The 70,313-nt window shown below is 49.5% G+C and overlaps 1 protein-coding gene across 10 annotated transcripts; it reads left to right on the top strand.

The window, feature by feature from the left end:
* The first annotated feature begins 9,569 nt into the window (after window positions 1–9,569).
* TNK2 (tyrosine kinase non receptor 2) lies at window positions 9,570–51,904 on the top strand. 10 transcript variants are annotated; one of them, XM_066241899.1, is made up of 16 exons: window positions 9,570–9,929; window positions 32,465–32,645; window positions 33,609–33,679; window positions 35,461–35,682; window positions 37,060–37,212; window positions 37,725–38,002; window positions 39,548–39,674; window positions 40,082–40,228; window positions 40,313–40,407; window positions 45,279–45,473; window positions 46,895–46,986; window positions 47,538–47,657; window positions 48,281–49,629; window positions 49,726–49,821; window positions 49,969–50,096; window positions 51,116–51,904. In XM_066241899.1, the coding sequence occupies exons 2-16, from the start codon at window positions 32,483–32,485 to the stop codon at window positions 51,120–51,122; spliced, it is 3,243 nt and encodes a 1,080-aa protein (XP_066097996.1). In that variant the 5' UTR covers window positions 9,570–9,929; window positions 32,465–32,482; the 3' UTR covers window positions 51,123–51,904. The 10 variants fall into 10 exon arrangements, with proteins under 10 accessions (XP_066097996.1, XP_066097997.1, XP_066097998.1 ...); XM_066241900.1 differs by lacking the exon at window positions 9,570–9,929 and adding an exon at window positions 24,243–24,262; XM_066241901.1 differs by lacking the exon at window positions 9,570–9,929 and adding an exon at window positions 24,597–24,616.
* Window positions 51,905–70,313: the final 18,409 nt, after the last annotated feature.

Raw genomic sequence — 70,313 nt, 5'->3', positions numbered from 1 at the left:
TGTGCCCTGACTGGGCATAGAACCTGCAACCTTTGCATACTGAAACACTGTTCAAACCAACCAAGCTATCTGGTTAGGTTGACAACCAAAATTTCTTTTTCTTTTCTTTTTTTTTTTATGATCGAGACAGAGAGAGTCAGAGAGAGGGACAGATAGGGACAAACAGACAGGATGGGAGAGAGATGAGAAACATCAATTCTTCGTTGCGGTTCCTTAGTTGTTCATTGACTGCTTTCTCATATGTGCCTTGACCGGGGGGCTACAGCAGACCGAGTGACCCCTAGCTCGAACCAGTGACCTTGGGCTCAAGCTGGTGAGCCCTGCTCAAACCCGATGAGCCTGCGCTTAAGCTGGCGACCTCAGGGTCTCGAATCTGGGTCTTCTGCATCCCAGTCCGATGCTCTATCCACTGCGCCACCACCTGGTCAGGCGACAACCGAAATTTCTTAAGTGAGCAAAAGATTGAATAGGTACTTCACAAAACAGGATGTACAATGGAAAAGAAGCATGAAAAGATACTCAACATTATCAGTTATCAGGGAAATGCAAATGAAAACCACCATAAGATTATCTCTACACATTCATTAAAATGAATAAAATTAAAAAGGCTAACTATACAACGTGTTGGTGAGGATGTTGAGCAATTGGAATGTTTATATACTACTTAAGGGAATGTAAAATACTAGCACTACTTTGGAAAACAGTTTGGCAGTTTCTTTAAAAGTTAAATATACAGTCTGACTAGGCAGTGGCGCAGTGGATAGAGCGTCGGACTGGGATGCGGAGGACCCAGGTTCGAGACCCCCGAGGTCGCCAGCTTGAATGCGGGCTCATCTGGTTTGAGCAAAAGCTCACCACCTTGTGCCCAAGGTCGCTGGCTTGAGCAAGGGGTCACTCGGTCTGCTGTAGCCCCCCCCCCCCAGTCAAGGCACATATGAGAAAGCAATCAATGAACAACTAAGGTGTCGCAATGCGCAACGAAAAACTAATGATTGATGCTTCTCATCTCTCCGTTCCTGTCTGTCCCTGTCTATCCCTCTCTCTGTGTCTGTAAAAAAAAAAAAAGTTAAATGTACACCCACTATGTGACTTAGCCATTCTACTTCTAGGTGTATCCAAGAGGAATGAGAACATGTAACCACACAGGGCTTGTACTCAAAGATTCTTGAAAGCTTTATTTGTTATAGTTCAAAATGGAAACAAACCAAATAACTATCAGAAGTATTATAGCTATGCAATGGACTTCTACTTAGCTCTGAAAAGAAACCATTTGTATAAAATTCCACGTGCTAGCTAATCTGTAGTGACAGAAAGGAAATCACTGGTCCTCTGAGGATGGGTGTGGGGATTAGAAGATGTGGGGAGGAGTGGAAGGGAGGGATTACCGAGGGGCATAAAGAAACTATTGAGGACGATGGAAATGTGATTGTGGGATGTTTGCACAGTATATACTTAAGTCAAACTCAAATTGTACACTTTAAGTTGTGCAATGTATTGTACATCTATTATACCTCAATAAAGTGATAAAATAAAAATGCACACCACAGTATCTTGCTTTGCTCACCTAATTATAGATCTTGAATGATTCATATCTATATAAATAAGTGCACTTTATGTTTTAAAGCACATTTAAAGAAAAAAAAAGATTTTATTTCTTGATTTGAGGAAAGATGGATGGGGGGCAGGAAGCATCCACCCACAGCCACTTTCCTCATGTGCCTGTCACTGGGCAAGACTGGGGTTTCCTACTGGCGACTTTGGCATTCCAGGTCAACACTTCATCCACTGTGTCAAGCACATTTTAATAGACTGTACATTATACATTATGCAGATGTATGTGCCATACATTTTTTTTTATCACTCCTCTTTTAAGGACCATCTAAGCTAGTTCTACTGTTTTGCCACTGCATATTTAACTGAGCATCTATCTATCTATCTATCTTTCTATCATCATGTATCTATCTCTGTGCATAAACAGATGATTTATCTATAGGACAAATACTAGTATGACCCTCCCTGGGGTGGTCATGTGAGCAGGAGGAGGAAAGAACAGTCAGCTAAGGACTACACTACAAATAGGAAGGGTTGAACAAAGAAGGAGAGAGGAATAGCAGGGAAGTACAAAAGGGGGGAAAAAACCTCACAGTTTAATGGTAAGCCCTGACTCCTCATGTCTAAACTTACTACAGTGAGTCCCAGGGAAAGCCCGATTTCATGAACATAAAAGAGCAGGTGCGGCCTGATCTGTGGTGGTGCAGTGGATAAAGCGTCAACCTGAAAATGCTGAGGTCGCCGGTTCGAAACCCTGGACTTACCTGGTCAAGGCACATATGGGAGTTGATGCTTCCAGCTCCTCCCCCTTCTCTCTCTCTGTCTCTCTCTCCTCTCTCTCCCTCTCTCTCTCCTCTCTAAAAATGAATAAATAAAATTAAAAAAAAAAAAAGAGCAGGTGAATAAAAGGAGCCAGTCATTCATATGTTTAGTTTTGTTTTCTTCACTAGCAGTTTTTTTGAATACATATATTGGACCATGTCTTATATGATTGTGTCTGACACTGACTGGACTCAGGATAGATGAGGAAGTACCTGTGTAGCCTGGCGTCCATTTATTGGTTACCAACTTCAACTCTAGGTGTCCGCCAGGGGGCATCAGAACCCAGGACTATTGCTTTCCATTTCGAATAGTTTGTTGTGCTGATCCAGGGTTTGTAATCTCTTGGCTCAGTTGGCCCTTTCTCTTTGGCCAGGCAGAGGGGGCAGACATGTGGGAGCAGTTGGCAGTGCCTCCTCGCAATGCCCTAGTAAGGTTTTGAAACTGTCTGAATTGCTTGGGGGCATGTGACCTGGTCCCTTAAGCAGCTTGGGGGAGCTTTGACCTGCAAGATTGGGTAAAAGCACAGTCCGTTCTTGGTCCTGGGAGGACAGGCCTAGGATAGCAAATAGCCCCATGCCCAAGAATTCCTTTGGATGTCCCTCCCTTTATGTCCATTAAGAGGCAAGTGGTCCCTTCCTGAATAAGAAATGTTTGCCCTTTGTCAAATCAGATTATCTGCTTAGATACCAGCCCTGATCCCATACCTCACTCTCTCCCCCCTCAGCTCAGGCATTTTCTGGGCACTGGAGGACACTAGGGAACCAACCAATTACCTGCTGTTTCTGGTTGCACATTGGAATCACTTGGGTTTTTTTTTTTTTTTTTATTTATCTATTTATTTTTTAGAGAAAGGAAGAGACAAACAGGAACATCAATCTGTTCCTGTATGTGCCCTGACCGAGGATCAAACTGGCAATCTCTGTGATTCAGGATGATGCTCTAACCGACCGAGCTATATGGCCAGGACTGTCTGGGGAGCTTTTAAAAACTATGAATGCTAAGCCTCGCACCAGAGATTCCAATTTAATTATTTTGGGGTGGGGCCTGGGCATCATTGTTTTTTAAAAGCTTCCCATGTGATTCTTACATGTAGCATTATTGCAAATCTCTGGGTTCAAGGCTTTGCTACTCAAAGTGTAGACAGAAATACAGAAATTTCAGCATCCCCTTTCCAAATTGCTGAATCAGAATCTGCATTTCAACAAGATTCCCAGTCATGTGGTCTCACACTGAAGTTTGAGAAACATGGATCTCGTTAACATGTCATTCTGCTTCACCCATGCTTGTTGCTCTGGCCTGAATCACACCCTCCACAAGTTTCTCAAACCGGAGCAGTGGCTTTTAGAAGTTTTTTACTATGACCTACAGAAAGAAACAGATTTCATATCAAGATGTAGAGTTCGCCTGACCTGTGGTGGCTCAGTGGATAAAGTGTCAACCTAGAAATGCTGAGGTTGCTGGTTTGAAACTCTGGGCTTGCCTGGTCAAGGCACATATGGGAGTTGATGCTTCCTGCTCCTCCCCCCTTCTCTCTCTCTCTCTCTCCTTTCTAAAATGAATAAAAAAAAAGAAAAGAAAAAAAAAAGATGTAAAGTTCACACGTGTATATGCAATGAAACAAAAATGGCACAAAACAATACCTTTACCACCTTTGATGCACTCTCATTTATTCAGTAGATATTGTTGGACCTGACCAGTGGTGGTACATTGGACACAGCATCAACCCAGAGCTCTGAAGTCCCAGGTTTGAAACCCAGAGGTCACCAGCTTGAGTGTGAAATCATTGACATGATCCCAGGGTGGCTGGCTTGAGCCCAAGGTCGCTGGCTTGAGCAAGGGGTCACTGGCTCATCTTGAGCCTTCCAGTCAAGGCATGTATGAAAAGCAATCAGTGAACAACTAAAGTGCAGCAACTATAAATTGATTTTCTTATCTCTCTCTTCCCTCTCTTCTTCTTCCTGTCTCTGTCTTTTCCTCTGTCTCTCACTCTCACTTAAAAAAGAAGAAGATATTGTTGGCACCTACAGCATGCTAAGCATTGTTTTGGGTGCCAGTCTATTTCCAGACAAAAATTCCTGCCATTGTGGAGTGTACATTGTGTGTGTGTATATATATGTGTGTGTGTGGAAGGGGGTGTTAGAAAGTTAAATATCATGAGTATGAAGGTGTGGAGGTTCAGAACGAGCTACTTACTGAGCTACCTACACAAGATATATGCAGATTACTTTGAGCTAAAGGCAATTTTAGCTTCAAACTCAAGAGAAACTTCAGCAGGGAAAACTTCTATTTACTAAACAGTCTGTTCTTTTTTTTTATATTTTATTTTATTGATTTAGAGAGAAGAGACAGAGAGAAAGAGAAAGGCAGGGAGAAGGAGGAATGGGAAGCAATAACTCACAGTTGTTTCTCGTCTGTGCCTTGACTGGACAAGCCAGGGGTCTTGAATTGACAACCTCAGCATCCCAGGTTGACCCCTTATCTGCTGCACCACCACAGGTCAAGCTAAATAATCTGTACTTTTTTTTTGTGTGTGTGGCAGAAACAGAGAGTCAGAGAGAGGGACAGATAGAGACAGACAGGAAAGGAGAGAGATGAGAAACATCAATTCTTTGTTGCAGCTCCTTAGTTGTTCATTGATTGCTTTCTCATATCTGCCTTGACTGGGGGGCTACAGCAGACCGAGTGACTCCTTGCTCGAGCCAACGACCTTGGGCTCAAGCTGGTTAACCTTGCTCAAACCAGATGAGCCTACACTCAAGCTGGCAACCTCGGGGTCTCGAACCTGGGTCCTCCACATCCCACTCTGATGCTCTATCCACTGCGCCACTGCCTGGACAGGCTAAATAGTCTGTTCTTATTGTCATTCTGCAATGAACCTTTGAACCCCTAAGGCACATTACCTCATTCCTAGCTCTGGATGTCTTACATACTTCAACCTCTCTTTCTATTTCTGAACCTCTCCTGCATGTGGGGTCTCTGGCTCTCCCATGTATGCAGGGTTTCATACATATGTATGTATTAAATTTGGTTATTTTCTCTTGCTAATCTGTCTCATATCTATTTGATTACTGACCAGCCAGAAGAACCTTGGGGGTTTCCTCTCTCACAAAGAGCATCCTAGAAGAGTAATATAATAAAATTTCTTTAAAGACTGCAATTGGCCTGACCTGTGGTAGCACAGTAGATAAAGCATCAACCTGGAATGCTGAGGTTGCAGGTTAACGCGAAACCCTGGGTTTGCCCAGTCAAGGCACATAAGAGAAGCAACTACTGAGTTGATGTCTCCCCGCTTCCCCGCCTTCTCTGTCTCTCTCACTCTCCCCCCTCTCTCTCTGAAATCAGTATATAAACATAAAAAAAATGATTGCAATTGGGGGAATTTCAGATGCTGGTTCTGGGTGCTGGGTATATTCTTTGTAAAATTTGCATGTTTTTGCATTTTTCTGGATTACATTCTGATATTTTCTATTATTGTCCTCTTTCATTAAAAAACAAGCCAGCCAAAACCCACTAGATTCAGTTTGTGTCCTACTAATATGTTGCAACAGTAGTTTTTAAAAATATGGTTCTTTTTTAGAAAACAAAACAGAACAAAAATACTTTCAGCCCAAGCACTCAGCAGCATCCACCACTCTTGGCTTAGCACCTGCTTACAGGTGTGAGTCAGGCCTGCCATCACCACCCCTAAGTTGCCTTACCCTGCCTCCCCCACAGTGCAACCATCAGTGGAGATTCTTCTTCTTTTTTTTTACAGGGACAGAGAGAGAGAGTCAGAGAAATGGATAGATAGGGACAGACAGACAGGAAACAGAGAGAGATGAGAAGCATCAATCATTAGTTTTTTGTTACGACACCTTAGTTGTTCATTGATTGCTTTCTCATACGTGCCTTGATCGTGGGCCTTCAGCAGACCGAGTAACCCCTTGCTTGATCCAGAGACCTTGGGTCCAAGCTGGTGAGCTTTTTTGCTCAAGCTAGATGAGCCTGCGCTCAAGCTGGAGACCTTGGAATCTCCAATCTGGGTCCTCCGCATCCCAGTCTGAAGCTGTATCCACTGCGCCACCGCCTGGTCAGGCATCACAGTGGAGATTCTTAAGGGTACTATCACAAGCCTTCACTTAGAACTAGACCTGACAAGCCCTTCTCCCTGCAGTTACTCTGCTGTGGGCAACTTTCCTTAAGTCCCAAATCTGGGAGGAGATTGGCACAGGCACGTTAGAAGATTGGAGTTAAACCTACAGCCACCTCCTGAATCTTCTGAGCCTCATGCTTCTAGACTGTCTCATTTCCGCCCTTCTGATGTCAGCTCCCTGAGGGCAGAGTAGTCTCCCTAGGTATCTCCCTGGCTACTAGAACTGGAGTCACAGAAGAGAGCAGAGAAGGATATCTCCCAGCAAAGCTTCAGTACTCAACATGGTGGATGGTTAGCCAGTCTAGGAGCTGGGACTAGTCTGGATGGGGGAAGGGAGTAGGAGACCTCTTTTCTGAGAGCCTAAGGCTCCAGATAACTCTATGCTAAGGATGTAAGGATAGCTCTGGCTCTTGAGGGCAACTGAAGGGGAACTGAGCTTTCCTAATGAATCACCTAACAGGACCGACCAGAATGCAGGTGCTCTGATCCCTTGCTTTATTTGATTTGGAGCTCGATTTACCGGCAGAAACCTGCTCCAATCAGTTGTTTACTTCTATTGACCCCTAAAAATCTAGTCAGAACTAATGCTTCCCAAGGTGAGGCTCCTGGGTTTGGTGTTGCTTTGTTGTGACTCAGTAGTTCAGAGCAAACTTTGGGGTTAGAAAACTGAACTTGAATCCTGGCTTCATTACTACCACTGTGTGACCCTGAGCAAGTTACTTAACCATGTAGAGCCTCAGTTCAGCCATCTGTGAAATGGGGATGATAATGTGTACTTCATTGGGTTGTGGGGGTGGGGGCTGGATGGGAATAAATGTCAAGCGCAGGGCCTTACCCATAGGAAGGCTCTAAAAACCTTGGCAATTGTTATTACTGAGGTAGTGTGAGGGAGGTTGGGGAGAGGACTCCCCTCAGATTCCTTCCCCCTGATTTTGTCCCCTGAGGTCAGGCACACAAGGGAGAAGACCTTAGCCTGGCTGTGCCTGTAGGCGGGTCAGGAGTCCTGCCTGCCTTAGACCCTCTCTTAGCCCAGGAAGGATACATTTAGCTACTTGCTCAGCAACCCTGGCTCCAGGGGGAAGGGCAGCTGCTACATACACTAAGAAATGATTTAGTAGGAAGTTGCCCTGTTCACCTTGCCGAGTAAGAGGCAATGACCCAAATCCATCCAGTCCAGCCCTACCATAGGTGTCTGAAATGCATCTCCTTCTCATTGCTCTAGTGTCCTCTGGCCAGGGCCCTTGGGCCCATTGCCAGACAACAGGAGTGCAGAAAAGAGCCATCCTTACACAGTTCTCTGATGTCTGATTTTGGGGACAATTCTGCCTGAAGTTGCTTTGTTATTATAATCCCTTTATAGATGAGGTACAGTCAGTAGCATGGCCAACTTGCGCTAAGTGTCTGGTGCTAAACTCCTCTGGATGGGCTAGGATCTGGTTCTGCAGGCTGCACTATCACTGGGAGGAGGAGCTCTAAGTTTTCTCCCCCTTTGGGGTGTGCAAGGAGAAGAGGGCCTAAGAGAGAGGAGTGTAGGAGGGAGGAAGAGCCTCCTTTTTTTGCCTGTAGCTCTTTCTGCCCGCGTTCCCAGCAGGAGGTGCGACAAGCCTGACATAGCTCTCTTGTTGAAGTACCCTTCAAGTACCCTCTGCCTTCCGTTGGGAAAAGGTGGGATTGGCCCAGGTTCCTAGGCCTCTGGGCTTCTTTCTACAGATTAGGACTAGAATCTCTAGCTGCAGCCAAACACTCACTATTTAGATAGTGACCTTCTAAAATTTCCAATCCAACCTCCTCATTTTAGAAACGAAGCAACTGAGTCCAGATGTAAATAACTTTTTACATTGTCACATGGTAAATCCGCACAGCTGAACTGCTGTTCCATTAGATGTGGGTAACTACACCTTCTCAGTGTGAACTCCCTACCTTATGCTTCACCTCTCTTTCCTTTTTTGGCATCATAGGAAGGAGCCAGCAGAGCCTGAAGAAGGAGGGAGGAGTAAAATAAAGAAGAGGGAGCGCTAGGTGGACAGAAGAGAGATAGCAGGGGGAGGAGTAAGAGGGAATGGTTCTTTAAGAGGGCGGGCTGGGCCCCGCCCCTCGCCCCCTTCCGACGGCGCAGGCGCAGGCGGGCTCCGGGAACTCAGGTGGGAGGGCGGGCGCTCCTGGCTCGCGGGCCGGCGCAGGGCGCGGCGCCCATTGGGCGGACGTCGACGCCCGGAGGCGAGGGCGGGGAGGCGTGCCGGGGACGCGGGGTTGGCCGCGGAGTCGGAGGGACGCGACCCCGCAGCCCCCTCCCCGGGGGGAAGGGGCAGAAGGAGTCAGGTGGGGGGTAGCGGGAGCGAGCGCCGAGGGCAGCACCATCTGGAGAGGCGGGACCGCGCGGCCTCTGGGGGGCAAGCGAGTGCGCTGGGCAGGGCGGGAGGGGGACCCCCAGCGGGGCGCGAAGGAGGAGCGGGGCGGGCTCAGCCCCGCGCTGCCCGAGCAGCAGCCGCAGCGGGTCGGGGTTCTCAGCTGGGGCCCGCAGCAGCTCCGCGGGCTGAAGCTCGGCGTGGAGGAGCAGGGGGGCGTGGGTCCGGTAGTGCAGGAGGAGGGCGGGGTGGGCGCGGGGGTACAGGAGCGGGGCGGCCGCGGCCACGAGCCCAGCCTGGGGGTGGTGTGGGGGACGCCGGACGGCGCGGACTGGAGACGCCCGCCACTGTGGACGGGCTCCGCGAGCTGGCCTGTGGTGCAGGAGGAGGGGCTGGGGGTCCGCAAGCAGCATCAGGAGAAGGGGGGAGGCGTCCCCGCAGTGCAGGAGCGTGGGGAGGCCCGCGCTGGGGTGCAGGAGCAGGGGGAGGGGAGCCCACGCCGGCTTCTGCAGCTGTCGGAATTCGCGGACCGCTTCTGGGAGCGCGGGAACGGGCTCGAAAGTTCCGGGGGACTGGGCGGGCAGTACTGGGAGAGCTGCGGGCACCTCAGACGGGAGGCGGTGGTTCTAGGAGAGGCCCCAGCTCGCCGAGAGAGATTCGAGTTGGTGGGGAGGGCACGGCCTGTGGGGCCCCGGGGGCCTGAGGGGGAGGGGCGCCTGGGGGTGCAGGAAGCAAATTGGCTGCCTGGGGTGCAGGAGGGACAAGTGGTGCGGGCTGTCCAGGAAACATACCTGGCCGGGAAGGGGTCCCAGGAGGGAGAGGGGCCCCCTGAGGAGCGCAGGATCCGGAGGCGCAGGCGGAGGAGGAGGTGGTAACTCACAAGCTGGCTGCCCAGCACCGGGATCGCTCCAGGGCTGAAGTGAGCACAGGATGTAGACGTTTGGGGAATGGGGAACAGAAGAGCGCTGTGAACTTAGGAGCGTTGGAAGCCACGGCCTGAGAGCAGGCTGTGTCCTACTGGATCCTCTTCTGCGACCTCAGCCTGAACATCATCGAAACTGTCTGGAGAGAAGCAGAAGGTAAGGAAGCTCATTTCTGCTCTCAGCTGGAATTGGTGTGTTTGGAAGCAGGGAGGCGCATTACTTCAGTTGGGGTGCTCTCCAGACGGCCCTTGTTCACTCCCCTGCGTTTAAACGAGGGGGTGGGAGGGAGGAAACTGTGCAGTTAACAGCGAGGCAGGACTCCTCCCCCCAGTACTTTATATGCCAACTAGAGTGATGGGGCATTTCCTTAGAGTGTAGGTTGGAGGTGAGACTGGGTGGCTGCCAGGCATGGGCAGAAGGAAGAGAGGGTTAGCAGCAGGCTGAGGTTGCAGAGGAGGTACTAGTCTCTTGTCTCTACCTGCGGAGATAAGGATGCCTCCATGCCATCGCTGGGATGGTGCAATGAGCATAGGTTGTTGCCTCAAGTCCTCAAAACACATTCTAAAAATGGGAAGGGGACAGCTCTGTGTTAACAGGATCTTATTTTGCAACCCTGTTTGCCACGTGAGCTGAGGTCTGAGTGTGGCAGCCAGTGACTTGGGCACGAGCGGGACCTGCTCCTGCCACACCTTGTTACAGCTGATTAATATTGAAGGCCCAGAGCCAAGGATGGAGAGTGGGTAGAAGGGTGGAGAGCTACTGGATCGGCTTTCTGTCTGTGTTGGCTGTCAGGACCCCAGCCTGAAAGGGTATGTAAAGCCAGGAGCCACGGCCATGGCCAGCATCAGAGCTGCCTGGCTCATGCAGGTTCGCATTGGATTCGGACAGTCGGCAAAGAAACAGCGGAGCCAAAAACTGGTGGGCCATAGTCTTTAATTCTAGCTTTGCACCCGGCGGTCAAGTAAAAATACACACTGGGCTCCAAAACCCAGTCACATTCAGTGCTCACAAAGCCACTGACTTATCCGAGTTTCCTAGAATCAAAGGTTTTTAGCTCACCAGACTTATTCACTTCTGTTCCCCATCTCCTTCCTTATCCCAAATACAAACTCTATACAAACTGGCATCTCACTCAGCACTCCGCCATCTTGGCTGCTTCTCCTGGCCTTCTCCACGTGGCCTCCTCCCGCTGTTGGCTCTATTCTCTCTGCTCTCTCATGCTAACCTCAGGAACCAAGAGAGCAAACTCCCGCTCCGTTCCCATTTTATAGTGTAGAAATCCAAACCCTTAATCCAATATACATAATGGGGAAGTCTCTAATACAAAATCACTTCTGCCTGACCTGTGGTGGCGCAGTGGATAAAGCGTCGACCTGGAAATGCTGAGGTCGCCGGTTCGAAACCCTGGGCTTGCCTGGTCAAGGCACATATGGGAGTTGATGCTTCCAGCTCCTCCTCCCTTCTCTCTCTCTGTCTCTCTCCTCTCTAAAAATGAATAAATAAAATTAAAAAAAAAAAAAAAGATTAAAAAAAAAAAATCACTTCTATGAGGCATGATAGGATTGTACCACCTCACACCAAAAAGGGTGGGACAGGCTTAATCCCAAAACCAAGCCTCAGGCTACAACAATTCTCAACACACATTAATATCACCTGGGCAACGGCCTCTTTAACAAAGTGAGCATAATACACTCTATCCGCCCAACAGGGTAGGAGAAGACAGGGTATCTACACTGTTGGACTCGGGGCATCCTTTGTGGCAGAGACCTCAGCCCTGCCATGTGGAGGTGGAAGATGGGCAGTTATGGCATCATGGGTTCTGTACCAGCTGGGGACAGCTCTTAGACCAACCTAGAGGTGAGGTTTGCACTGGTGGGGGCTAGATTTTGCTTCCTGTTGATTCCTTCATGGCCTGGGTACCATGCCTACTCATTCCTGACCCAAAAAGGCTTGGCCAGCTTCTGGGCCTCTCCTCCTAGGGCTGCTTTTCTCATCTGGTACTGTCTGGGATTTTGCTTCTGTAGCCCTGGGGACTGGAGGAAGCTGTGCAGAACTGCTGTCTGCCCTCAAGGCCTTAGCGGGAGCCACCTCTGCCCCAGCCCAAGGTGTGGCTCTCAGTCACATGGCCCCCAGACCCCAATCTGAAGCAGACAGGGTGGAGATTGTTGGGAGGTGGGAGTGGTGGTGACTTCCCTAGTAGGCAGCCACTGGAGGAGCCGGTTAACCTGCTCCTCAGTCAAACAGAAACCTGTCTGTCAGCTTCATCCCACACCTGCCTGTCTCACTGCCATCCCAAACACTCAGGCATCTGAAGTTCAGGTGCTTGTCCATGGTCCCTGGCTCTTTTGGGTTGGCCATACTGGTTCTGTCTCAGGCTTCAGTGCAGAAAATTGTCTATTCTACACACATACATACAAACACACATCTTCACCCTATTTCAAATTGGACTTTTTTTTTTTTTGACCGAGAAGGAGAGAGGGACAGACAGACAGGGAGAGAGAGAGATGAGAAGCATCAATTCTTCATTGCAGCACCTTAGTTGTTCGATGATTGCTTTCTCATATGTGCCTTGAAGGGGGAGGATGGGGGCGGCTCCAGCAGAGCAAGTGACCCTTTTGCCCAAGCCAGCGACCATGAGGTCATATCTCTGATCCCACGCTCAAGCAAGCGACCTTGGGGTTTTGAACCTGGGTCCTCCGCGTCCCAGTCCTATGCTCTATCCCAGGGGTCAGGAACGTATGGCTCGGGAGCCAGATGTGGCTCTTTTGATGGCTGCACCTGGCTCGCAGACAAATCTTTAATAAAAAATAATAAAAAAATAATGTTAAAAATATAAAACATTCTCATGTATTACAATCCATTCATTTCCTACTGCTCATGTTCATGGTTGCGATGGCTGGAGCCAATCACAGCTGTCCTCCGGGACAACACCAAATTTTTATTGGATAATGCTTATCGAACACGGATTGTTGTATGGCTCTCACAGAATTACATTTTAAAATATGTGGCATTCATGGCTCTCTCAGCCAAAAAGTTTCCCGACCCCTGCTCTATCCACTGCGCCACTGCCTGGTGGGGCTCAGGCAGAAGTTGACTTTTTTGAATTTGTGATTGATGAAGATGAAAAGGACTTTGCCAGATCTGGGTTTAGATGACTTACTAGCGGTGTAACCTGCTGGGCAAGATAATGCCTCTGGGCTTCAGTTTCCTGGCTTGTGCAGTGGGCCATGCCTTTTCCTACAGTTTCCTCAGAGGGCTCAGACCCTCTTTGCCAGTCTGGTAATCGCGCTGGCTGGCAAATGTTGAGGAGGAAGGGCCAGTGCTCACCGATGTTTTCCTATGGCCCCTAAACTCACAATTATTCTCCTGCCCTGTGCTTTGTTCTGGAACATGAAGTGCTTTTGTGTTTTTAACATAGTTTTATTGAGGTATAATGATATGGTAAATGGAACATACTTAAAATATAACTTAATGTCTTAATATATTTATATACCCATGAAACCATCACCAGAACCAAGATAATGAACATACTCATTATTCCCAAGCCAAGTTTTTTGGGCCCCTTTGTAATTCCTCTATCCCCCTTCCTTTGCTATCCCCCTTCCCCAGGTAACGGACTGGTTTGCTTTCTGTCACTATGCAATACATTATCTAAAATTTTATGTAAATAGACCATAACAACATGTGTTCTTTTTTCTTCCTGGGCTTTTTTTTTACTCACTATAATTATTTTGAGATTTATCCATGTTGTTGCAAATATCAATAGCTCATTCCTTTTTATTACTGAGTAGTATTCCATGGTATGTATGTATTTGTCACAGTCTGTTTATTCATTCACCTATCAATGGGTTGTTTTCAGTTTTTGGTCATTATAAATAAAACTACGAACCTTTGTGGGAGTCTTTGTATAGACAAATGTTTTTTATTCCTCTTGGATGAATTATTTGGACCAAAGTGATTGAATCATATGGTAGGTGTACATTTAACTTTTAAGAAACTGCCTCACTGTTTTTCAAAGTGATCATACCATATTACATACCTACCAGCTGTGTGTGAAGGTTCTAGTTTGTCTACTTCTTTGTCAGCATTTGGTGTGATTGATTTCTCTCTTTTTTTAAAGATCTTATTTATTGATTTTAGAAGACAGAGAGAGAGAGAGAAAGAGGGAGGAGTCGGAGGCATCAACTTATAGTACAGGTACTTTTTCCTCTCGTATGTGCCCTGACTGGGCTAGTCCAGGGTTTTGAACCAGCGATGTCAGCATTCCAAGTCAATGGTTTATCCACAGCACCACCTCGGGTCAGGCATGATTGGTCTCTTTAATTTTAGACATTCTAATAAGTTTGTAGTCATATCATTGTGATTTTAATTTGCATTTTCCTAATGACTGCTGTTGCTGAGCATCTTTTCATGTGCTTATTCACCAGCTGTATATCTTCGATATTGTGTCTGTTCAGATTGTTTGCTCATTTTTTAATTGTGTGGGGGTTTTTTCCATATTGAGTTTTGAGAATTCTTTATATATTCTGGATACAATCCTTTTATTGGATATGTGATTTGGAAATATTTTCTCCTAATCTCTGGCTTCCATTTTAATTATCTTAACAGTGTCTTTTGAAGAGCAGAAATTTTAAATTTTAATGAATTCCAATTTACAAACTTTTTTTAAAAATGGGTTGTGCTTTTATTGTCATGTTGTAGATATCTTTGCCTAACCCAAAGCACTGGCTTTCTCCTATGTTTTATGGTTATAGTCTTTGATCCACTTGGGGGTTAATTCTTGTATATGGTGCAAGGTATAAATTGAAGTACATTTTTTTGCATGTGGAGATCCAGTTGTTTCAGCACCATTTGTTGAAAAAATCTTGTCTCTATGGAATTGCCTTTGCATCTTTGTCAAAAATCAATTGTCTGTATGTGTATTTTTGTAGATCTAATTCAGGACTTCACTGTAGAGTTAGTTATAGTAAGTCTTGAAATCAGGATAAGATCTTGAACTTTGTTCTTCCTTTTCAAAATTGCTTTAGTTATTCTGGGATCTTTGCATTTCCATATGCTTTTTACTTTTTTATTTTTTTATTTTATTTATTTATTTTTTTACAGAGACAGAGAGAGAGTCAGAGAGAGGGATAGACAGGGACAGAGACAGGAACAAAGAGATGAGAAGCATCAATCATTAGTTTTTCGTTGCGCATTGCGACACCTTAGTTGTTCATTGATTGCTTTCTCATATGTGCCTTGACCGTGGACCTTCAGCAGACTGAATAACCCCTTGGCCCAGCCAGTGACCTTGGGTCCAAGCTGGTGAGCTTTTGCTCAAACCAGATGAACCTGCGATCAAGCTGGCGACCTCGGGGTCTTGAACCTGGGTCCTGGGCATCCCAGTCCGATGCTCTATCCACTGCGCCCCCGCCTGGTCAGGTCCATATGCTTTTTAGAGGCATTTTATTCATTTCTGCAAAAAAAACGTGGGATTTTGAATTGAATCTCTATATAGATCAATTTGGGGAGAATTGACGTCATAGCAGCATTGAACCTTCTGACCTATGAACAATGTAGATCTCTGTATTTAGAATTTTAAGAATTTCACCAGTGGTTTATAGTTTACAGTGTACAGATCTTTTACAACTTTTGTCAGGTATATCCTTAATTAAGTATTAACATATTTTTTGGTGCTGTTGTAAATAGTACTTTTTATGGCAATTGGTTTTTTATTTTTAAAAATTTTTGTCTTGTGGTAAAATGTATATAACATAAAAATTTATCATTTTAACATTTTTTTCATTTTAACCATTTTTAAGTGTATGGGTCAGTATTAGGTACATTCATATTGTTGTACAACCATCATCACTATCCATCTTCAGAACTTTTTTTTTTTTTTTTTTTTTTTTTTTTACAGGGACAGAGAGTTTCAAAGAGAGGGATAGCTAGGGACAGACAGACAGGAACGGAGAGAGATGAGAAGCATCAATCATCAGTTTTTCGTGGCGACACCTTAGTTGTTCATTGATTGCTTTCTCATATGTGCCATGACCGCGGGCCTTCAGCAGACCGAGTAACCCCTTGCTCGAGCCAGCGGCCTTGGGTCCAAGCTGGTGAGCTTTTTGCTTAAGCCAGATGAGCACGCGCTCAAGCTGGCGACCTCGGGGTCTTGAACCTGGGTCCTTCTGCATCCCAGTCCAACGCTCTATCCACTGCGCCACTGCCTGGTCAGGCAGAACTTTTTCATCTTTTAAAACTGAAACCCTGGCCTGGCCAGAGGTGGCACAGTGGATAGATAGAGCATTGCCTCAGGATGATTAAATCCCAGGTTTGAAACCCTGAGGTCACTGCCTTGAGTGCAGGCTCATTGGCTTGAACGTGGGGCTGCTGGCTTGAGCATAGGATCATCAACATGATCCCATGGTCGCTGGCTTGAAGCCCAAGGTCAGTGGCTTGAGTAAGTGGTCATTGGCTCAGCTATAGCCGCTCCCCCTGTCAAGGCACATATGAGAAGCAATCAGTGAACAACTAGACTGATGTAGCTATGAATTGATGCTTCTCATCTCTCTCTCTCTTTCTACAAACAAAAATATTCTGAAACTCTATTATAAACAGTTAAGTCTCCATTCCACCTTCCACCCCCGCCTCTGCCAACCATTAATTACTTTCTGTCTCTATGAATTTGACTCCTCTAAATACTCCATAGGAGTAGACTCATACAGTATTTATCCTTTTGTTACTTTTTCCATTTAGTAATATATTCAAGGTTCATCCATGTTGTAGCATGTGTCAGAATTTTCTTTTTTAAGTTTGAATAATTGTTGTATAAATACAGTGCATTTTGTTGATTCATTCATAGTTGCTTCTACCTTTTGGCTGTTGTCAGTAATGCTGCTGTAAAATGGTGTTACTTTTTAAAATTTCAGTTTCCAATTGTTTGTTGCTAGTATATATAGATACAATTGATTTTTGTATATTGACTCAGATCCTGCCACCTTGCTAAACTGACTTATTCTGGTAGCTTTTTTGTATTTTCTATGGGATTTTATACATAGACTGTCATGTCATGTGCTAATAAAGACAGTTTTATTCTTCCTTTCTGATTTTTACTGTTACTTCTTTTTCTTGCCTGATTACACTGGCTGTATCCTCTCGTATAATGTTGAATAGAACATTAGATTCCTTGTTTCCTATCTTCAGGGGAAAGCATTCAGTCTTTTACCATACACAATGTCGTCACCGGTCAGCTGGTTTTTCATATATGACCTTGATTGGGTGAGGAAGCTCCCTTATGTTCATATTTAACTGTGATTTTTAATAGGAATGGATATTGGATTTTATCAAATGCTTTTTTTGTATGATCATTTTATCAAAATGATCATAGGACTTTTTTAGTTTTTTCATATGTTGAATTACATTGATGATTTTCAGATGTTAAAGCAACTTCAATTCCTGAGACAAATTCTACTTGATCATAGTGTATTACTCTCTATTTTATTTTTTTAAAGTTTTTTACAAAATTTTTATGTATTTTAGCGAGAGAGGAATGGAGAAAGAGAGAGAGAGGAACATCGATCTGTTCCTGTATGTGCCCTGATTGGGCTCAAACCTGCAACCTCTGTGCTTTGGGCTCATGCTCTAACCCACTGAGCATCTGGCCAGGATAGTCATAATGTATTACTCTTTATGTATATTGTTGAATTCTATTTACTAAAGAATCTTTGCATCTATGTTTATTAAAATAGTTTTCTTTTTTTGTGTGATGTCCACAGGATTTGTATATACATCTTTAACGTAGTCAGCCTCCAAATGATGTTAGTATAAGCGCCTTAAAATATCTCTCCTCCTTTTGTGCTGTTATTGTCAAAAGTTATGCATGTTATAAATTCCATACTATATTGGTATTGTTTTTGTTTAGTCAATTTATCTTTTAAAGTGACTTAAATAATAAGAAAAAATACCTTAACTATTTATCCATGTAGTTGCTATTTCCAGTGCTGCTCATGTTTTTGCAGAGATCCATATTTCTATATGATATTATTTTCTTTCTGTCTGAAGGTCTTTAATATTTATTGTAGTATAAGTTTGTCTGCTGATTATCAGTTCTTTCAGGTTCTGTGTGTTTCAAAAATTAATTTAGCTTTTATTTTAAAAGTTATTTTCACTTTCTGATCTACTATCTGGTAGAACCAATGCCAAGGTGCCGATTTTCATGAAAACTGTTATAAGGAAGACCATCAATCTCAAGGTTGAACCTTTTGATACAATAGAAAATATGAAGGCCAAGATCCAAGGTAAGGAAGGAATTCTTCCTGATCAGCAAAGACTGATCTTTGCTGGCAAGCAACTGGAAGACGGATGTACTTTGACTACAACATTCCAAAGGAGTCCACTCTTCATCTCTTCATCTTGTGTTGAGACGTGGTGGTGGTATTAAGAAAATGAAGAGGAAGTCTTAAACACCACTGCCTAGAAGAATAAACATAAGAGAAAAAAGGTTAAGCTGGCTGTCCTGAAATGCTACAAGGTGGATGAGAATGGCAGAATCAGTTGCCTTCATTCAGAGTCCCCTTCAGATGAATGTGGTGCTGGAGTTTTTATGGCCAGCCACTTTGACAGACATTATTGTGGTATATATTGTCTGGCCTATTGCTTTAACAAACCAGAAGACAAGTAATTGTATATGAATTAATAAAGGACATGAACTAACAACAAAAAATATTTCCATTGGAATAGAATTCTAGTTAGTTTTTTCTTTCAGTACTTTAATGATGTTGTGCCATTGTCTTCTCCTTTTCTATAGTGTCTGCAAGAAATTTGCTGTCATCTTTGTTTCTCTCATCTGTAGCATGTCTCCCTTGCCCTCCCCAGCTACTCTTTAAGATTTTCTCTTTGTCACTGATTTTGAGCAGTTTGATTATGAGGTGTGTTGGTGTAGTTTACTTCATGTGCCTTGTACTTGGAGCTCACTGAACTTCTTGAATCTGTGGGCTTACAGTTTTTATCAAATTTGAAAAATTTCAGCTGTAAGTTCTTCAAAAATTTTTTCTGTTCCCAACTCTCTCCTTTTTACAAACACTCTAATTATATATATGTTATGCTCCTTGAAATTATCCCATTGCTCACTGAGGCTTTTTGTTCATTTTAAAAAGAATCTCTTTTTCCTGTTGTATTTTGGAATTTCTGTTATTGTGTCTTCAAGTTCACCAAGTTTTTCTTCTGCAGTGTCTAATCTGCCTTTAATTCCTTTCAGTTTACTTCTTTATCTCATACAATGTAGTTTTTATTTTAAAAGTTCAATTATAGTTTTAAAAATATATAGTTATAATAACTTTTAATGACTGTCTACTAATTTTGATGTGAGTCAGTTCTGGGTTGGTTTTGATTGCTTGCTTTTTCTCATGATGAGTTATAGTTTCTTGCCTTTTTTTGCATGTCTAGTAATTTGTTATTGCATACCAAACAATGAATTTTATCTTGTCAGGTACTATTTTGTTTTTTGGGGTTTTTTCTCATAAATATTCTTGAACTTTGTTCAGGGATATAGTTCAGTGACTTGGAAACAGTATGATCCTCTTGGGTCTTGTTTTTAAGATTTGTTAGGTGGGCCCTGGCCGGTTGGCTCAGTGGTAGAGCGTCGGCCTGGCGTACAGGGGACCCGGGTTCGATTCCCGGCCAGGGCACATAGGAGAAGCGCCCATTTGCTTCTCCACCCCCTCCTTCCTCTCTGTCTCTCCTTCCCCTCCCGCAGCCAAGGCTCCATTGGAGCAAAGCTGGCCCGGGCGCTGGGGATGGTTCCTTGGCCTCTGCCCCAGGCGCTAGAGTGGCTCTGGTTGCGGCAGAGCTTCACCCCTGGTGGGCGTGCCAGGTGGATCCCGGTCGGGCGCATGCGGGAGTCTGTCTGACTATCTCTCCCCGTTTCCAGCTTCAGAAAAATACAAAAAAAAAAAAGGATTTGTTAGGTGGGATCAGAGCCTGCTCAATCTAGGGCTAATAATTCTCTACCTCTGAGGCAGGACCCCTTTGTGTATTCTACCCAGTGCCTAGCTTTTCCAGCCTTGTAAGCACTAGGCACTTTTTCTTCTAATCTTTTTGGGTGTTTTTTTTTCCCCCAGCCTTGGGTAGTTCCTGCACATTCATGTGATGGTCAATACTCAGCTGGATATTTAAGGGGGGGGGGCTTTACAGACCTGTATGGTACTCTCTCTTCTCTGATGATCTGTTCTGTGAACTCTGGCCACCTGAGTCTCCCCAGACTCTTAGCTCTATGTCCTCAACTTAGGGAATCTTTTGGGGTCTGACTGGTTCCTTTTCCTGTGATATAGCTTATAAAGCCAACTGTAGGTAGGGCTGAGCTCCTTTATATCCTGTCTCATAGATATAACTGTCTTTTGTTTCTTGATTGGTATCTTCAAAACCATTTTGTATCTTTTATCCTTTTTATTTATTTATTTTGGTCTGGGGGTTAAATCTTATCTTCATTATTCCATCTTGGTCAGAGATGGGGGTTTGACTTTAATTCCCTTGTTTCCACTTTTCCACCCTTTAACTCTTCCTATCTTTCAGCCCATTCATGCTAGATACATCTCATTTTCTTCTCTAAGCTACTGTCTGAGTTGACATTGTTAAGAGTGTGGTAAACTGTGATGACTTTTCCTTTCCTACACAACTTTTTGTTCTCCCTAGAGTTGTCTTTTTCTATGTGCTTAGTTTTCTATGTACCTTTCAATTAGTCAAACTTTCCAGTAACTATCTAAATTTCTCAAGATGTCATTTTCCATTGGGTATTCTCAAATTCATCTTTCTGGGAAAGTTTCAGAGCCTGTTTCCTTGTTTCCAACCAGCATGGACCGGTTGCTTTGTACCGTGATGCTTAGCTGTCCCTTGGGATCTCCCTTAAGCATCCTGGGCATGTCATTCATAGCCTTCTGTGCTGGATCTCCTGTTTCATGTATCTTGTGTCTTTGTTGGTTTACTCGCCAGTTTTGGTGGAGCACATCCTCTCAGTTGTCACTAGCCCACCTGCTTCCCAGCTTCCAAAGTTTTGTTGTGGTTGTCTCTACTGTTCTTCTCATTCTTGGGGGCTTCTGTCATTCAAAAAAAAATTTTTTTTTAATTGTAGTTTTGGGAAGGAGTGAAATTATATGCATATGAACAATCTACAGTATTTCCTGGTACTTCTATCACCTCTTTAAACTTACTCAGAGAATCCATGTGTTCAGTATATATTTTATGAATAAAACTCCAGCTCTGCCCTCCATGGGCCTGCAGCTTTTAGACAAGCAATTTAGTGTACAGTGTATATGAACTGAATCCTGGCTTCATCTCACTTTGTGGGTTGACCCTGGTCACCTCTCTAGAGCCTTAGTTTTCTTATCTATAAAATGGGGATAATGTAGGGTAGTAAGAGGGGGCTGTTTAAATCGGTCAATGAAAATAAAGGTTTTAGTAAGGAACCTGCACATAGTGTTTTCTTGAGAACCCAGACTGTGACTTCTTCATATTTCCCTCAAACTCTAGCACAAAGTGAAAGCATAGGTAGGTACATGGTGAGTGACTGAGAAGGGGTATGGAGTGAGAGGTTTGGCTTGGTGTATGGCCAGTAATCATGGCCGCCATCAAAGCTGCCTGGCCAACGCAGGTTCAGGTTTAGATTCGGACGATGGTGAGGAGTCAACAGAGCTAAAAACTGGTGTTCCATTTTCCTTTATTCTAGACTTGTACTCAGCAAGCGAGTAAAAACACTCCAAAACCCACTCATTTAGTGCTCACAAAGCTACTGACTCATCCCAGTTTTCCTAGAATCAAAGGCTTCCACCTCACCAGTCTTACTCACCTCTGTTCCACATCTCCTTCTCCTCTATGAACTGGCTTCTCCTTCCCCATTCCACCATTTTGGCTGCCTCCTCCACGTGGCCACTGTCCTTCCCAAAATGACCTCCTAGCTCCACCTTTTAAAACCTTTTGGCACGAAAGCCCTTCCTCAACACACATGAGCACAACCACACCCCTTCCCAAGCAAGAAGGGCATTAATATCGTGTGGGTGACGGGCAGCGCCATCTTTAACAAGGGTGAGAAAAAATAACTTTTATCCCCTTTAGCAGCTACATGTCCTGGGAGCCCTGAAGCCAGGGGCCTCAGCTGGGTGTAAGAACATTGAGTGTTTTTCTCTGCCTGTCCTCTGTGTGCTGTGTCTCCTAATCAGGCAGGGTCTTCTCTCTGGGGCCCAGACTTCCTCTAGTCCCTGGCAGGGCTACCCCTCCTTGGCCAAAAGAGAATTACCATCACTCTGGGCTGTTGACCTTCCCCAACTCTTGGAGGTCCATTCTCTGTGACAAGTTCTTAAGTGCCTTGGACCAGGCAAGTCCCTTCCAATTTAGGGCCTTAGTTTCTTTATCACTAAAATAGGTGGGCAGGATGTGGTATCTTAAATTTCTTGAAGTCTCTGACGTTTCTCTCACTCCAGGTTTCAGACACTTCTTTTGGGCCCGCAGCCTGCCTTGCCCTGCCCTGCTAGATGTTCATAGCTCCTGCGGTTCTGGTGTGGACATGGTCCCTAGGGGATGAGCAGTCCCTCTTGCAGAGTAAAGGATTTACAATACACAGCTCTGACTTCTTTCCCCACCCCACCTCCAGAGCCCAACAATAGGCTGCTTCAGCTCTAGGCTCTCACTGGAGGGTGGGGGTGGGGTGCGGCCTGAGCCAGCAGGCAGGGTGACTAGCCAGGCAGCCTCTGCCCAGTGCTGGAAAGGCTCCGGCAGTAGCTGGCTGCTGGGACTACATCCTTCCTCCCTTCCTGGGAGTGACTGCTGAGCCTTGGTGCCGTGATGATGCCTGGGCCAGACGATTGTTGAGAGGCGGCAGTCTGGCATGCGTGGTGTGCATATACAGGAGACCCAGACAGCTGCAGGAATTTATCCTCTGTCACACTGGAATGGTGTTTGTGTGCGGGGGAGGGGAGTGCTCCAGGAATGCCTTAGGGTTCTCAGTGTCCTGTCTCTGGGTGTCAGGGTTGGCGTGCCAATCTTTAGTTAGTGGAGCATGAAATAGCTACAAAATACTTTCAAGACAAAGTTGGTACATGTGGGGAGGTGCTGAATTTAATGTTGGTCTGCGTCACAGTATTTAGATCCTTTCATCTCTGAAAGTTACACCTCCTCCATTGTCTAAGGAGATGAGGCATAGGAAGTTCCTTCTATCTGATGGGTCTGCCCCTGCTTCTGAGCCCTGCATCTCCTTCCTGTCCACTCCCCCCCACCTGTCCCCCCCCCCCCTTTCTCTCTCCTCCAATGAGAACAGAAGACATATTCAAGACTCCTGGCCTGAGTAACTGGCCATGTCCCAGGGGCAAAGTAGCTTAGAAGGTCTGGGACAGGAGTGGCTATAATGAGATTGGCAACCCCTCTTCCGGTGAAAGTGCTTGCTTTACTGGATTTGAGACATTTGAAGGAAATGGTAAGAGATGGAGTTGAACAAATAAGCCAAGGAGTAGATCCTGAAGGGCCTTGTATTTGGCTAAGTGAGGAGTTACAGAAGTCTGCAGAAAGACTCTAGATTTGTGTTCAGATGACAATAACAACAACAGGCAACTGTGTGCCAGGTGCTGTGCTAAGTATGCCATTCATTATCTCATTGAATCCACACTCTGAAGGAGGCACCATTTATCCCCATTTTACAGTTGAGGAAATTGTGGCTTAGAGGTTAAGTCATTTGCCCAAAAGTAGAAAGTGAAAGAGCCAGGATTTCAGACCAGGTCTGTGTGACTTGATCCCAGTGATTTTGAAGAGAGGGATAATGAGGAGGCAGAAACAAGAAGCTGCTGGGCCTGCCAGGTGGGTGGGGAAGGTAGAATGGTTGGGTGGGGGCAGGGCTGAGATTTCTAGCCTAATGTTGCCTTGTGATGTTTTCAGTCAGGATATAGAAGCATACATTAACTAGTTTTAAGTGGGTGATGATGAGCTAAGTTTGGACATGCAGAATTTGTGGTATCTATGCATCTTCCTGGTGGAGCTGCCCTGTAAATGTGTAGAAGTGTGGGTCTGGAGTTCAGGAGCTCAGGAGTGGAGATGGACAGCACATGGTGGTAATTGCAGTCTGAGGAGGTGACCCCCTGGGAGCAGAGCATCCATTGAGAAAGTAAGGGAAAGTTCAGAAGTTTTAGGAAACACCAACAAGTCAAAGAGAATGGTGAAGAGGGCCTGTGGGCCCAACACTACTGGCAAGTATTTCTTAGCCTTTCCTGTCCTCAGGACCTCAAATGCCAAGCTCCCCTGGAAAGGAGTGGGCCCGTGTGTCCTGGAGACGGAGAGGGTGAAACAGCCATGGTCTGTCTCTGAATCATCCCCTTCTCTCCTTTGGCTCCTGGCCAGCCTCCTCCCCTGACCAGTGTGATGTCAGACCTGGGCTGACCTGAAGGTGTGGGTTGTCTGGTACAGTTCCCTCTGGGATGAGGTTCTGAGGGGAACCAGCCTGGCAGGGTCCAGAGCTTGGGCCCTGCTCACGGAGGGTGAGTTGAAGCTGATTGGGCTTGGTGGTACTGACATGTGGAGGCAAGATAATCCTCTGTCCGGAGAGGAGCTATAAGCTCCCCCGCCCCGTGTGTTGTTTTCCCTCCAGGCTTGAAGAGGGAGGGCAGAGGTAGGCAAAGGCTGGCTTGGAGGTGGGTTGGCATATTCCTGAGAATACGGTAGATTGTTTTGGAAAAATTCTCTTGGCCGGAAATTACATGTCAGTCTGCTCCTCAGTGTGGATTTGTCACTTCACTGATGCTTTTGGAGAGACTGGGGGAGGAGGCTGGACAGCAGATTCCTGGCTACTCCCAGCTCCCTTCAGATAAAGGGGCAAGTTACAGATCAGAGAGGTGTGTGTGGGAGCTGGGTTTCCCAGGTCCTAGCGGCACATTGGATCCTGTGGATATCTTACAGCAAGATGGGAGGGGGCTTATGGAGGAGGAGGTAGGGAAGAAGGAAGGGAGGAATGGTTTGGATCAGACCCTTCACCCAGCCAGGAGGAGTGAGCCTGGCATTTCCAGCCTCTGTCTCTTCACACTTTGGGTTCTTACAGCTGCTCTCAAAACTAGTGTCTGCCATGGCTGCAGTAAGATACAGAGGAGCTTCTACCTAGAATAACCCACTGCCCAGCCGGGTCATCCCCTCCCCTAGCATGCTTTAGGGTAGAGGAGGAGCTTGTGAGAAGATTAGCCATATGGAAAACTCACCTAGAGCCCTTCTGGGGTCTCTCCTCAATCTTGAAGTAGAGTGTGTGTGTGTGGGGGAAGTTTCGTCATCTCTCTCCTTCTCTGCCCCAACCCTGGAAGGAGTGAAGTTGCCCTAAGCTCAGCTCTAAATACCTGGTACTTTGGAGTAAATGGATGCTTCAGATGCCAGCAAAATGAGAGGGTGTTGTGGTGTGCCTTGAGGCCCTGGGGGCTGGAGGGAGAGGAGGAGCCTCTGCAGTGGAGCTTCCTCTCCTAGCGGTGGCCTCACCTGAGTGCTGGGTGACAGGATTGCGTGGGCAGGTGTTGGAGCAGCTCCTCTGGCAGTGATTGTGGGCACTCAAGGCGCTCCTCTGAGGCCAGAGAGGTCAGTCCCAGTGCTCTGCTTTGCCCTGCCCTCCCGTGCGCACAGCCCTTGCTAACTTGGGGGAAGGGTTAGGCAGGGAGATGTCCAGGCGGGGCTGAGAAGGACTGCGGGGGTGGGGTGGGGGGGTGGGAGGTGTGCCAGAGGCATGGCTTCCACTTCCACGGGGAGGAGTGGGCTGTGCACATCCCAGCACAGCGGGAGTGCTGCAGTGTGGAGCCGACCGGCAGGCACAGCAGATGGGCTTATTTTTGAAGCCCAGGGGGAGCTGGGCAGGTGGAGGGATAGGCTTCAGGCCCGGATGTCTAGAAAGAGGGATCTCAGATTGAGTCAGGACAGGAGGTGCTTCTCTTCCATGAGTTTCTTGAATGCCCCCCCCCATCGTGGAATGTGGGGGTTCTGGAGACGGCTGAGGGGAGCTGTGGTTCTGTGGTCAGTGAAGGTGCAGCCAGGTACCTGGCTTTCCGGGGTCAGCCTGTGGCACTGCGGAGAAGTAGCGGCTGGGGATTAATTGAGACAGGACAGGATTGGGGGAGGGGCCTGCTACGGTCCCGCGGGAGAGACAGGACCACCAGGCTCTCGCCAGGCCAGCCGGCGGCAGATAGGAGGCTGTGGGGTACGTGCTGCGGTGGGGCCAGGGGCCAGGTTCCCCGCCTGAGGTGCTTTAGGAGCCCTGCCCTTCTAGGATGCTCGAGGCCCGGCCCCTCAGGACGCAGGGCAGTGACGCTGTGTGCCGCTGGAGGAGCGGGGGCTGCGGGAGGGCTCTGCTCCCCTCCCTGCCCTTAACACGGGGAGTTTGGGTTCCATGGGGGAGAGATCTGCGTATCAGCGCCTGACAGGGGGCGAGGAGGGACAGCAGGTAATGGGAGGAGCCTGGGGGATAGCTGGGTACCCGGGCCCTAGCCCCTGTCATCTGCTGGTGAGTTTATGGCCCAGCCCTGCTCTCGGCAGCAGCCTCCCAGGAGTGAGGGGTGTCTATGGGGTGTCTATGCTTCTGGGCCCCAGGACAGATCCTGGGGGCTGGGAGGCTGGGTAAAGAATGGGTGTTTTGGGGTGGCATTAAGGGGAGATAAATCAATGGTGGTGAATACTGATGCTAACATTTGTCTCAGTGTCTCTGGGTTCTCTGGGTCCCAATTAAGCTGCCCTTTGAGCTTTTTTTTAATGCTCCATGAGAGCCCTGGAAGTACTAGAATTTGGGTTTAGTCTTTTATGGGCACCAAGTCCCTGTGCCCTGGACATTCCCGCTTACTGGCCTTTTGAATGTGCATATAAAGCCAAATATCCCTGTTTGCTTTAGAAAATAAGATCACCGTATTTATGGGACCACTTACCTTCTCCTTAGAGATCAAGCACTTTCTCCCTTGACCGACAGAGGGCAGTAGCTGACAGGACAACAGTTGGCAGAAAGGTGGGAGCTGCTTTTCAGTGCTGGGAGAAAGGGGTGCAAAAGCTGGCCTGAGCTCTGACCTCTGACTATGCATTGCTTTGATTTACAGTCTCCCACAACTGGATTGCTGAGCAAATCGCTGGAGCTTGTTCTTACCTGCTGTCCAGGGGAGAGTCAGACATGGAGTTCTGGTGTTGGGCATATCTTTCAGTGGGTGGCTAGAATGTTTAGTTTGGCCATTCTGATCCAGCAGCTCCAGTCTTGCAGTAGAGGGAATAATCCTGTTTAAATTGTCCCCTGAGGTCAGGTCTCTCTGGGTCTCCAAGGTGGAGCCTGTGGAAGATAGGCAGTACGCTTCTCTGAGCTGTGGACACGGGGGCCAGGGTTTGGGGAGAAGTCAGCTCCAGTGTGACCTCAGCCTAACCTTATCTTGTCCATTGTCTGTGTGACCCCAGCCTCAGACTGGTGATTCATTTGGACAGGGGGTGCTGCACCTGGCTGGCTCCACAAACTTTGGGTAGTGGGGGTTGGGGAACAGGAACTGATTGCTGGAGTATGTCTCCCTCTTCCCCCATTGGGGCTCAGACCAGGAAATGGCTTCCCTCTGGGTACTTCCTTGCTGGGAAGTCAAATACCGAGAGAGGCAGAGGCCTTAGAAAGAGCCTGTGATGCTGACTCCCTAAAACTCAAATCACTCCAGCTGCCTGCCCCACTAGCCAGCTGCGGCTCCCAGCACTGGTTGCCAGCTGGACAGGGACAAGAAAGCAGTGTGCAAGAAAGAGGGGCTCCCTGGGCCTGGCTGGGGGTGGGGTGGGAGTTGCTGAGGGAGCCTGAGAGGACTTCCTGCAGCTGTCAGGTGTGTCTGGGGGATGTTGTGAGGGGGGTGTAAGAGCAGCTGGCGCCCTTGAGGAGGGGCAGCAGAATCATTTGTCAGCTCCAGGAACGTGGGGGGCCCACAGGGGCTTGATGGAGTGTCTCCAGTTCCCTTTAGCTGGGGCTGTTGTCTCTGTGTGTGGGTGCTATACAAGAGACATCCTGCAGCCTGGAATCCTACAGCTTTGGGGTGGAGGCAACCCCAGCAGGGTCTAGGGGCATATTTGTTTTGAAGGAGCTTTGGGTCTTGGCCAGCTGGTCTGGGGAGGAGGTACCCTGGGTGTCGTGGGCAGCAGACAAGGCAATCCCAGGGAAGGAGGTGGAGATTCCTTACCCCCCCACACCCCCTCACGATCTTGGCTGGACTGCCCCACTCTGGCAGGCTGCCGGCCTCCTATTTCCGTCGGGCACCAGGGTAACAGGGCCACATTAGGGCTTGAGCCAGGAGACGCCCAGCCAAGGCTGGGACTGGGAGATGGGGGAGGGTATCTGAAGGGTCTTCTTGCAAGGTCCAGGAGTAACTCTAGGATCCTAGCCCCTAGCCCAGACTGTATACTAGCTCCCAAGCCCCAGATAAGCCCATGTGGGGGCCTGTAGCCATTCTTTGTACATTGCTGCTTGATTCACATATCCCCCACCCTAAAATCCCAGGAGGTTTCTGCAACTGTGGGGGCTGGGGTGGAAGCCGGAGACAGGGGGCCTTGTGTATGGGGCAGCAGGGGGGCCACTGCGGGTGGCTGGGAGGAAGAGTCCCCCCATTCTCGCTGCCCTCTTGGCAGTGATTCAAAAAGGTCCTTTTTCAGCCAGTGTCAGAGCTGCTCAGCTGGGGAGGGAGGGAGGGAGGAAAGGGAGGGAGGACAGTCGGGTGGGGGAGCCAGGGAGCAGGGCTGGAGCTGTGACCACTGCACTGGAGAGAAGACAGAGAACAGGACAGAGCACCCAGGCTGCAGCCAGCCCAGAGAAGAACGAACCTGCTCCCGGCCAGACTAACCAGCTGTAGAACAGCTGTGCAGCAGAGAAGAAGGGCCTGTCCTATTCTGCTCCATTCCCCACTCCTGGGCTTGGGGGCTCCTGAGATAGACCTCTGGCCAACTTCCTTCTGGGCAGAACCTGAAATTCAGGAGCTGAGGCCCTTGCTCCCCCACTTCTGAAGCCAGAGTCTCAGTGACACAATCAGGGGGTCCAGTCCAGTTCCGTGGAGATGCCAACAGCTCGTCGGTTCCCTGGCCTAGAGCTTTCCTTTCCTCTCCTGGCCAGACTACGGCGAAGACTATACACAGTGAGTGGGGGGCTGGGGCTGGTACGACTGGAGACTGGATCCGCTTGTCAGAGCCTGCACTTCGCTGAGGGGCAGAGAGCAAGGACTTGGAGGCTGCGGGACATCTCCAGTGAGGGTTTGATAGGGCGGTCTGGGCCGAGTGGCCTCTCCCCTCCAACTGCTGCATTCTTGTTGGCGAGTGTTAGAAAAGTGTATTTGGGAAAGTGTGCGTGCAGCCATGAGAGCTGCGTGTGTCAGACACAGGTGTGCGGGCTGTGGGCTCTTCTGGGGCCCAGGCACATGCAGAACTGTTGACTGTCTGAGCGGGGGACAGCTGCAGCAGTGCTCTGCTTCACAAAGAAACTTGGATTGGAAGGGGCAGTTAGGGTTGGGGAGGGGACTTGTCCAGGGTCACCCTGGGCTTGGTGGTAGAGGCAGGACTGGGACCTTGCTTTCTTCTCACTGGGATCCTCAGTGTTCTTCTCAGGCTTCCCACACATGTCCGTCCCTTTTGCAGAACAGCCTTGTTGCCTGGGGTTGGAGAGCAGCTGAGCTGGGAGATCTGTTGGCTGGTGTTTTAAGGAAAAGGAACAGATTAGACTGTACTTTTCAGGGAAGGGACCTTTGGGTCTTCCCTAGCCCTGATCACCAGGGAGGGCATGGCTTTGAGCTGTTCTCAGAAGTGGCTGCCTTCTTCCTCAGAGGAGGATAGGAATGGGGAGCCTGGGGTCCTGGAATTTGGGGTCTGGGAAGAAGAGGAGAGGACCTTCAGACTGCTTACCCTGGTGACAAGCCCCATCAGGGGCTAAGCCATGTCGAGGATAGGATCACTTTACTCCAGGGACAGGGTAGTGACAGTGGAAATGTGGACACTGCCCCACAGGGCCAGTGATTTTCACAGTACACCTTTGGAGTTTTCTTCTATAAAGCATGGTGCCCTGCCCTCTTAATTAAGCCCATACTCCTATGTTTGTAACAGATGGTTTTGGTTTTGGTGAGGATAAGTGAGTTAATACAGCTAAATGCTTAGCACTGTGGCCAGCATATAGTAAGTATGTATAGTTATTAGACATGTACTTACTGTTCTTGTTATTTTATTTTGTTTTTTATTTAGCAAGAGAGACAGGAAGGGAGATGAGAAGCATCAACTCGTAGTTGAGGCACTTTAGTTGTTCATTGATTGCTTCTCATATGTGCCTTGACCAGAGTGGGGGAGGGGTACTCCAGCTCAAGCCAGTGACCTTGGGCTTCAAGCCAGTGACTTTTGGTGCCCAAGTTAGTGACCATGGGGTCACGTCTATGATCCCACACTCGAGGCAGCAACCCCGTGCTCAAGGCTGCAACCCCATGTTCAAGCCGCACTTTAGCCAGTGACCTTGAGTTTTTGAACCTGTGTCCCAGTGTCCCAGATTGATGCTCTATCCACTGTGCCAGCAGTGGTCAGGCATCTTCTTAAAATTAATAGAACTATAAACTGTTTACCGTGTATATGTGTTTGTAGTCTACAAGCATATTGCCATCTGTAGTATACAATAAAAGGAAAATAAAAGGGAAGTAATTATACCATTTCATGTACTCTGATATGTCAGTACTCTGATATAATGAAGTGGATGCTGAGACTCATGTAGAACCACCGTGGAGGCAGCATCCACAAGTTCTGACTGAGGGGAGCTTTGAAATAATTAGGATGGGTTGCCTTTTGGACATTTTTTTGAATAGTGAACAACTTTTGCTAAGTTCTGAACGCAAAGGCCCGTTTTCCTTTAGTTTACATAGTAGTTTCATTCCAGGATAATTCAGTATGTGTAAAACTACAAAAATACTTCCTTGTTCAAATGTAAAGTGGAATTCAATTCTAGATTCAGATGACTATAAACTAAGTTTTTACCTCTGTGAATGCAATTTAGGACAGTGTTTGAGACTGTCCTGTACGTTACAGGATAACTTATGTTCTTGTTCCCCATCTACCCACTAAAGGCCTTTAGTGGCCCCCAACATTGTGAAACCAAAAATGCCCCCTAGAGGGCTGTACAGCCTTTGTGAGAACCATCTGGGTCAAGGGTCACGGCTCACAGTTTGGAAACCCCCTCTGGCCCAGCCGCCAAGGTGGGAGAGCCAGGATTTGAGCTGAGGTCCTCTCATTGCCATTTGTTGCTCTTTGTACTGCCCTGAGCTGCCTGGGAAAGGCTGAACTGGCACTGGGTTGGCAGTACCTCTGGGAACTGTGGGGGCAGGAGGCTCATGCTTCTCAGTGCGACCTGTGATGAGAGCTAGGGGACGAGGCCCCTCTGAGTTGGGGAGAAGGGGGTCTCAGGCAGCTGGCCTTTCCCTCTTGCCTGTTTCTTCCATGGGATTGAACATGGGTTAGGGCTGGCCTGGCCAAGCCCTCAGCTCTGAGGTGTCTTACTTGGACAAGGATGGGTTTGGGGTCCAGTGGATCAGACTGCTTTGCTTTGAGGGTGCCATTGGCCTGTTCTCTGGGCCCAAGAAAGTATAGGTCAGAGGTCACTCACTGGTAGTCCTTTGGCTGATTATAGCCTGCACATACCAGTGTTGGGCCAACAGAGTATGTTGTATCTGTGTGTGTGTATTTCAAACTTGAATTCATTGACATAAAGAGTCAGGAGAAAGATAATGTTAAGTGAAAACAAGGAATACAATGGTGTGAGTAATGAGTGAATATTTGTGTATGGGGGAAAACGTCTCCCAAGGATACATATAGTCATTAATGGCGTCTGGCTCTGGGTATATAGAAGCTAGGTGGCTGTGCAGTAAGGGAGGGAATGGAAGACATTTTATGGCTTCTGTGTGCCATTTGACTATTTTACCAACTGTGTATATTGCCTTTTCAAAAAAAGTTTTCAATGGCAAGATTTCACATCTGGATTAGATTGCTGGTATTTCTTTAAAAAATTGGAAGCTTTGACAACACTGGGCCACAATCTGTTGTGACTTGTCGACAGGAGCTGAGCAGTGCTGCCTCTTTGAGCTGGGTCTGGAAGCCTACCCCAGCCCCTGCCTTTCCCTCTTGTCACCCACTCTTGTAGTCCTGGAGGCACTTATGGAGAGGTCTTTGGATTGGAGAGGGGGAGGGCTTTGTCTATGCCAGGCTTTGGGAGGACTCATCTAGTCCTGGGTTCTTTTTGTGGGGTCCTTCAGGTCTGGGAGCCCATGGATGGGTCTCACGGGACACTGAAACACCCAGTATTTTTTATTGAAATTTCTATGATTAAGAATGTGTATATTTTTCCTGGAGACATAAGTCAATAGTTTTCATCAGATTTTCAAAGGGCTTGTGACCCCCAAGCCAGTGGAGAACCTGAGCACACAGAGGTTGATCTCAGGTCACTGGGCCATGGATTTGGGGAGTAAGACCCTGACTCCAGTGCCTGGGCTGTCTCCCAGCTGTCCTAATTCTACCTTTGTTTCTGGCAGGAAAGGGGCAGGTAAGTACAGGCTATTCTGCACAGCTGTTTAGAGGAGCAAGAAGGTGATTTGACTCCTTTTTGGAAGCAGCATAGTAGGATGTGGGTGAGCCCAAGGCACTTGGGCAGGTCCCCTGTTACCCCTGCATCCCTTGGTCCCTGATTCATCCTCCCCTCCCCACAGAGGCTGGGGAGCAGCAGCATGCAGCCAGAGGAGGGCACAGGCTGGTTGCTGGAGCTGCTCTCTGAGGTGCAGCTGCAACAGTACTTCCTGCGACTTCGTGACGACCTCAATGTTACCCGCCTGTCCCACTTCGAGTATGTCAAGAATGAGGACCTGGAGAAGATTGGCATGGGCCGGCCTGGTAGGTGGAGACGTGGGCCTCGCTCGTTGTTTCCCCACTGACCATTTACCTCCTCTGTCCTCAGGATCACCAACCACATGGGAGAGCCCTCCCCGCTTTATCCCATGGGGTGGCATAGCTGGGAACACTCCCTACCTAAGAGGCCCAGAAATGGGAGGGAGGTGCATGAGAACAATTTGCACTTGTAAAACTGAATTGTACTTCGAGGAGTCTGAAAGCTCTGGCTACACAGGACTAACTACCACCCTTTTTGTTTGTTCAGATATTTGTAGGATGTATTTCTTCCATCTCATCCTTTATACATGAGTCTGTCCTGTTCACCATTCTGAACACCAAGGGTTCAGTGTCCAGAGATCTATGTGAAGAAGAGAAGATAAAAACCCTCAGATGATTTTCTCTTAATCTCTGTTTCTTTTTCTGTATTTTTCACAAAGATCTGCTCTGTTGAACTCAATTCTTTTCTATGTATTGATCCTAAAAGTAGTGGTTGCAACATATCTAGAACTACTTACAGAACATAGAAACTTATTTGTGCATTCAACTTAAAGCAGCTAAATAGGTAATAATGTGCTAAATTAGACATGACTTATACTACTTTTGGCCTGGGTTGTTGGTGTTTGTTGCTGGTAACATAATAAAATTTTTGGGAGAAAAACTCAAAATTGGGAAAATTCTATCCCCTTCATTTCCTTTGTTCTTGAGAGTTGGGAACAGAGAACTACTGTTTGGTTTTGGTGGTTTAAACACCTCCATCCAGTTCAAGAACTATTGCTAGAAGTAGAATGCTGTGACCATCCAATTAGTTGTAGCCCCTGGGTGGTTGGGATGGTTTGTTTCCTTGCTTTCATTGTGCTGGGCAGTATCTAGTGTTGGACCCATTGCAGGGGGAGCAAGGAAGTCTGCTGGTGGGCAGCAGCCTCTCTGGGCAGGGGGTGAGCCTTAACTGCACTGTCCCTCCTGCAGGGCAGCGGCGGCTGTGGGAGGCTGTGAAGAGGAGAAAGGCTCTGTGCAAGCGAAAGTCCTGGATGAGCAAGGTGGGTGGACAAGGAGTGAGATGGGCTGGGGCAGCCTCGTGGGGCCCCACTCTGATGTTAGTCCTGAGAAACTTCCCGCATTCCCGGGCAGTATAATCTCGTACTTTGTACAGACCTCCCTCCTCCAGGGTCTTATCGGGCAGGGTGCTTACAGAGCTGCTTGGCTAAGTGTCTGTCTCCGCTAGAGATGGCGCATGAGTAGCCTCTGTGCAACCGTGGCTTTACTTCCTCTCCCGCTGTGTGATGGTGCTGGGTGTAGAACAGGCACTGGTTGACAAGTATGCCGTAACTTGAGCCCTTGTTCTGACTGAGTGTTGGGGCTTGTGTCTAGCATAGGATGGTGGGGACTGTCTGGACCCAGGATATCTCTGCTTTTGCTTCTCTGCTTCCCCAACCCGCTTATTCTGTGGAAGGTTTCTCTAGTCATCTGGCCTTGCTGACAGCTTCCTTCCCCACAGTCTACCTCCTTCCACCCACTCTTGTCCTAATTTGGGTCTGTAGAGTGTGGTGAGTCCCTGATCTGACTCAGTGGAACTTTGCCCATTGTCTGGAAGACAATGCGGGGAGGAAATGAACCAGCCAGGGCCTTCCCTCCCCACTTCTGACCTCAGGGCTGGGGTAGGGGACGGGCAGGGCAGAACAGCTGGACTGGAATTGGGCGGCAGAGATTTCTTGGCTGCGATCTGGCAAAGGGGCTGTCTCATGGGATCCTGTGGCCTTTTCTGGGGACACTGTCCTGGTCCCTTGCCCAGGTTTTAGGGAAGGATGAGCATGTTGGGGCGGGTGAAGGCAGGAGGGAAGAGTTGTGCAGTGTGCCAGGTTTCAGGGGTCTTGGATCTACTGTGGACTTGCAGGAGGCTCCCGGGCCAGTCAGTGAACCTCTCCAGACTTGAGGCATGTCTTCAGTAAGACAGTGCTGGCCACTCTTCCCCAGCTCACCTCATCAGGCATGTGGAGGGTCCTTGTCAGCTGAACACTGCAAATGTAAGGGATTTCAGTTACTGGGAGGAAGGACAGAGCAGTGGCCAGAAGAGGCCCTCAGATTGGAGAGCTCTGTACAGATAAGGCTCTGCCAGCTTTGGGGGCAGGGGCCCAGCTGGGCAGGCTCTGCAGCCAAGGCTTTGGATGCCAAGTCAAACTGACGGGCCAGCTCTGACCCTCGGGCCTCCTTCCTCCTGTCCCCTGACTTCCCAGGCTGCAGAGTGCTTTCCAGTCTCCCCTCTTTCTCAGCCCTCAGCTCTAGGCGCCCCTCCAGAAACCCAGCTGTCTTCCCAGGCCCTTCCCAGCAAGGCCTTGCTTCATCTGCACCCCACACACTCACAGTCTAACCTCAGGCTCAAATTATCCTCTCCCCTGGCAGGATGAAGGGCAGCGGCGCTCCAGGGAGGGTGGAGACAGACAGCGCCAAATGGGCAGCCCAGAGAAGGGGCCAAGGCTAAAAATGGACAGAGAAGTGTTTGTGGCAGGCCCCTTAGGCTCTGTCTATGGGCTGGAGTCTGTTCTGGGTAGGGGGTACAGGAAGGGATGGGTGGGGCAGAAGGTGGTGCCAGACCTGTTGGCTGGGTGTGGGGCCACTGTAGCCACAGGCTGCATACCTGTCAGTCCATTTCTGGCACATACCCTGAGGCCACAGTAAGACTGGCTTCCTGTTTGGGGGTGTGGTCAGGAGGTGGCATAGGCCTCCTGCCAGGCTGCCCCCTGGCAGTGTGGCAAAGCCAATACCTATCTGGAGGCCTTCTGGGGCCTCGGGGTTCATCTGGACCCTGACTGCCTTCAAACAGGTATTCAGTGGAAAGCGGCTGGACGCTGAGTTCCCCCCTCATCACTCTCAGAGCACCTTCCGGAAGACCTCACCCATCCCTGGAGGCCTCACAGGGGAGGGGCCCCTGCAGAGCCTCACCTGCCTCATTGGGGAGAAAGACCTGCATCTCTTCGAGAAGCTCGGAGACGGCTCCTTTGGCGTGGTGCGCAGGGGCGAGTGGAATGCCCCCTCGGGGAAGACGGTGAGCTTCCGGGTCCTTCGGGGTGTGGCAAACGACAAGGCTCCTAAGGGACTGTCAGAGGCCCCATTCTGCCCTCTGAGGTAGATCTGTCCTCTCAGTTAGGATGTGAAAGAGGTTGGGGACAGGTCTGAGTGGTTTTCCCTGGAGTCTACACTCAGGTTTAAGGCACGTTTCTTTTTTTTAATTATACAGATAATTTACTATAAGTACTTAAGTACGGGTTGATGCTTCCTGCTCCTCCCTCCTTGTTTCTCTCTCTCTCTCACTCTAAAATCAAAAATCTTTTTTAAAATTTACTTATTATGCCTGACCTGTGGTGGCACAGTAGATAAAGCGTCAACCTGGAAATGCTGAGGTCGCCTGTTCGAAGCCCTGGGCTTACCTGGTGAAGGCACATATGGGAGTTGATGCTTCTAGCTCCTCCCCCTTCTCTCTCTCTCTCTCTCTCTCTCTCTCTCTCTCTCTCTCCTCTCTAAAATGAATAAAGTCTTTAAAAATTGTTTAAAAAATCACTTATTATAAAAATCTGCAAATTATTTTAAAAACCAAGGGAAAATGCCTGTAATATCACCAGTCAGAGGAAGCAAGTTAGCATTTCTGCCTTTCCTCCATCAGGTATTTTGTTGAATTTAGTTAGGATATGAATTTTAGATATAACTTTTAAAGTCTTGCTCTTGGTATACTATTTAAAAATTTTCCCCAGAGGCATAGATAGCATGTATATAATAAAACATGCAGTTCTTGAGTGTACAGCTCAGTGAATGTTTACATATGCCCCAGGTAACCATGCCCACATCATGATATAGAACCTGTTTCTAGCATGTCAGAGCCTCCCTCCTGCCTCTTTACCAAGTGTCCCCTTCCTCCAGGGAAGGCCACTATTCTGACTTCTGTCACTATAGATGCAGGGGTCTCAAACTCAACTCAGCATGTGGGCCGCAGAGCAAGATCACAGCTGTTTGGCGGGCCGCACTAGGTCTACAAAAGGCAACTGTTACGCAACACTTTTCTCACTGCAGTTGAAAACAAAAAAAAATCAGTACAACATTGTTCAGCGGGCCGCGAGTTTGAGACCCCTGGATTAGTGTTTTGGCGTTATATTTAAAGCATTTTTCTTCTACACCAAAACCATTTTTAATATTTTATAACATTTTGATATCCTATCATCATGAGGTTCATCTCTTACCTTAAAGTTACTATTTAAGCTGGATATTCCTCCAGTAAGGGAAGGCCAAGCGAATGGCCCCGGAGGGTCAGCCACCTCCTCTTTCCCAGCCAGGCCAAGGTACCCAGATGAGCGGATCTGAAGCTGGGATGTTTGAGCTGAGTTAGAGTGAGAGGCATATCCTGACTCCCTGTGATCTTCACTCTGGGCAGGTGAGTGTGGCTGTGAAGTGCCTGAAGCCTGATGTGCTGAGCCAGCCAGAGGCCATGGATGACTTCATCCGGGAGGTCAACGCCATGCACTCGCTTGACCACCGAAACCTCATCCGCCTCTATGGTGTGGTGCTCACGCCACCCATGAAGATGGTGAGTACCGTGCATGGGAGGGGCCTGCGGTCTCTGGGCCCCAGGTCTGACCCGTCTCCTGCCAGTGCTGTGGTTACTCCTCTCATCCTGACTAAGGTCAGAGGGCCCCCAGATCCTGCTTTGGTCCCCCACCTGATGTGGAAAAGGGGCTCACAGGGGCCTAGCCCAATACTATTGTATGCCTGTTGAAGCCCTTGTCCATCTCTGCATTTTACGTGTATTCATTGGCAGAGTTATATCCGTGGGAGGAGCTTGTCCTAGAGTTTAATGTTTAGAATTTCTAACATGAGCCTCTGGGTTGCTTCTCTTGGCCTCAGTTTTCCACATTGCCTAGAAGGAGAGGGTTGGGAAGATATAGGACTCCTAGCAGTCCCCAGAGGACAGGCCAGGAAAGAGCATTGAGCATGACTCTGGCAGGCCTTCAACAGATGGCTGGGAGCCCAGCACAGGGGTGCTGAGGGAGGGGCAGGGTTCAGCCGCACTCATTTCTCCTACCTCCTCCATGGCCTCAGGTGACAGAACTGGCACCTTTGGGATCATTGTTGGACCGGCTTCGCAAGCACCAGGGCCACTTCCTTCTGGGTACTCTGAGCCGCTATGCTGTGCAGGTGGCTGAGGGCATGGGCTACCTGGAGTCCAAGCGCTTTATTCACCGTGACCTGGCTGCCCGCAATCTGCTGTTGGCCACCCGCGACCTGGTCAAGATTGGAGACTTCGGGCTAATGCGAGCACTACCCCAGAATGACGACCACTATGTCATGCAGGAGCATCGCAAGGTGCCCTTTGCCTGGTGAGGGGCAGGTGCTGCCGGCTCACAGGGCTTGGACCCCACCCTGCTTACCTTGGTCCCTGCACACCGAGGCTCAGTATCTGGGGCCTTTATACTCACAACAGCCCTTGTCTCTTTTGGCCCTACGGTGCCCTTCTTGTATGCCCATTCATTCACTCATCCAGGAATTCTCATGTGCCAGGCACTAGAATATACAGGAATAAGTGCTATGGGGACTTATTAAAGGCTTCCTGGAGGACTCAGTATTAACCTCCTGAAATAGTCAGAAATTAGTAGGCTGACTGGTAAGCATGTTCCAGGTAGAGGAAGTAGCAGGCAGGGCCAGACCACGCTGACTTGTTGACTGTGAGCAGAGATGTTCACATGAGGTGGTCCCTGGTCCTGCCCTGGCCCCTGTGTTTCTATCCTGTGCTGAGTGAGACCAGTGTGGTTGTCTGGTGTTGAAGGCACCCTCAGGAGTATGGTGTCCCTGCTTTGGGGTGAAAGGAGTCGGTCCAGTTCAATTTGCCAGAAAACCTTCTAATCCAAGATGTATAGTCACCCTACTTAGTAACTGACTTTGTACTTTAGGGTACCAGACATCCTGGATTATGTCTGTTGTCCTGAGTAAGTATAGCTCTCCCTTTCATACTCAAGCGTCCTGGTTTGGACAGTAAATTATAAGGTCACCTATTTTTTTTCTTTGTTTTTCTTTTTTCTTATTTATTTATGTATTTATTTATTTTTTGCCATAGCAAATGATGACATAGGATAAGGTCACCTATTTTTATGCAGCTCCCTTAAAACAACTCTGCTGTGAAGTGAGCAGATGATTATTATTCCCCTTTCACAGATGAGGAATATGAGGCTTAGAGACCCTGAGTGACTTTGTCTGGACTCTGCCCTCTTTGCGTGGCAGGGCTGGCTCTCCAGTCCCGTGAGCAACCCTTTGATTCTTTATCCAGAGTGGCTTCCTTCGAGGCCCACGCCTCAGTGTAGGCTCAGGTGGAATATTTCTTTGCCAGCTGTGGTGTTTGTCCTCCTCACCCAAGAGAGTATCCCAGAGGGAGTGTGCAGATATTTGAGCAAAGCCAGTGTGACTGTTTCCACTCATTTTGGTTCTTCCCGAGGCCCTATCCAAATTTTCCACCCACACTTTCCTGCTGAAATGACCCAAATACTAGAATCCTGCCCAAAATCTGGAAATTGTCATCCTCCTACCATGATCAGAAAACAGCCTGAGTTCTATCCCTCTCCCCTTGCCCCTTCTAGAGCCTCTGACCTTCTTTCTTTCCCTGCTTTCCTGACGTAGCACCTTCACCCTCTTCCCACTGTGGGCCGCATGTGGGTACGAGACCTGAACATGATGGGTTTCTCCAGGTCTGTGTACCCCACGGTCAGATCCTGTCCTTCCCTTCATACCTCCTGCCTGCAGGCCCTACTACCTGCTGTTGAGCCAGGCACAGGGGGCAACAACGTGCTTGGTGAATGAGCATTTTATATCTGTTGGGGCTGATGTGGGTGGGATACTCTGAGAGGCCTCTGTTTGACCCCTGCCTCCTCCAGGTGTGCCCCTGAGAGCCTGAAGACCCGCACCTTCTCCCATGCCAGTGACACCTGGATGTTTGGGGTGACATTGTGGGAGATGTTCACCTATGGCCAGGAGCCCTGGATTGGCCTTAATGGCAGTCAGGTGAGGGGGCTGGGGATGTGCCCCCTCTAGGGTGGGTGGGGTTGATTTGATCCCTGGCTCCCAATTTGGCTTTGTCAGAACTGGCTTCTATCTGCCAGAGTCCCGTTCCCCAGGCTTCATGTCTATGTGACCTCTCAGCTGAGCAAAGAGAAGGCCCCAATGGTCAGGAGTAGGATGGTGGAGCTTGCTCCCATTCTTAGCCCTTGCCTCTGCCACCTTTCCAGAAGCCGCAAACCTGGGGGTAAAGGTCTGAGGACGGGAGATAGGCCCTGTCTTCAGAAGAGGTAGACCTTCTCTCTGGGGTATGGGTGTGGCAGCCCAAAGCGCCAGCTGTTCCGTGGGCTGGAGGGAGGCTGGGAGGTGAAACACTGGGTGCTCTGCCTGTTCTCACTCTGCCTGCGCTCCAGATCCTGCATAAGATTGATAAGGAAGGGGAGCGTCTTCCCCGGCCTGAGGACTGCCCTCAAGATATCTACAATGTCATGGTCCAGTGCTGGGCTCACAAACCAGAGGACAGACCCACCTTTGTGGCACTGCGGGACTTCCTGCTGGAGGTACGGGCAGGTCTGCCCACAGGGGCTGGGGTATCCAAGCTGGGGTCAGTCCCACAGTGGGGGGTGACCTGTCTCTACCCTCAGGCCCAGCCCACTGATATGCGGGCCCTTCAGGACTTTGAGGAACCAGACAAGCTGCACATCCAGATGAATGATGTCATCACCGTCATCGAGGGGAGGTAGGGAGTATAGGGCTGCACTTGCACTGCCTTGAGGGGTGCAGGGAGGAGGGGCCTGCTGGCCAACAGCTCTTCTGCCCCCAGGGCCGCCATGGCAACACACAGGCTGTGGTGGGCCTGAGCTGTGCCACGGCTGGAAGGGCGGGCCTGGGTCTCTGCCCGAGTGCTCAGGGTTAAGTGTAGTATGTAGGTGCGCTGTTCAAGGGGCTTTCCCGACCTGCTTCCGCCTCGAGCACCGTTTTCGCCCTCGGCTCCAGCCTTGGCTGTGTGGGTCAGGGCCAAACTGCTGTAACAGTGAGGCAGCCGCCGCTCAGCCACAACTAGAGACTGGAGCTCCTAAACATTTCTCCTCTACTTCTCCCCCCATCCCTTCCCACGTCCTTCTAGGATAAGGACTCTTCAGACACAACTGGGTGCATTTCAGCCCGCCTCTTCCTAGCAGTGTCCACCCTCCCCCGGAGCCCCGCGGCACTCTCCCCGTGCTCTCCTCCCTCCTCTGTAGGGCCTCACACCCTCGTCTCTGTCCTCATCTCTGTCCTCTGTCCTCATCTCTGTCCTTGTCTCCGTCCTCGGGCTCCCCTCTCATGGCCCCGTTCCTGATCCTCCCCTCCCCTGCACATCTGGCAACATGTGTCTCTGCCTGTGGGCAGCATCTTCTGAGTCACCTCTGCCTACAAGCCCTGTAGACTCCTGCCTTGAAGCCACACCCGTCACTCACCCCACCCTCTGTTATCTGACCCTCAGGGTGTCTGAGGAACTGGTTGGGGCAGGGCAGGCTTGAGGTGCCTTTGGGGTAGTGGTGAGCATGGAGGGCCTGGAAAGGAGGAAGGCCGAGGGCATTCTGTGATCCAAGCTCCTGATTTAGAGCCAGGCAGGCATGAGGACAGGGGCTGTTTCCCCACAGAGTCCTTTCTGCATGGGCTTCGGGTGTGGGGGTCTGGGCCTTTGGTTAAGCCTTATTCTGCACAGCGGGTTGGTGACAAGGGAGAGCCTCGGGGTCCGAGTCGGTGCTGGAAGTGGTGCTGGAACCCAGGCTGGTGTGGCGGAGCATGACCTGCCCCTGCTGTGGCCCCAGCACCTCCTCCCTAGGCCAGGCCTCCCCTCACCTTGGGAACAGTATCTGGGAATAAGAATTTCATACCAGCAAGGTCGTGGCAGTGGAAGAAGGCAGAAAGCTTCTAGGATAGAGGCCTGGGGATAGGAAGGAATATATAGTCTGGTTTGGAGTTAAGGGGCCCAGGAAGGGACTGCAAGCTTGGCACTTTGGGGAACATTCTGGAAGATTAGGATGAGGACCCTCTTGAGGTGTATGGCAGGACCACAAGCCAGAGTCTGGGCCTGCAGTCACTCCTCCCTTCAGGAAGGAGCCTGGACCCTGACCCACCGGGGCCCAGCAGTCCCCAGGTCCCTCCTTCGCCCATCCCTGCTCTCAGTGGGGGTTCTGGATGCCAGGGCCTCTTGTTCCCCAGGGCGTGACTCAGTAGCTCCTTGTGTTTCTAAGGCGTGTGTGGAGCGGGCGCCCTGGATCACCTCTGGAACAAGGTGGGGGGCGGGTGGGGGGAGGAGTAGGGTTAGGGATCGCTCCTCCCAGGGAGGCTGCTGTGGGCATGCCCTGCCCCACCCTTCTGTCACAGGCTCCCTGCTGCCTGCCAGTGTAGGCTTGCTGGGCTCCTCCTCCAGGGCCACCAGCCACTTGGACCACAGTGCCTGCCCTTGGTCCCTGGAGCTTCTCAGGAGGTGGGAGGTGAGGGGTGGGAGGCCATGATAGCAGGTGGGCTTTGGAAGTGGGCCTGGTTGTCAGTGCCCCCTTGTTTTCTCGATGACGAAATCTCTGCTTATTTGGCTGGCTCTGTCTTCATGTATCCAAGCGGATGGGCTCTCTGTGTGTGTCCCTTTGGGTCTGTGTGTGTGCGTGTGTGGGGGGTGCTGGCTGTTTCTGTCTCCTCTTAGCCAGACTCGCAGCTCTCTCCATTTCTGACCTCTTCTGTCAGTCTGGGATTACTTCTGGCGGAAGCTATCTCCAATATTTGTTTCCTTGTTCAGTCTGGGAACCTTTTGCCCTCGGCTCTGCCTGATTCTGTGGGTTCCACGCCTCTTGGGGTACCAGGCAGTGGGCGGAGAGCTATACTTATAAGGCTCATTCTAGCCTGGGACAGATGCTGACTGCTCTTTTCCAGGGGGTCTTATTTGGAGGCTGGGATGGCTGACAGCACTTTTATGTTCTGTGTTTGTAGAACTGGAGAAGGGGGACAGACAGAGGTTTTGAAATCCTGCAGGTCCTTGGCCTGGCCTGGTCCTGGGAGCCTCTGATTTCCGCAGTAGGTGGGGCAAGGGGAAGCAAGGGTGTGTACTGTTCCTCACAGCCAGGCGCTCCTGGGACACCCAGAGCAGTGTGTGTGGGGGGGTGTCTTGAGCTGATTATTTCACATTTGTCAGCCGTTTCTGGACTGCCTTAGTCCAGGACTGGGACAAGGGGCTGAGATATCAGAGGCTGGTTCCTAGTAGAGCTGGGGCCCCTTGCACAGTTCTTAGCCCAGACCGCGGTTTCCCAGGTGCTGCTTTGCATTTTGCTTGTCCCAGGATGATGACAAGAGGCAGGAAATAGAAAATCCTTGCTGGAGGTCCTGGCCTTTTCTCACTGCCCTAGGGACTCCTCGTGTCTGTGTCTGTCTTTGCTGCAGTGACTGCTGAATGGCGTGGTGGGCCTGGCCCTCCTGTTGCTGTGGAGACTGGCCTGGTGGTGGAGAGGGGAGAGAGAGTGTGGCCAGAGCAGGCTGTTGGGAAGGACTGGGCTTGGTCCTCCGGGCGACTGGCACCTCGGTCCCACTGAGCCTCAGAGGGAAGCAGGCAGACATAGTAACACAGCATTGACGAACTCTTTGGCTGTCTCAGGAGTTACATTTGAGCCTTGTCAGGCTGATGTGCGGGGGTACGATTCCCAAAGGGCCCCTTTCTCACACTCTGCACTCTGACTCCCCCTCCCAGGAGCAGGAAGTTTTTGAGGAGGGGCGTCAGGACCCCCAGCAGTCATGGGTTCTGACCTTGGCCGTATCTGAAGTGAAGGGAGGTGGGCTCTTGCTCTTCGAAGTGGAGCCAGATGAGGTTCCTATGGAAGAAACTTGGCTGTGTTGGCAAAAGAAAGGGAATGGAGAGAGGATGTCATGCCAGTCTGGCTTTGCTCAGGGTCCACACAGGGAGGGCGTGGGCATGGCGTTGGACTGAAGTTCACTCTACTCTGAACGGCATCTCCTCCTCAGCTGTGTTTCTCACCCAGGCTAATGAGCACTCTGAAGAGGTATGGAGAACAGTGACACTCAGCCCTGGGGTTGGTGCCTGAGACAGTTCTGTGGAGGGGTACGCATAGCCCAGGGAGCCAGTGTGTGTTGGGGGAGAGCTGCAGCAGGGTCCCCCAGTGCCAGATGTGCCCCCCACCCTCTTCATGGGGGGCCCTCAATTTCAGTCGGCCCTGGGGCCTTCTCTGTCAAATGGCCCTGCTATTTTCAGATGGGCTTTGTCCCTTCCCGGGCGTTGTCCTCTCTTCTCCCTTCCTTCCTTGCCCTTCCCCTCCAGAGAACAGAGTGGTCATCACAGGGTTGCTGTGTCTCTGGTGGGCTGGTCATCAGCCTTGTTTACAAGGAGGCTGGGTTCCTGACCCTCCCTCGCCTCCCCTCTCGGCTTCCCAAGGACTGCTGTGCTCGTGAGGGTCGACTTTTGGTCTCTAGACAAAGCTGTCTGGGGCTCATGCTGCTCCAGTGGGTTGCATAACCCCACAGAGGAAAGCCCGCTACTTAGGCTTCACTGCCTCCTTCAGCTCCGATCCCTCTGGTCTCACTGCAGTTTGGAGGAGAGCTTTCTTTACACTCCTGGCTGTGGACAGGTGACGTGGTAGGGGGTTGACAAGAGAGCATGCAGCTTGGTGGCACACGTGTCTACCCCAGCAGCGTGCAGCTGTCACCACCTCTGCCTTAGCTCAGATTCTGCCCATGTCGTCTGGGGTGAGTGATTGCAGCAGTGGATGCAGGAGCCTCATGGCCTGTTGGCTTATTGGTGCTTTGAAGTGTCCAGGAGGATGCTCTGTTCTTTTTGCCTGTCTGTCCCCTCCCCCACTCCCACCCACCCCACGGGGCTCAGGCTGCTGACAGGTAGGAACGCATGCTGGGGGCCCGGCCGCACTGGGAGGCTGGGTTCGTTAGGACACCTTGTTTCAGACGGGACTAGAGCTCCTCCCACGTCCCACAGCCGTGCTGGGAGGTGGTGGAAGGCACTGGAGATGCAAGAATTGCTGCCGTGAAGTCCTGCGTTGCCCCAAGTGCTTTCACATGCGTGATCTTCACATAGGAGACAGGTTGTGGTTGGCGGGCTTGGCCCCAAGCCCTGTGCCAAGGCTGTGGTGCTTCCTTGGGACCCTGAAGCTCAGAACTTCTGAAACTGGGCTGAAGAGTGAAATCCGGTGGCCAGGAAAGGACTGGGGCCCAGGCCTTGTGGGAGGAGGGCGACAAAGCCATATTGTGGGAAGGGCGCTGGCTTTACAGATTAACAACTGGATTTGAATCCTGGGTCTTCTGCAGTCTCTGGTAACTGTAGACAAGTCATTTTACCTGTTTGAACCTGTTTCGTTATTGTAAACTTTAGGAAAAGCTGTCTGACCCACCTAGGAAGCTTAGAGTAAGTTTGTGTGCAAACAGCCGGGCCCTATACTGAGGGAGTGGTCACGGGGGCTGTTGGGAGAGGGCAGGCCGATGGCACACAGCCTAGGTTTTCTACTGATGTGGTTAGTTGTCACAGCTAAAGAGCTTGGTATGGAAAGGGTCCTACTCCTGGGGGCTATCCCACTGCACCCTGGTGTTTACCATGTCATCTCTGTTGGGCAGGGCTGAGAACTACTGGTGGCGTGGGCAGAACACGCGGACACTGTGTGTGGGGCCCTTCCCTCGAAACGTGGTGACCTCTGTGGCTGGCCTGTCGGCCCAGGACATCAGCCAGCCCCTGCAGAACAGCTTCATTCACACGGGGCATGGCGACAGTGACCCCCGCCACTGCTGGGGCTTCCCCGACAAGATTGATGAGTGAGTACTGGGCAGGGCCCCACCTGGGATCCCGGGGCTGGCAACCCCTCACTGGGCATGGAGGTTTCTCAGGCTTCTAAGGCCCCTAGGACACCAGGGGCAGAGGGCCTCTCACGGCCCAGCAGCTTCTCCCCGTGGGCAGAGCCAGGGTTAGGAGCTTCGAAGGATGGACCTATACTTTTGTTTGGTGGAAACGCCCCTGGGCGCCACAGCCTTAAGCCCCCCGGCATTACCAGCCTTAAAAAAATGGACTTGAGCACAGCCTTGGGAAGCAGTTCGGTAGGGAAGCCTTTCTCATGACCACCATCATCTGAGTAGTAGTTTCCCTTCTCCTGGTGGTGGTTGCCAAGTCCAGGAGGTGGGAGCCCACTGGGTCAGGCCCAGGAGTGTGAGGCACAGAGAGAGCTCCCTGTGGGGAAGCTTCAGAGCTCATGTTAGGCAGCAGCTCAGCGCTTTGCCTATCTGCGCACTCTGTACCTGGGAGGGGGTTCTGTCTCCTTTAAGTGAAAAGATGAGGTCATGAGGGGGGTGTCTGGGGAGGACACAGAGGAGAATTAGTCACTTCCGGGGTGCCCCACCCCAGGGTTCTAGCTGGATGCTCCTCAGGCCAGGCCTCCACAGCTCTGCCAGCCCCAGGGCCTTCTAGCTCTGCTCCCAGCAGCCCTTGCTCCTCTGATTTCTGACACACGGTTCTGTCCTGGCCATGGTGAAGCAAGCCCTTCCCTTCCACGCCCCCACACACCCACACCTCCACACAGCGGAGCACTAAGCTCCGGGAGGGCAGTCGGTGTGCCCTGCTCACAAGAGCGAGGTGAGGGCCTGAGAGGGTTGGGGCAGGAGAGCACAGACACCCTCCAGGATGAGGCCTTTGCCCTCCGCCCTGCTCCTGGCGGGCTGCAGCCAGCCCAGCCCCATTCCTCCGGGCTTTAATCAGCCCCAGTGACTAAGTCCCAGATCCTGGCAGTCTGCACAGGGGTTGAGGGTGAACTGGGAGCAGGGTGGAAGGATGTCTCCTGCCCACCCTGACCGGGGAGTATAGCCGGATGCCTCTGGTCCTGGCAGGAGAGAAGAGAGTGTGCCAGCAGGTGGCTGCTGGGCGTGGGTTGGGGTGTTGTGGGTGTTGCCGGGGGCCAGCTCTGCCCTTGTACGGTGTTCTTGGAGCCCCTAACAGCTAAACATTTGACTTGCAGACAGAAGTCCTTTCCCTTCCCTCTCTCCACAACACCCTCCCTGATTATAGCTTAGTTCTACAGAAGGGAGCTAAGAAGTCCTGTGCTCCAGACCCATGTCTGCAAGGGGCTTGGACGAGGTGCCTCCCTGGATGCCTCACGCTAGGGGATAGGCCCATCTCCTCTAGAGGTGTCCTCACTGCCACTATCCCACACTGGCCCCCACCCTCTGATCTGGTTCTCCCCCCACAGACTGTATCTGGGGAACCCTATGGACCCTCCTGACCTGCTGAGTGTGGAGCAGAGCACCTCCCGTCCCATCCAGCATCTAGGAAGGGTGAAAAGTAAGAACCCTGTTCCCTGGCATCTATTGGCTGCCCAGGGGCACTGTCTTCTTAAGACCAACCCGGAGCCACTGTTCTGGCTCTGACGCTGGGTCAGAACAGCGGGGGGACGGTTGGGTCCCTGGTTCCAGCTGGCTGTGGGGTGGACGATGAGAGGCAGCTGTATCCGCTGAGGTGGGCATCCTTGGTCAGTGCTGCGATGGCCTGCTGGCACTCTCCACCCTCCTCCTCCCGCCGTGCTCAGAGCCCAGCCTTCCTCACCCACTCTAATCCCTCTCCCCTCTCCCAAGCCAAAACCACCCCGCAGGCTTCATCTTGGCCGGGAGCCTCACCCACTCCCTGGGTCCTGGGCCTGTGGTTCCGGAACACAGTTTCCCCACCCTGCACCCCATTGCTTCCCATTGCTCTTGGGTTTGCACGCTCACTCGCCTTATTCACTGCGTTCTCTTTCTTTCTCCACGCTCTGCCCTCTGTCTGTCTCTGTCTTTCTCTCTTGTCCTCTGTCTATCCTGCTGTGCCCCCCTCTACTCTCTGCATGGCCCTTCCTGCAGGGGAGCCTCCACCTCGCCCACCTCAGCCTGCCATCTTCACTCAGAGTAAGTGGGGCTGCTCTCGGCGCCTCGGCCCCCGCCCCCTCTCCCTCTGTCCTCTCATTCCTCCTCTCCTAGAAGGTACAGAACCCTGCTGGCTGGTGGGGGGGGCGGGGGTGTGCCGTGAGCTTTTGCTGCTGACCTGGCCCAGCATGCCTGCCTCTCCTTTCACCCCTCCCCCCACCACCAAACCAGAAACAAAAACAGAAATCCTGGGCTTCTGGAGCAAGTGTGTGGTTCTGGTGCCACCGCTGCCTCTCTGCCATTGCCTGGCCTCACTCCCTAGAGACCTGCGGAGGCTGGGCTTTCATGCTGGTGGGTCGGGGCTCCTGCTGCTCCTGGTGGGGTTCACCCATGACCCCCTGCCTGCACTAATGGTGCTGTAATGGGTTGGGGTAGGGTTACTAACCAGGGGCAGGGCCTCTGGGGTCTTGTGGTGATGGAGGGGCATCAGAGGCAGGCACGTGTGGGGTGTCACTTGCTGCTGAGAGGGAGGCAAGGGCTCACCTGCCACATAGAGAGCTGGCAGCTCCAGAGCAGGCTTCGCCCTGCTGTTCGAACGGTGGTTGTGAGTAAGAATTAGGCAGCCGAGGGCTGCTCTCCAGGTCAGTTGGGAGGAGACACTTGGCTTTCCTTTCACACCCCACCTTCGCTGTCCCTCTGCCTGACACTGCCTCCTTGTGCGGGTCTCCCTCCCCTTGCAGAACCAACCTACGACCCTGTGAGTGAGGACCAAGACCCCCTGTCCAGCGACTTCAAGAGGCTGGGCCTGAGGAAGCCAGGCCTGCCCCGTGGGCTGTGGCTGGCAAAGCCCTCGGCCCGGGTGTCAGCTACCAAGACAGGCCGTGGTGGCAGCAGTGGCGAGGTCACACTCATCGACTTTGGTGAGGAGCCTGTGGTCCCGTCCCCACGGCCCTGTGCACCCTCACTGGCACAGCTGGCCATGGACGCTTGCTCCTTATTGGACAAAACCCCGCCGCAGAGCCCCACGCGGGCACTGCCCCGACCCTTGCACCCCACGCCTGTGGTGGACTGGGATGCACGCCCACTGCCGCCGCCTCCTGCTTACGACGATGTAGCCCAAGATGAGGATGACTTTGAGGTCTGCTCCATCAACAGCACCCTGGTGGGCACAGGGGTCTCTCCTGGGCCCAGCCAGGGGGAGACCAATTACGCTTTCGTGCCTGAGCAGGGGCGGCTCCTCCCTCCCCTGGAGGACAACCTGTTCCTCCCGCCCCAGGGTGCGAGCAAGCCACCCACCTCGGCCCAGACCGCAGAGATCTTCCAGGCACTGCAGCAGGAGTGCATGCGGCAACTGCAGGTCCCGGCCGGCTCGCTGGTCCCCTCACCCAGCCCGGTGGGTGACGACAAGCCCCAGGTGCCCCCCCGGGTACCCATCCCTCCGAGGCCCACACGTCCACGTGGCGAGCTATCTCCAGCCCCCTCTGGCGAGGAGGAGATGGGGCGGTGGCCTGGACCTGCCTCCCCTCCCCGGGTGCCTCCCCGGGAGCCCCTGTCTCCTCAAGGCTCAAGAACCCCCAGCCCCCTGGTGCCACGTGGCAGCTCCCCACTGCCACCCCGGCTCTCAAGTTCACCTGGGAAGACCATGCCCACCACCCAAAGCTTTGCCTCAGATCCCAAGTATGCCTCACCCCAGGTGATCCAGGCACCTGGCCCACGGGCCGGTCCCTGCATTCTGCCCATTGTCCGCGACGGCAAGAAGGTCAGCAGCACCCACTACTACCTGCTGCCTGAGCGCCCACCCTACCTGGAGCGCTACCAGCGCTTCCTGCGTGAGGCCCAGAGCCCTGAAGAGCCGGCCCCCTTGCCTGTGCCCCTGCTGCCCCCGCCCAGCACCCCAGCCCCTGCTGCCCCCACTGCCACTGTTCGACCCATGCCCCAGGCTGCCCCAGACCCCAAGGCCAACTTCTCCACCAACAACAGCAATCCAGGGGTCCGGCCACCAGCCGTGAGGGCCACATTTCGGCTGCCACAGAGGGGCTGCCCTGGGGACGGGCCAGAGGCAGGATGGCCGACAGATAAGATCCAGCTGGTGAGTACCAGGCTGGCTGTTGGTGGAGGGTCAGGAGCCCGAGGGCCCCAGAGGAAGGGGCCCAGGTGGTGCTAACGGGTGGGTGGGTGTGCCCAGCTGCAGGCCATGGTGCATGGGGTGACCACAGAGGAGTGCCAGGCGGCCCTGCAGAGCCACAGCTGGAACGTGCAAAGGGCTGCCCAGTATCTGAAGGTACCACTACCACCTGCCACTCTGGTTTTCAGGGACCCTGAAGACTGTTCTGCTGCTCTCCCCTACTCTTTACCCTCCTCTGCCCCCACCTTTGTCTGGTGCCCCTTGGCCCCAGTGTGTCCCATGGCACCACCCTCTGCTCCTCAGGTGGAGCAGCTCTTTGGGTTGGGTCTGCGGCCACGAGGCGAGTGCCACAAGGTGCTGGAGATGTTTGACTGGAATCTGGAGCAAGCCGGCTGTCACCTGCTGGGCTCCTGCGGCCCCGCCCATCACAAGTGAGTGAGCTCCACGCTGTGCGTCCTGTCCCAGAGGGGTGGTCTGGAGCACACCGTTCTAGGAAAAGGCCCAACACCTCCGCAGGCCACACTGGGCCAGGGACACAGGGCTCCCCAGCTTGGGGGAGGGATGTTGGGCCCCAATCCAGAAAGCAGACGGTTTAGGGTGAAAACAGTTTCTCCTAAGCATGTTTATTTAGACTTTTAGCCATGTGGTTAAATGAATTAATGAGTAAAAGAGGAAGTTGGAACCTCTCTGGTTACCCAGCTTGTTTCCCTAGCTCCCCCCACTGTACCCTGAGTAGTCTCCAGAGAGCAGCAGTTCAGGACCCAGTGATTAGAATAAATATTTCTCACCCCTAGATTTTGAAGTTCAGTTTAAAGCAATACCAGTTTTAATGCCTTTTTAAAAGAATGTCTAACCAAAAAAAAAAAATCCATTCTTTCCTGTAAAAAAGTATTCATATATGATAGTTACCTAAATAACATACAGTGGTATGTAGTATAGATATATACATGAGAACTTACTACCAAGTCAGAAAGTGGTGGACGTGGTAAATTGCAGCGTCATTTCAGCAGGAGCGCTGGTGGGAGGCGGGGTCTCACACTGGGCTGCCAGCCCGCTGGGGCGCATCACAGCCTTAGGTGACACACGTGTCCTCTCAGGGTCCTCATCTGTAAATGATGGTGCCTGTCTCATAGACCTGATTAGTAGAATTAATGAGCGAAGCATCTGTCACACTTCATACCACGTGTCTGGCACACACAACACCATTAGTAAATTATTAGTGATAGACTAATAAATAAACCTAGGCATTACTGTGCCTGTCACCGTCGGGTACTCCAATACACAATCCTGCCAGCCTCTTATTTTTAGTTCTTTAAAGAAAAAAGGCATCCCAAGATAAAGTCCAAAATTACTGCCTATAACTACAGTTTTCAACTGCCTGCCTGGCACAGAGAGGCCCTGTAACTGCCCTGTTGACGGAAGGGTTTTCTTGTTGGTTTCCACCCCTTAGGCGCTGAGCTGTCTTGAGAGCCAGAGGGTCTGCCCTGAAGGGATCACTTGAGCCTGTCCATCTGACAAGGGTGGGCGGAGGGCCGTCTGAGGCCTAGAGGACCTGCTGCCGGCTGCTGCTGCACCTGGCTGAGCGAGTTCAAGGCAGCAGAAGGCTGGGAGCCCCGCCTTGCCTGTCCCTCCCTCACCCAGTGCCGTTCCTGAAACTTCGGTTCAGCCCACGGTGCCCCAAGCCAGGATGCAGGAAGTTGTCCTTTGAAAGCAGGCCTGGGGATGGCCTCAGCATGTCCTGTGGTTGACCTGCCTCTGGCTTCATTCACCCTTGTAGGGCTTGTGGCTGGAGTGTGTCCCCAAGTCCTGCCGACGGGAAAGCCAGGCTTGACCCTAGGCCGGGAGGGTGTGTTGACCACACTGGAAAGTGGACCAGCACAGGGTGGGGTCCTTCTACACGGAGACCCTGGCGGATAGTTGGGGTGTCATACAGAATGTGACTTGTGGCCTCGACATGGCCATTGTTTTGGGACTTGGCTGGTCTTAGGATCTTGTGCCTGGAATAGCCTGAGGTGGCTCAGGAAGCGGAGAGTTAGTGCCAGATAGTTCTCTGGCAGGGACCAGGTTGGAAGGAGACCAAGGGGTAGCTGCCCTGGAGGGATGCGAGTGCTTCCTCTGACCCAGCTCTTCCCCTGTGCCATTCCGTGTTTTCCCACCAGCCTCTGTCGCCAAAGTTGCTGTCCCAGCTATGGATACCTGCTTCTTCCAGATAAATAAAATTAGTTTTTATTTTATGTTACTTACTTGTGCCTACCTTTGTTTTTGTGTCTTGGTCAGCAGCCTGAAGCCTTGGGGTGCTGCTCCCCAGGCCACCAACCCCTGTTCAGAGCATCGGCCTCATAGCACCACCTGTGGGCAGAGGACAGAAGTGCAGGCCCAGTGTCCTGGCCTGACAGAGCCCCCACCTGGCTAGCGACTGGCTCACAATCCCCATGTCCTTGCTCTAGAGCAGCCCCTTGAGGCCATTTATCCAGCCCCGCTGCACTTCTGGAAGGGGCACCTCTTTCATTGGTGGTCAGTGAGAGAAGCACAGGATGCAGATATATCCTGTGCTCCTGGAGTGCTGTATGTCACGGTGCCACAAAGCATGGCGTCGCTCACGTACAGTACTACTTCCGGTGACGCGGAACGCATGCGTCACGGCTCCGGAAGCACGTCATATCACTTGTTACGGCTAGCAGTGACAAATATGAAATCAGACATTGACCATCTCAGCCAAAAGCAGGCCCATAGTTCCCATTGAAATACTGGTCAGTTTGTTGATTCAAATTTACTTATTCTTTATTTTAAATATTGTATTTGTTCCTGTTTTGTTTTTTTACTTTAAAATAAGATGTGCAGTGTGCTTAGGGATTTGTTCATAGTTTTTTTTTATAGTCCGGCCCTCCAATGGTCGGAGGGACAGTGAACTGGCCCCCTGTGTAAAAAGTTTGGGGACCCCTGCTCTAGAGTGCCATGTAAGTCCGGTATACTGCTGGAGAGAGTATAGAAACTCAGCTGGAGCCAAGCCAGGAACTTTAGTAACAAAGAAAACTTCAATATGTTTATTTTGTTTTTCTGAATAACTGTTATTTCACATGGTTCAAAATTCAGAAGGTACTAAAGAGAATACAGGGAAGCCTCCCACCCCAGTGGCCCACCTCACCTCCCCAGAGGCTGACTTGACCATCAGTGTCTCATATGTTTGTTGTTTTCACTTCCAGTATTTGGAACAGCTCCTAACTACTGAAAGAGCTTCCCTATTCTTGTGTAGGGTTGCGTGCATGTCTGGAAGTGCCTTATTACCAGGCTCCTGTGATGAAGGGGGATTTGGTTGTTTCTAATACTTCGCATTTGCAATCAATGGTGTGTGTGGATTATTTTCCACTTGATGTTGAGTTCCCAGAAGTGTGAGTCCTCAGAGTGTGCAGGAATGCTGAGCTGCTCTCCTGAGGAGGCTGGTCAGGTGCCACAGCCACTGGTGTGTGAGCACTTTCCATGTTCTATGGAACTTCCTGGTTTTTAGCCAGTCTGACAGATGCGAAATGGTGTCTCTGTAGCTTTAATCTGCATTTCTTGAATGAATGAACATTTAAAAAAATTTAGTTAGGCCATTTCTATTTCCTTTTCTATGAGCTACCTATTAATATCCTTGGCCCATTAAAAAAAGTTACGTTATCAGCCTGACCAGGCAGTGGTGCAGTGGATAGAGCGTCAGACTGGGATGCTGAGGACCTAGGTTCGAGACCCCGAGGTTGCCAGCTTGAGCACAGGCTCATCTGATTTGAGCAAAAGCTCACTAGCTTGGACCCAAGGTCAGTGGCTTGAGCCAAGGGGTTACTCAGTCTGCTGAAGGCCCACGGTCAAGGCACATACGAGAAAGCAATCAATGAACAACTAAGGTGTCGCAATACGCAATGAAAAACTAATGATTGATGCTTCTCATCTCTCTGTCTGTCTGTCCCTATTTATCCCTCTCTCTGACTCTCTGTCTCTGGAAGAAAAAAAAAAGTTCCATTATCAATCTGTTTCCCACTGGTTTTTAGGAAATTACTGGATCAAAGAAATTAGTCCTTTGAGCTTTACAATATTATCTGAATTTTAAGAAAAGAGGTAAATCATAAGAAAGTAAGACGATGGCTTAGGTTTGTTAAAAAACAAAACAAAGGCCATTCAGGGTTTCCCAGGCTGGTCTGTGTGGTGGGCCTTGTAGCCTGGGAGGTCGGGAGCCTTTAGATTCAAACATGTTCTGCCTACTCTGTTCACTGAGACAGGAATTATATTTAAACAATTAAAAAAATTTAGTCAAAAGGCCCTGGCCGGTTGGCTCAGTGGTAGAGCGTCGGCCTGGCGTGCAGGAGTCCCGGGTTCGATTCCCGGCCAGGGCACACAGGAGAGGTGCCCATCTGCTTCTCCACCCCTCCCCCTCTCCTTCCTCTCTGTCTCTCTCTTCCCCTCCTGCAGCTGAGGCTCCATTGGAGCAAAGATGGCCCAGGCGCTGAGGATGGCTCTGGATGCAACAGAGCGACGCCCCCTGGTGGGCATGCTGGGTGGATCCCGGTTGGACGCATGCGAGAGTGTCTGACTGCCTCCCCGTTTCCTGCTTCAGAAAAATACAAAGAAAAAAAAATAGTAAAAAAATTTAGTCAATTATGATACAAAAGTGAAAAGTTTATATTAAGTAGTCTTTGGGCATTGCCACTAGACCTGGGTTCCATTCTCAGTTGTTTGATATTGGAAAAGTTACTTAACTTTTCTGAGCCTAAAAACTAGAGAAATGATTCTTGCTTATAGAATTGTCAGGAGGATTAAATGAGATCACATGGATAAAACATTGTGCTTAGTGCATAGGCCATGCTAAGTTTTACCGATGGGACCTGGCCCTCTGGCTCTGCCTAGGGCCAGCCAGTTTCCTAGCTTCTTATCCTGCTGGTCTCAGTAAGTACTCAATAAATAGTAATCGTACTTTTATTTCTTCATTATATAGCTTACATTATACACTGACCACAGCTGTATATACAATTGTCTTCATATTTTCCCTTAATTTTTTTTTTTTAGGAAGAAATTGAAGAGTGACAGGAAGGGAAAGAGTTGAGAAGCATCAACTCATAGTTGCAGCACCTTAGTTGTTCATTTATTGCTTCTCATATGTGCCTTGATCAGGGGGAGGGGTGGCTCAAGCTGAGCCAGTGAGCCCTTGCTCAAACCAGCAATCTTGGGCTCAGGCCAGCGACCTTGGGATCATGTTGATGATCTTGTGCTCAAGCTGGTGATCCCATGCTCAAGCCAGCGACCTTGGGGCTTCAAATGTGGGACCTCAGTGTTCCAATTTGATGCTCTATCCACTGTGCCACCACTAATCAGGCTTCCCTTAAATTTATTTTGGAAACATTTTGTTCTTTTGCTACACGTCATTCCTATTTTATACATCATGGATGTTTTTTATTCCATTTAAGAAAAAATGTCTTTTTGTTTGTTTGTTTGTTTTTGGTAAATGATGACAAAGCTAAGACATTCCAGAAAGCTGTTTTGGCGGGGGAAACAAAGCATCTAGGGGTCCTTCAGGAGGTCAGGAAACCCAATGTACTTTTCTTGCCAGACACATAGTTCCCCAAACCCCAGGATCTCCTGCTCTTTTTCTCACTTCTAATCAGCCTGCCAGCTGTTGCCAGCATTTCCTGGGTTTATTGAAAAGATCTTAAGGGAGGATGTTGGAAAAGCTAACTCAGTGTAGGGAAGATGTGTTGTAGAATTATGCACCCGAAACCTGTAAAAAAAATTAACTAGTGTCACCCCAATAAATTCAATTAAAACAAAAAGCTGACTTAGGTTGGCTTGCCAACATGGAGAACCAATAAATCAGTGAGACTCATTGGGTACCCTTGTGTCAAGCCCTGAAATAGGGATACAAGTCGAGCAGAGTCTATGTTCCAGCAGGCTGACGGTACAGCAAGATGATGAGTGCTCCCAGATCATTATATGCCAGGTGCCTTGAAAACAGTGGGCGGCTCCCCGGAGGAGATGATATTGGGCTGATTTGATGGGGAAGAAGAAGCATATGCCAGGAAGGTGAGAGGGCAGGAAAACATTGCAGGTGAGAGGAGCTGCATGTGCAAAGCTATGGAGGTGCAAACTGGCTTAATACTGACGGTTGGCAAAGCTAGCACCCACACTTTTATGTTTTGGGGGGTGGGTTAGAGGTGGTTTTAATGCGATCCTGGCACAAGAGGCACGCCTTGACCTGAAGCACTGGTGTGAAATGCTGTGTTCTTTGACTTTGTAGACAAAGGGAGGGAGACAGCAGAGGAGACTAAGAGAAATGATGTGGTCAGATTTGCGTTTTTAGCGAGATGACTGCATAAGAGTGGCTCGCTGCTCCACTGCAGCCATGAGTGGAGGAGAGAGAGCGGATGCGTCTCAGTGGTGGGATTCAGCCGGTTTACACTGGCTCGGCAGAACAGATACCTGATTTTTTTTGTTGAGTTTGGCACTTGTAATCAGGGTTCTCTCTAAGGTGGGTGCCTGGGCGGCTGCCCAATATGAAAATCACAAATTCACATTCCTTACTCTTTTCTAACGTTCATCTGAGCAACAATATTCTAAGCGCCTTTAGTAATGTTCATTCTGTCCATAGGTGAAAAAAATTTAATGGAACTATGCTTGTAATATTTATTCATTTCATAAAAGTCATTGTATGTTTGGTGAAATACTACATTTTCATTCCCATGGTTTTGTTACTTCAGTAAACATAAAGTATAGAGAAAAAGTGCCAAACAACCGGGGAGTGACAAGCTGTCATTGGAAACAGTTTTTTTTTCAGGTATTATTTAATATTTTTTCATTAATATTTTAAAACTTTTTTTTTTAATAAATTTTTATTAATGGTAATGGGATGACATTAATAAATCAGGGTACATATATTCAAAGAAAACATGTCTAGGTTATTTTGTCATTAAATTGTGTTGCATACCCCTCACCCAAAGTCAGATTGTCCTCCGCCACCCTCTATCTAGTTCTCTGTGCCCCTCCCCCTCCCCCTAACTCTCTTCCTCCCTCCCTCCCATGTCCTCCCTCCCCCCACCCCTGGTAACCACCACACTCTTGTCCATGTCTCTTAGTCTCGTTAAAACTCTTATAATTAGTTTTGTGTACCTCTTTTATTGCTCTTATTTAAATATTAAATGCATGAAATAATAAACTACCTTTTGGTATATCTTTTTTTATACTTAAAACGATCATTAGGGCAGAGAGCCAGTTGTGAAATTGTTTGAATCCCACCACTGGTCTCACTGCATCCTGGGAACACAAAGGAGTTCATAATTTGAAGCAAATTTTTACAGAAATTTGAACTTGAGGAATGGAGGAACCACCAATTCTTGGCATCCTTGGCTAGTGCCCCTGAAGTCCAGTCCAGGCCCAGTGCTGACCTAGGTAGGGTCAAGCTTTCCCTGGCCTGAGGTGAAATAATAACCACACTATTGAGTTTTTCTTAAAATGAAACATATTTAATTTCAAGGACTCCTACAATTTTGGTATTGAAATGGCTGTTCTTGTGTGGTAATGGTAAAGTTAGTGTTAGATGGTAAATTTGTCCCCATGCCCTTATGTAGCAATGCTGTGGCAGCCAGCCCTCTCCAGCATTGACAATATTTTAATGATTGCTGAAATCTATCTTCAGAATCCTTGGGTAAGAGTGATTTTGTGTTAGGCAGCACCGCCCACTGGCAACAATGGGACATTGCAGCCTCAGGCTAATTGTCAGGGAAAATCAAGATTGTGTAAACTTACTGCCCAAAAAATCAGTTAAATTCAAAAGCTGCTGGCCCAGGCCCATGGATGCCTTAATGGGATTCATTACAGGGAAGTTGGGAGGGGAGGAAACACCATATGGAGAAAATCAGAGGCCAACAGGATCTAATGTCAGCAAAAGGGACTAGGTAGGAGCTCTGAAGGAGGCCACCTCTAAACCTAGGAAGGAAACCATGGGCTGGCTCCCCGGGAGGGTGCCACAGGGTAAGGGACAGCATGCAGAGTAGGCCTAGCATGACTCAAGCGCCCTGTGGGAATCCACCCCGCCACTGTATTTTTCTTTTAATGTTTCTGATTGTCATACTTGCTCGTTATTAACTTGGTTGGAACGTTTGGAAAAGCACAATGAGAAAATTTTAATTACTCAGAAAGCCACTTAAAATTTGAAGTATTTCTTCCAGTTCCTGTGTACATATATGTTGTATGTATAATGGTTTTATAAAAATAAGGTAATCCGGCTTGTACTGTTTTGTAACCTGCCTTTTTTTACTTAATATCTTCTGCTATAAGCGGTTTTCTCTATCTTTAAATTCATCTTCTCAAAATATATTTAGACTGCATATTTTTCATTCTATAGAAATGAAACAAAATTTTGCTATTTAACACATTATTTTGTTACCATCTTTATTTTGTGACAAATTATTTTAACAGATACTGTATTGCTAAATGGCTTTCCAGAAAGATCTTTCTTCTTTATTAAAACAAAACACATATGTTTTAAAAGAGAGGACTTTTATTGTAGAGATTTGTTTTAAAATATTTATATTTCTGAATGAAGTGATCTGTTGAGAATAGTCCAGATGGTTGGAGGAAATGACCATGAGTTGATAGTTATTGAAGCTGGCTATTGTAGTACTCAAGAAGATGAATGAACCTTTCCACAATAAAAGGTTAAACAAAAATGCACACCCTCCTCGCATGGGGAGTTCCCACTGGGCCAGCGTCTGCTCTGAAGCCGTCCCCCTGGAGGTTTGCACTTTGTTTCTGGCCCCAGGGATGCACGGCTTCTCCCTTCTCAGCTGCTGCACGAGGTAGACAGAGTCCCCTTCCCTTGATGGCCTCTGTGAGGTAGAAACAAGGTAGAGTTTTGGTCCAGCGGTTTCACTGGACCAAATTCTGAGAGAAACATCTGTAGTACTGTCATCACAGCTTCCTGTGTGCTCACCCTGTATTCCGGGGCCTTGCTTCTTTTTTTTCCTTTTATTTTTAGCAACACAGAGAGAAAGAGAGATGAGAAGCATTGACTCGTGGCGCTTAAGTTGTTCATTAATTGCTTCTCATGTGCCTTGACCGGGAGGCTCCAGCTGAGCCAGTGACCCCTTTCTCAAGCCAGAGACCTTGGACATCAAGGCACTGACCTCTAGGCTAAAGCCAGTGACCATAGGTACATGGGCTTATGCTGGTGAGCCTGCACTTAAGAAGATGAGCCCGTACTCAAGCCGGCAGCCTTGGGGTTTCGAACCTGGACCCTCAGCACCCCAGGTTGACGCTCTATCCACTGCGCCACCACTGGTCAGGCTTGGAGCCTTCTTAAAGGGTGGTATGAAGTCCAGCAATGCCGGCATCACCTGTGGACCTATTAGAAATGATGCAGAACCCAGGCTCCCTCCTGGACCTACTGACTGGAATCTTCACGTTACCAAGATTCCTCCAGAGTTAGTGGATGCAATGAACTAGGGCAGCTCCACTCTCATCCCAAAGAGCCGGCGGGCTTTGGCTCCTGGGAGCCCTTGATCCTCTCTAATCGAGGGTTGTGCTCCCCACCCACCCTCCCTGATGAACCATTACCCATCCTAACTTCCCCCTTTTTTCAAATAAACAATTAATTTAAAAATATACATAGAATGTAATCACAACAGTGTTTATAATAGTAAACAATTGGAAACCATCAAAATGTTCAGGAATAGGGGATTGGTTAAATACACAGGGGATCCCCGGGTTAGACAATCTTGACATACAACGTTTAGAATTTACGATGCTCACTCATAAAAACTTAAAAAAATTGAGACATGAGTGTTCCTGCTTATGCTGTTAGTGTAGTACTCACAGACTCTGCGGATGAACTAGTTTGGAAGAGAAGAAGCCATCAGCCTTCCAGACTAGCCTGGAACAATTCTTTAAGAAGGCAGAGAGGCCTGCAGCAGATCCTGTACCCTCTACATCAGCTGCTTCTCGAGATGAAACACCTGTAGCACAGGTAGAATTGTCTCCAGCGTCTCCTGCATGTTCCTCAGGCAATCCTGACTCACCTGACCCAGTGTCTCCAGCACCTTCTGCAAGTTCTCCTGCCTCTCCAGCTTCCTCCTCCCAACAGGTCACTCTCTCCCACCTTGCAATGCCCCTTCCAGTGTGCACGCCAACCACAGGAATAAAGGTAAGAATTTTTTTTATACTCATTTCTTGTCATTTTTTCTGTTACTATAATACAGTGTACAGTACAGTTTATTTATATCTTTTTCCTTTTTCTGTGGCTTAGTTGTGTTTTTATGTTCTAGATTATGATTTTACAACTGTGTTAGGATAGGTAAGTGACTTAGGCTAAGGTGTGTTTTGACTTACACCACAATTCAGGTTACGTCACTGTCATAGAACAGAACTGTGTGGTAACCTGAGGACCTCCTGTACTTTATTTCATCCACAGAATGGGGAATAACACAGCAAATTGATCATCTTTAGAAGAGTTCATTAATATTCAAGTAATATTAAAGTAGATTATTTCTGGCCTGACCTGCGGTGGCGCAGTGGGTAAGAGTCGACCTGGAACGCTGAGGTCGCCCGTTCGAAACCCTGGGCTTGCCTGGTCAAGGCATATATGGGAGCTGATGCTTCCTGCTTCTCACCCCTTCTCTCTGTTTGTCTGTCTGTCTCTCTCTTTGTCTCCTCTCTCTAAAAAATGAATAAATAAAATAAAAAATAAAGTAGATTATTTCTGAGTGATGAGACTGGCTATTTTTTTAAAAACTGCTGTCTTCTGTTTTATGGCAAAATGGCTTCCTGTCATATTTTTAATCTTTAACTTTTTTAGTGATAAAATATATACAACATAACATTTGTGTTTTGTTTTCTAAGTTAGCAGCCACCCTAATGAGCATAGGTGGTGTCTTGTGTTCTGATCTGCATTTCCCCAATGATTAGTTATGCTGAGCATCTTGTTGCTTGCTGGTCATTTTTAAATGGGATTGTTTGGTTTTTCTGTCATTCTAACGGCACTCTCGCTGGACCCCGTGACCTGGAGCCTGGTCTCACCATGTAGTTTGCTGGCTTTAGGAATCCTGCTTTCTGCCTTTCTTTTCTCCCCAAGCATGCAACGTGGGCCTGGCTGTCCCTCCACGCACACTGGCACCTTCTATCCACGCTGTTCCCCTTTTCAGGGTATTATCAGCTTGATCTTGGAGGAGAAGCATTTGTGTGTGGCTCTTATTATCACCACTAGCCTGGCTCTACACCAGGAGGCTGCTGGCGGTCCTGCTGATGGCCTCCAACTCTGCCTTCCCCGCAGCCTTCCCCACCCCTCTGGCCCGGCTGCCTCTTCTGAGTGTCCACGGCCAGCAGCCCATGATTTATTTATTTCTTAGGGGTCCCATCTAGCCACACGCTGTTCTCTGGAGCAGTTATTGGCTCTTGTGGGCAATAACGAAGGGAGATGGCCACGCACACAGATCCTTAAGTAACGCCCAGCCAAGAGCTCTGACGGGAGAGACAGGGACAAGGAGCTCTGGCAGCACAATCAAAGACATGTAAGGATGCTGAAAGATGAGAAGGTGCCGGGCAAAGAAGGGGGAAATTAGAAGGAGCACAGGTCTGGAATCACAGAAGCCCGAGTGTGGTAGGAAATGGTGGCTGGATGGGGTAGGGAGGCAGGGGAGAGGCCCAGAGAAAAAAGCTGGAAAGGTGGCCTCAGAGGATGGCTTTGTCTCCACAATTAGGTTTTAAGTTCTAGCCAGCGAGCAGACTTATATCTTAACTTGTTAGGTGCTCTAGGCAAGCGTGTCGATAGGATTTCAGTTTCCAGGTCAGCATTTTGATTCCATTTCCCATCCTTTCTTCTTCCTTTTGTCCTTCCCTCCCTCCCATCCTGTAGGGCCAGTAGCCACTGTTGTGGCTGTGGCCATTCATATGCAGGTTCTCATTAGATCCAGACAGATGGTAAAGAAACAGTGGAGCCAAAAAATGGTGGGCCATTCCTTTATTCAAGTCTCGCACTGGCCGACGAGCAAACACACAGGGCTCCCAAAGCCCCTGACACATTCTCCGGTTCCACAACCAGGAGAATCTTCTCCGGTTTCTCCTAGAATCAAAGGCCTCACCAGTCTCAGTGGAGTTCACAAAAGCCCCTCAGCTCTGGTTCCCCATCTGCTTCTTCAAACTTTCTGCACAAACTGGCTTCTCCTTCAGCACCCTGCATTCTCTCTGCAAACATGGTTTCTCTCTCCTCCAGCACTCATCAGCAAGACAATGGTCCTTCCCAAGCAGGAAGGCAATTTGCAGTTTCACAGATCACATACCTGGGGCTGCCCAGCGCCACTTTTTAACAATAAAAGTGAGCAAACTCAAAAAATACAAATTTTACAAACTCATTTGCCCAGCACACCCTGAGTGGCCCTGTTATAACTGAGTGGCCACTGTTGGGTACTCAGAGATAAATTGTATTAATGTAAGACAATACTGTCTATGCCAGTCACTGCCCCTCCGGTCCCTCCCTCCCCTGCTGGAGCCACCGAGGCCTCTCTGGGTAGTGAGCACCCCATGTCAGGGCCTGGCTTGCAGAAGGGCACAACCTGGAGGGAAGGCCTCCCGATTTCTTCTTGGCCTACTTCTCTCGTTGACTTGCTCCCCCTCAGAACCTCAGAGTTCATGTGGCCACGGAAGTGCGGGCGAGCTGAGCTGAGAGGGGTGGCAGAGTTGCAGAAAATCAACATTGGCCTACATCTCAGACAAGAGATTGGCTGCTGATAGCCCTGGGGTTATGAGCACGGCGTCCCATCTGATAGCTAGACTCTGTTTAACTACAGCCTAATGCACAGGTGAGAAGACTAATCACTTCCTCTAATACGTAATTATTTTTCTTTGTCTCAGTTACACAGTTCCCGTTTGGAATAATTCTTTTTTTTTTTTTTTTTCTTTTCTTTCATTTTTCTGAAGCTGGAAACAGGGAGAGACAGTCAGACTCCCGCGTGCGCCCGACCGGGATCCACCCGGCACGCCCACCATGGGGCGACGCTCTGCCCACCAGGGGGTGATGCTCTGCCCATCCTGGTCGCCATGTTGCGACCAGAGCCACTCCAGCGCCTGGGGCAGAGGCCACAGAGCCATCCCCAGCGCCCGGGCCATCTTTGCTCCAATGGAGCCTTGGCTGCGGGAGGGGAAGAGAGAGACAGAGAGGAAAGCGCGGCGGAGGGGTGGAGAAGCAAATGGGCGCTTCTCCTGGGTGCCCTGGCCGGGAATCGAACCCGGGTCCTCCGCACGCTAGGCCGACACTCTACCGCTGAGCCAACCGGCCAGGGCCTGGAATAATTCTTATTTTTAACTCCTTTAGTTCTCTATTAGGTGTTTTTAAATTTCAAGTATTAAATATTTCTAAATATGTTATCTATTCATTCATTTGTTCATCAACAAATATTTCTGACATTCCTGTTGTGTACTCCGCCACTGTACTGGGAGGCAGAGATACAGTCATGAGCAAAATAGAAATGGCTCATCGGCTACGGAGGCTGCTCAGTCAGACGAGCTGTTTGTTCCAGCTACTTCCTTCCACCGTCCTAAAAGATGGCTTTTCCCTCCCAAATAAAACACTTTTCTTTTTTTGCCAAAAGAACATTCTGATTATAGAATTTCTAGAACATAGCAAAATAGAATCTTCAGCTCATTTGTAGCCTGATACTTGAATACAACCACTGTTTCCCATCTCGGTGTGTCTGTCCTGTTTGTTTTTATTTATGTATTTATTTACACTGTGTCTGTTTCATCATAGAGTCATAAACATAGTGCATGAGCACTTGGGCCAGAATACTCTTAACCATTCCCCTTTGGTTGAGGGTAGAAGTCGTTCCCACTTTCCTCTCATTCTCGTTACCGAGGCTGATTGTGCTAAGTATGTTACTAAAAAGATAATGATTGCCCGTTATGCTATTTTTAGCAAAATATTTACTAAGGACATCTAAATAGAAGAACGTTGTTTCTCGAACTGTGCACATGGTGCTAAAAAAAAATAATGAAATCCTTAATGAAACTTCTAAAAATCTTACAGTACGTAATTCTCCATAAATAGAGGAAAATAGGTATTTCTGTTACTGGTTGCATGACTTTAGGCAAATCCCTGTCCTTCCCTGGGCCTGAGTTCCACGGACCACAAAGGTCCATGAAGGACCATGTGTTGGAAGAAAGCCCCATACCACCGCCTCTGGCGGTCAGCTTCCTGTCTCCGGGAGGAGAAGGCTGGGGCTCTACCTCTCCCCACAGCCACCACCTGCTCTCCTCTGCCCGGTCTCTGTCTCCCCTGTCTGAAGGCCCAGGTCACAGGCAGAGCCCTGGTTTGAGTCTCAGGTCTGCTGCACACAGACAGCCTCACCCTGTCTTGTAGTCTCTCAGGAGCATCGTTTCCCATCATTTGAAATGGGACTGAGCACCTGGGAGGGCGCCAGTGTGTCCGGGCCTCCAGCTGTAAGACCTCATCGCCTGTAACTGGCGTCTTCCACAGCGCTAGTTGGAGGCGAGTCCTCCGTCTTCTGGACCTCCTTCTGTGGCCCCTGCTGTGGGCAGAGCAGCCCCAAGAGAGAAGCACACCACTCCCTTCCCAAGGGAGCCTTCCACCGCTTCCCGTGACTCCATGCCCCTGACCACGCAGAGAGAGAGCAGAGAGAGAGGGACACAAGCTCTGGGATTTCCCTCATGCTTTCAGAACCGCAGACCCTCCGATCGGAGCGGAGATCCTGTCCTTCGGAACGTCAGGTGCATGCCCAGCTGTTGCTGCCACTGCTGCTGTCGGTTTGCCTGGGAAACGGGGGTAAAGGGAACAGACAAAACAATAACAAAAAATGCAGATTTCCTCCACTTACTTTAACCCCTAGAAAGCCCCTTTTCTGTGCCTTTAACCAGAAACAGTTTGTTTTGGAACTCTGCCTGCACTCAGACCACAAGTCTAGGGAAAGAAAGGAAAACTCCCTCTGGCTTGATGTTACTCGGGCTTTGGCTTTCTTCCCAATACACCTGCCACCGCCATTTACTTCCCAGAGTCTCAAACAGCAGGCCTCAGACTAGAAAAGGTTTGGCCTTCTAGCTGAGTGCTCTTGAAGTGTTCAAGTAGGAGAGAGCCACAGGCCAATCAAGGCTTTACCCTGCTCTAGAAAACTTGGCTGTGCCACTTAATTAACATCGCCCTGATGACCCCAGTCCCACCAGTCACAAACCCAACCTCAGAGGCTGACACTGTTTTATTGAGCACCTACTAAGTATTTGGCACTCTCACAGACCTTATCTCATATGATTACCCCACAAATTAGATTGTATTGGTCCCACTTTATAGGCAAAGAAACTGAGGGTCAGAAAGGTTAGGTGACTTTCCCAAAGCCATGGAAGGAGATTGCTCTGAAATAGAAATTAAGATCTGGGTGACTCCAGCACCCACATAGCTGCCTGCTGCATAAAAACGCAGTGTGGTTACCAAACTGGGTCCCAGGGGCCCAGCTATGAAGAGAGTCAGAGGACAAGTGAAAAAATCACGTGACTTTTTGGACCTGCTCTTGGTGACCAGACCTGGTGACCTGAGTGGATAAACCTTCACATTCTGACCATGCTGGGCAATACCTAGAATCCTCCCACTGCCCTCTGCCTCCACTGAGCTGGGTGACTCCCCCGGTTTCTCTGGCACATTCCTGTTCATGCTCATTACTCCTGGTTATTGCTAATAGCATCCCTCTGCACTCTCAGAAGTGTCCTAGTGCCTGACCAGGCGGTGGCGCAGTGGATAGAGCGTCGGACTGGGATGCAGAAGACCCAGGTTTGAGACCCCGAGATCGCCAGCTTGAGCAAAAATTCACCAGCTTGGACCCAAGGTCGCTGGCTCAAGCAAGGGGTTACTTGGTCTGCTGAAGGCTCATGGTTAAGGCACATATGAGAAAGCAATCAGTGAACAACTAAGGTGTCGCAATGCACAACAAAAAACTAATGATTGATGCTTCTCATCTCTCCGTTCCTGTCTGTCTGTCCCTGTCTATCCCTCACTCTGACTCTCTCTCTGTCTCTGTAAAAAAATAAAATTAAAATTAAAAAAAAAAAGTGTCCTAGTGTAGACCCTACATTATAACATTATAACCCTGCCACTGGGGGATGCTTGGCCATGCCTCTGACCATGTGCTCAGTTTTGTTCTCAGGACAGGACAAGCCCTAGCTCAGTTAAACCTCTGCATGGACCAGGAGATATTTCCTGAATCTTCCCCCACTTCTTCTCTAGCCTGGAGAATCCCCAAGGATCTCTGGAAGGGTGTCAATCACTGCTGAAAGAGTGTGAGCTTTGAAACCTAAAGATCTGGGTTCTCTAACTTGCTTCCTCTAGCAAACTATTTTGACTGTTTGAGCCTGAGTTTCTTCATCCATACATGAGTGTGACAAAACATATAGTTTAAGCCTAACTAGTGGTGGCTCAGTAGATAGAGCACTGACCTGGGACACTGAGGTCCCAGGTTCAAAACCCCGAGGGCACCATCTTGAGCACGGGCTCATCAGGCTTGAGTGTGGGGTCACTGGTTCGAGCGTGGAATCATTGATGTGACCCATGATCACTGGCTTGAGCCTAAGATTGCTGGTTTGAGCAAGGGGTCACTGGCTTGGCTGGAGCCCCCCCCCCAATCTAAGCATGTATGAGAAACAATCAATGAACAACTAAAGTGCTACAACTGTGAGTTGATGCTTCTCATCTCTCTCCTTTCCTGTCTCTCCCTCAAAAAAAAAAAAAAATAGTTTAAGGTGGTTGTAAGGATTCAAAGAGGAAAAGAATGTAAAGCCCTTGGCACAAGTGGAAGTTTCTCCTTTGAAGGTGGAAGAGGCTAGAGGTGGAAGATGCAGAAGAAGGTGCCGGGAGGGGCAACTTCTGGCCGTGGTGGACAGCAACGCTGAAACACCACGCTTGAACACACGCTAACATCTTAATCAAAATGCAGCCATGATGATTGCCTGACCAGGCAGTGGTGCAGTGGATAGAGCGTCGTACTGGGATGTGGAGGACCCAGGTTTGAGACCCCGAGGTCTCCAGCTTGATCGCGGGCTCATCTGGTTTGAGCAAGGCTCACCAGCGTGAGCCCAAGGTTGCTGGCTCGAGCAAGGGGTCACTTGGTCTGCTATAGCCCCCTGATCAAGGCACATACGAGAAATCAATCAATGAACAACTAAGGAACTGCAATGAAGAATTGATGTTTCTCATCTCTCTCCCTTCCTATCTGTCCCTCTCTCTGACTCTCTCTGTCTCTGACACACACACACACACACACACACACACACACACACACACACACACACAAGCAGCCATGATGGTAAATGGCTAGTAATAACAGTTCAGCTTTAACTCTGCAGAGAAAAGAACCCAGAACGTTGTTCATCTTGAAGTTAGTAGCGCCCGACTGTGGGTGGTGAAATTATGAATAATTTTTAGTTCTTCTTATTTTTATAAACGTTTTCAACTTTCTAAATCATTTATGTGTATGTGGGTGTTTTATACTCAGAGGAAATCAAACATTATAGAAATAGACTGTGGGTCAAATAAGTTTGCAAATATAATATATATGTTTGCTCACTTATAGTTTGCATTGGATGTGGAGGACAGGCTGTAAGCAGGCAGGGTGGTTAATAGCCTAAGGCTTAGTTTTAAGACTAAGCTTTTCCCCACATCCTTGACTGTTGCATGATGTGGGGTGGTGCACTCTCATGAGGAATCCCATTATGCCTCAGATAAGTGACTTTGTATCAGAGACTTCCTTGTTTGTATATTAGATTAAAGGTTTTGATTTCTAAACTATAAAATGGGGTAGAGAAGCCCATGCTGGAGGAGAGCAAAGAAAGGCCATGTGGAGGAGAGGAGAAGCAGCCAAGATGGTGGTGGAGTGCTGAAGGAGAAGCCAGTTTGTGCAGAGTTTGTATAGAGAGAAGGAGATGGGGAACAGAGGTAAATAAGGCTGGTAAGGTACAAACCTTTGATTCTAGGAAACTTGGATAAGTCAGTGGCTTTGGGAGCCCTGAATGAAAAAGGAAGTGTTTTTCCCACTCTGTGTATTTCTTGCCCACTGGGTGCAAGCTAAGATTAAAGCTAATGGCCCACCAGTTCTTGACTCCGTTGTTTCATTACCGTCTGTCTGAATCTAATGCGAACATGCATAGGTCAGGTGACTATGATGGTGGCCGTGGCTACTGGCTTTATATTTGGCGTAGTCTGAGGCAGGATTCGATACAGATGAGTAAGGAGCCACCACCACCTTTGAGCGGTGGAGTAGAGGACTGGCTGCTGTTATGGTTCCCCATGGCTGTCCTTTTGAGGACCATAGGCTGGCTGATTTTTACAGCCATGCATGAGGAAACCGAGAGCTCTGTGGAAGAGGCTGCTTGGGACCTGCAAACTGAGCAGTGGAAGGAGCTGGAGCAAACGTGGAAGAAAGAGATGCCGACCCTGGAGCTGGAGCAAGCACCGGAGGAGGCCGACCAGGTTTGTGAGATTCACTTGGAAATGGAGCAGCCACTGGAGAAGGAATCACAGGTTTGTAAATTGCAAATTGCCCTGGACATTGTGGAGAGCCAGAAGCGGTGGGAAGCCGGGGCTAGGGCTGCAAGGCCCACAGAGCAAAAGGTGGTGGCCCGTGGCTCAAGCTCAGCTGCAGGAGCTGGTGTTTTCAGTTTCTCTTTGGAGGATGAGGAGAATCAGGCTGGAGATGCAATCCACAGTCTCCAGAAGGTGAGAGCCCAGCAGCAAGGAGTACCTACTATACCCCTGGTAGGTCTGTGGTTTTGGGACATAGGGGTGAATGCCATCATGCTCTCCGAGCAGAGATGGAAATGCTGACTGCCATTGCCACGTGCTCCTCCTTGGGACAGCGTAATACCTGCCAGGGCGGCAGGAATAAGGGGAGTGGCTGAGGCCCCACGTGCATGGACTGATTTCCTGGACTACAACTGGAGTGGGCATTGGCTCCTTTGTTGGATGGACTTACGGATTTTGGACAATGTGAAATACCCTGATGGGTATGGGGGGCAGCTTTGCTGGAGGCCCTTCCCCTGCCCAGGGAAGCTTTTCCCATGGCTAGAAAGAAGTCAGAAGACATTTTGCGCTTTTGACAAAGTGCTCAGAGACTGGTGAAATATATCTTTGTAATTGTTGAAGCTGTATAATTTGTGCTATTGTTGCAATTTTTTTGTAGTGTGCCTAATTTCCTTGTGCAGGAATACCTGTGCTTTAGATTGTAAATGAGCAAAAGGGGTGGAATTTGGGTCAAATAAGTTTGAAAATATAATGAATGTATATGTTTGCTTGCGCTTATAGTTTGCATTGGGTGTGGAGGACAGGCTGTAAGCAGGCAGGGTCATTATAGCCTAAGGCTTAGTTTTAAGACTAAGCTTTTCCCCACACCCTTGACTGTTGCATGATGTGGGGTGGTGCACTCTCATGAGGAATCCCATTATGCCTCAGACAAGTGACTTTGTATCAGAGACTTCCTTGTTAATATATTAGATTAAAGGTTTTGATTTCTACATCATAAGAGGAGAGCAGAGAAAGGCCATGTGGAGGAGAGGAAAAGCAGCCAAGATGGCAGAGGAGAAGCCAGTTTGTGCAGAGTTTGTGCAGAGAGGAGGAGATGGGGAACAGAGGTGAATAAGGCTGGTGAGGTACAAACCTTTGATTCTAGGAAAACTCGGATGAGTCAGTGGCTTTGGGAGCCCTGAATGGAAAAGGAAGTGTTCCCACTGTGTGTATTCCTCTTCTGCCAGGTACAAGCTAGGATTAAAGCTAATGGCCCACCAGTTCTTGGCTCCATTCTTTCATTACCGTCTGTCCGAATCAAATGCGAACCTGCATGGGCCAGGCAGCTGTGGTGGTGGCCTTGGCTACTGGCTTTACATAGACCATTCTAATAACTGTGGTTTTTAATGCATTAGAAAGATATTTTGGGTTAGTGGATCTTGATTCCCCAAGTGGTCAATGCAGGCGCCTGGATGGAAACTCAGAAAAATGCAGAAAAGTGTGTACATGTTCATTTGCATGGAAAAACCACTCTGTTTCCCCACCTGGGGCCATTACCTGGCTTTCCTTGGGCTGTTGGGACTGGGTCTGAGCTCTGAGGACCCAGATTCCAGGCAGAAGTGGAATGTCCCAGGACGGGCCAGCGCAACCAGGGAGGACAGAGTTGCTCTGGAAAGACCACCAGGGCCTCCTGCTCGGGACCCACTCCTCCTCTCCTCAGCTGGGCCCCAGTCTCTGCACAGCTCTCCCAGAAATGAGTCAGTAAGGTTCTGGGTGCAGGTGACATGGTGGAGGGGCGGCCACAGAGGGAGAGGCCCAGAGTGGTTTCAGGCACTCAGTAAGAATTTAATGAATAAATAAATGAGTGAATGAATGAATTAAAGAATGGGCAAAAAAATAACCAGAATCCTCTGAAGTCAGAGCAGAAGCCTGGTCCCTGCTTAAATTTGAGACATCTCAGAAGGGCCACCTCAGATCTCCAGCTTCCCAGGAGAGCTAAGGCCTCTGCTGTGACCGCACCAGCAACGCAGCCCAGCTCCTCCCCCCCCCACGCAACACCGCACCTCCCACCTCAGGCTGTTTCTCAGAGCACAGCCCAGCTCACCACCTGCACAGAAATCTCCCTCCCAGAGCCTGTTTCCTG

The sequence above is a fragment of the Saccopteryx bilineata genome, chromosome 8 (assembly GCF_036850765.1).
Source record: "Saccopteryx bilineata isolate mSacBil1 chromosome 8, mSacBil1_pri_phased_curated, whole genome shotgun sequence".
Lineage (NCBI taxonomy): Eukaryota > Metazoa > Chordata > Mammalia > Chiroptera > Emballonuridae > Saccopteryx > Saccopteryx bilineata.
This window is presented reverse-complemented; position numbering and strand designations above follow the sequence as displayed.

Coding starts and splice junctions, on each gene's coding strand:
- TNK2 (XM_066241895.1), top strand. CDS start 28,799: ATGCCAACAGCTCGTCGGTTCCCTGGCCTAGAGCTTTCCTTTCCTCTC. Junction 28,877..32,464: donor TACGGCGAAGACTATACACA/GTGAGTGGGGGG, acceptor CCCTCCCCACAG/AGGCTGGGGAGCAGCAGCAT. Junction 32,646..33,608: donor GATTGGCATGGGCCGGCCTG/GTAGGTGGAGAC, acceptor TCCCTCCTGCAG/GGCAGCGGCGGCTGTGGGAG.